The sequence below is a fragment of the Pseudophryne corroboree genome, chromosome 2 (assembly GCF_028390025.1).
Source record: "Pseudophryne corroboree isolate aPseCor3 chromosome 2, aPseCor3.hap2, whole genome shotgun sequence".
Classification (NCBI taxonomy): Eukaryota; Metazoa; Chordata; class Amphibia; order Anura; family Myobatrachidae; genus Pseudophryne; species Pseudophryne corroboree.
The window spans coordinates 140,988,561-141,060,649 of NC_086445.1; positions in this window are offsets into that span (position 1 = coordinate 140,988,561).

A 72,089-nucleotide genomic window follows, 5' to 3' on the forward strand; every position below is an offset into this window, starting at 1 on the left:
CAAGGTGGTTAACGTCCTTACCCCTACTTATTACAGCTTGACAAAGGCAACACATGGCTTGACACCTGTTGTCTGCATTTCTGTTATAATAATTCCACACCGAAGAGGTGATTTTTTTTGTAATTTGACCAGGCATGTCAATGGCTATATTCATCCCACGGACAACAGGTGTCTCCCCGGGTGCCTGACTTAAACAAACCACCTCACCATCAGAATCCTCCTTGTCAATTTCCTCCTCAGCGCCAGCAACACCCATATCCTCATCCTGGTGTACTTCAACAGTGACATCTTCAATTTGACTATCAGGAACTGGACTGTGGGTGCTCCTTCCAGCACTGGCAGGGGGCGTGCAAATTGTGGAAGGCGCCACCTCTTCCCGTCCAGTGTTGGGAAGGTCAGGCATCGCAACCGACACAATTGGACTCTCCTTGGGGATTTGTGATTTAGAAGAACGCACAGTTCTTTGCTGTGCTTTTGCCATCTTAACTCTTTTCAGTTTTCTTGTGGAAAGATGAGTGCTTCCATCCTCATGTGAAGCTGAACCACTAGCCATGAACATAGGCCAGAGCCTCAGCCGTTCCGTGCCACTCCGTGTCGTAAATGGCATATTGGCAAGTTTAAGCTTCTCCTCAGACGCTTTTAATTTAGATTTTTGGGTCATTTTACTGAACTTTAGTTTTTTGGATTTTACATGCTCTCTACTATGACATTGGGCATCGGCCTTGGCAGACGACGTTGATGGCATTTCATCGTCTCGGCCATGACTAGTAGCAGCAGCTTCAGCACGAGGTGGAAGTGGATCTTGATCTTTCCCTATTTTACCCTCAACATTTTTGTTCTCCATTTTTTAATGTGTGGAATTATATGCCAGTAATATATCAATAGCAATGGCCTATTGTACTGTACTGTACTGTATATGTATACTGTTGGTCACCAAAATGCTGCACTGTAATACTATATATACTGCTCACAAAAATGCAGCACAGATATGGAATGGATACTTGCAGTGACACAGAGCTGCAAGATACAGCAATGGCCTACTGTACTGTACTATATATGTATACTGTTGGTCACCAAAATGCTGCACTGTAATACTATATATACTGCTCACAAAAATGCAGCACATATATGGAATGGATACTTGCAGTGACACAGAGCTGCAAGATACAGCAATGGCCTACTGTACTGTACTATATATGTATACTGTTGGTCACCAAAATGCTGCACTGTAATACTATATATACTGCTCACAAAAATGCAGCACAGATATGGAATGGATACTTGCAGTGACACAGAGCTGCAAGATACAGCAATGGCCTACTGTACAACTATATACTGTTGGTCACCAAAATGCTGCACTGTAATACTATATATACTGCTCACAAAAATGCAGCAGATATGGAATGGATACTTGCAGTGACACAGAGCTGCAAGATACAGCAATGGCCTACTGTACTGTACTACTATAATTATATACTGGTGGTCCCCAGTCCCCACAATAAAGCACACTGAGCACAGATATTTGCAGCACACTGAGCACAGATATGGAACGTAGATATTTTCAGCACACTGAGCACAGATATTTGCAGCACACTGAGCACAGATATTTGCAGCACACTAAGCACATTACGGAGCTTTTCAGGGAGAGAACGCAGCCACGTCCTCTCCATTCAATCTCCAATGCACGAGTGAAAATGGCGGCGACGCATGGCTCTTTATATAGAATACGAATCTCGCGAGATTCCGACAGCGGGATGATGACGTTCGGCCTCTTTCGGGTTAACCGAGCAAGGCGGGAAGATCCGAGGCTGCCTCGGACCCGTATAAAATAGGTGAAGTTCGGGGGGGTTCGGATCTCGTAGAACCGAACCCGCTCATCTCTAATGTGGACACCCCTAAACGTTCCTCAAGAATGTCTGAGGGTTGTGATTCTGAATGCATAGTTTGTCTTACTGCCTCTGCAGCTAACTTTTCCTTGATTCTTTTTCTTTACCCTTTAAAATGAAATGATTTTACAAACCCTGACTTAAGCCCTCTATGCCCCTGGGCATCTGCCTTAGCAGATGACGTTGACGGTCTTGCATTGTTAATGTCACGACTAGTGGCTGCAGCTTCATCGCTATCACCATTTCTATCAACACAAACTGCGGTTGACCTTCACTGAAGCGTCGCACAAATGAGTCAGAAAAGTACAGTATATAATAATTACACACTGCAGTTGACTTCACTGTCAGCATCGCACAAATGAGTCAGAAATGTATATTATAATAAGAATTACACACTGCGGTTGACTTCACTGCATTGCACAAATAAGTCAGAAATGTATATAATAATTACACACTGCAGTTGACTTCACCGACAGTGTCGCACAAATGATTAAGACATGTATATAATAATTACACACTGCGGTTGACCTCACCGACATCATCGCACAATACGTGTATGAGTAGGAAATAATATACTGCGGTATGATTAGCAGTGTCACAGCACTTATGAAAATGAAATAAAAATTGTATAGAACACTGGGGTACAGCACAAACAAAAAATATATATATATTTTTTAAAATTATAATTTTAGGCTTTTTGTTTTTAGCTTTTATTATTTTAATTTTACACTAGGGCAGAGCCGCTGGATGGACAGACAGATCACCCCTTTCAAATACAGCAGACAGAGAGAGCCCCTTTTTCAGATACAGCTGAGAGAGCACCCGTTTTTTCAGATACAGCAGACAGAGAGCACCCCTTTTTCAGAACACAGGGCACCCCTGGAAATGTCCATCCAGTGCACCCTCACCACCCTCATATGCTGGAGTGAAGATGGCGTTGATGCAAGGGGACTTATATAGAATCCAAAATTTGTTAGAATCCGACAGCGGGATAATAAAGTTTTGCCTCGATTACATAATCGAGGCAGGCAGGAAATCCCAAGTCAGAAAGCAAAGTCCGGGGTGGGGGGGGGGGAAGGAACCGAACCCACTCATCTCTACTAAAAACTAGAGATGAGCACGTTCGGTTCTCAGAGAACCGAACCCCCCCCCGAACTTTGCCTTCCGAGTCCGGATCGTACCAGGCTCGGATTTTCTCTCTTGACTCGGAAACCCGAACTCGGCAAAACGTCATCATCCCGCTGTCGGATTCTCGCCGGATTTGGATTCCATATAAGGAACCGCGCGTCGCGGCCATTTTCACTCCAGTATCGGATAGTGAGAGTATTCAGTGTGCTCAGTGTCTGTTTATTAGGATGGGAAAGTGGGGTGACAAGTGTTGTGCTGCTCAGTCCAGTCCATATATCCAGTGTAGCTGTAAAGTGGTGCTGTGTTGTGCAGACCAGTCCAGTGTAGTCAGTGTATTGTGCTGTATCCGTCCAGGCAGATATATCCAGTGTAGCTGTAAAGTGGTGCTGTGTTGTGCAGACCAGTCCAGTGTAATCAGTGTATTGTGCTGTATCAGTCCAGCCATTCACAGTGTTGTTGTTCTCTGCTGCCATATATCAGTAATTCCAGTATAAATATCAGTAATTCCAGTGACGATATACGCTGCTGCTATATATATCCACTGCTGCAGTATAACAATTATAACAACCTGTTGGGCTGCATCAGACCAGTGGTAGTGTCCTGTGTCATCAGTAATTCCAGTGGCGATATACGCTGCTGCTCTATATCCACTGCTGCAGTATAACAATTATAACAACCTGCTGGGCTGCATCAGACCAGTGGTAGTGTCCTGTGTCATCAGTAATTCCAGTGGCGATATACGCTGCTGCTCTATATCCACTGCTGCAGTATAACAATTATAACAACCTGCTGGGCTGCATCAGACCAGTGGTAGTGTCCTGTGTCATCAGTAATTCCAGTGGCGATATACGCTGCTGCTATATATCCACTGCTGCAGTATAACAATTATAACAACCTGCTGGGCTGCATCAGACCAGTGGTAGTGTCCTGTGTCATCAGTAATTCCAGTGGCGATATACGCTGCTGCTATATATCCACTGCTGCAGTATAACAATTATAACAACCAGTTGGGCTGCATCAGACCCTTGGTAGTGTCCTGTGTCATCAGTAATTCCAGTCATTCCTGAGACGCATATTGTCTCTTATAACTCCAAAAAAATAATGGAGAACCACAATTTTGAGGAGAAAATAGGGAAAGATCAAGAAGAACCACTTCCTCTTAGTGCTGAAGCTTCTGCTACTAGCCATGACATAGACGATGAAATGCCATCAACGTCGTCTGCCGAGGCCGATGCCCAATGTGATAGTAGAGGGCGTGTAAAATCCAAAAAGCTAAAGTTCAGTAAAAAGAACCAAAAAAAGAAATTTAAATTGTCTGAGGAGAAACGTAAACTTGTCAATATGTTATTTACGACACGGAGTGGCAAGGAACGGCTGAGGCCCTGGCCTATGTTCATGGCTAGTGGTTTAGCTTCGCATAACGATGAAAGCCCTCATCCGCCCGCTAGAAAAATTAAAAGAGTTAAGCTGGAAAGAGCACAGAAAGAACTGTGCGCTCTGAGATGATATCACAAATCACAATGGAGAGTACAGTTGTGTCTGCGGTTGCGATGCCTGACCTTCCCAACACTGGACGGGAAGAGGTGGCTTTTTCCACCATTTGCACGCCCCATGCAAGTGCTGGAAGGAGCACCCACAGTCCAGTTCCTGATACTCAAATTGAAGATGTCACTGTTGAAGTACACCAGGATGAGGATATGGATGTTGCTGGCGCTAAGGAGGAAGTTGACGATGAGGATTCTGATGGTGATGTGGTTTGTTTAAGTCAGGCACCGTGGGAGACACCTGTTGTCCTTGGGATGAAGAAGCCCATTGTGATGCCTGGGCAATCTACCAAAAAAGCCACGTCTTCGTTGTGGAATTATTTTTCCTCAAATCCGGACAACAGGTGTCAAGCCATCTGTTGCCTCTGTCAATCTGTAATAAGTAGGGGTAAGGATGTTAACCACCTAGGAACATCCTCCCTTATACGTCACCTGCTGCGCATTTATCAGAAGTCAGTCTCAAGTTGTAAAACTTTGGGTAAGAGCATAAGCAGTCCACTGACACCTAAATCCCTTCCTCCTGTACCCAAGCTCCTGCAAGCCACACCACCAACTCCCTCAATGTAGTTTCAGGAACATCCGTAGTCCTGCAGGCCATGTCACTGTCAAGACTGAGGAGTCCTCTCCTAACTGGGATTCCTCCGTAGGATCCTTGAGTGGTACGTCTGCTGTTGCTGCCGCTGCTGTTGTTGCTGCTGGGAGTCGATCATCATCCCACTTGTACTACTTCCAGTAAGCAATTGACTGTCCAACAGTCCTTTGTGAGGAAGATGAAATATGACAGCAGTCATCCTTTTGCAAAGCAGATAACTGAGGCCTTGACAGCTGTGTTGGTGTTAGAGGTGCGTCCGGTATCCACCATTAGTTCAGAGTCACTTAAAGATTTGTTTGAGGTACTGTGTCCCCGGTATCAAATCCCATCTAGGTTCCACTTCTCTAGGCAGGCGATACCGAGAATGTACACAGACGTCAGAAAAAGAGTCATTAGTGTCCTAAAAAATGCGGTTGTATCCAGTGTCCACTTAACCACGGACATGTGGACAAGTGGAACAAAGCAGACTAAGGACTATATGACTGTAACAGCCCACTGGGTAGATGTATGGCCTCCCGCAGCGGCACCAGTAGCAGCATCTTGCAAACGCTAACTCATTCCTAGGCAGGCTATGCTATGTATCACCGCTTTCCATAAGAGGCACACAGCTGACAACCTCTTACGGAAACTGAGGAACATCATCGCAGAATGGCTTACCCCAATTGGACTCTCCTGGGGATTTGTGATATCGGACAACGCCACCAATATTGTGCGTGCAGTACAACTGGGCAAATTCCAGCACGTTCCATGTTTTGCACATACAATTAATTTGGTGGTGCAGAATTTTTTTTTAAATGAGAGGGGTGTTCAGGAGATGCTGTCGGTGGCCCGTAAAATTTCGGGACACTTTTGGTACTCTGCCACCGCGTGCCGAAGACTGGAGCGCCAGCAAACACTCCTGAACCTGCCCCACCATCAACTGAAGCAAGAGGTGGTAACTAGGTGGAATTCAACCCTCTATATGCTTCAGAGGATGGAGGAGCAGCAAAACGCCATTCAAGCCTGTACATCCACCTACGATATAGGCAAAGGAGGGGTAATGCACCTGAATCAAGCGCAGTGGAGAATGATTTCCTTCTTGTGCAAGGTTCTCCAACCTTTCGAACTTGCCACCCGTGAAGTCAGTTCAGACACTGCCAGACTGAGTCAGGTCATTCACCTCATCAGGCTTTTGCAGAAGCAGCTGGAGAAATTGAAGGAGGAGCTAAGACGGAGCGATTCCTCAAAGTATGTGGGACTTGTGGATGGAGCCCTTCATTCGCTTTGCCAGGATTCAAGGGTGGTCAATCTGTTGAGATCAGAGCACTACATTTTGGCCACCATGCTTGATCGTATGTTTAAAGCCTACGTTGTAGCTCTCTTTCCAGCAGATACAAGTGTGCAGAGGTGCAAAGACCTGCTGGTTAGTAAATTGTCAACTCAAGCGGAACGTGACCCGTCAACAGCTCCTCCTTCAATTTCTCCCGCCACTGGGGCTACAAGGAAAAGGATAACATTTCCTAGCCCACCCGCTGGCGGTGATGCAGGGCAGTCAGGAGCAAGTGCTGACATTTGGTCCGGACTGAAGGACCTGCTAACGATTACTGACATGTCTACTGTCACTGCATATGATTCTGTCACCATTGAAAGAATGGTGGAGGATTATATGAGTGACCGCATCCAAGTAGGCATGTCAGACAGTCCGTACGTATACTGGCAGGAAAAAGAGGGAATTTGGAGGCCCTTGCACAAACTGGCTTTATTTTACTTAAGTTGCACCCCCTCCAGTGTGTACTCCGAAAAAGAGTGTTTAGTGCAGCCGGTAACCTTGTCAGCGATCGGCGTAGGAGGTTACTTCCAGAAAATGTGGAGAAGATGATGTTCATCAAAATGAATTATAACGTCTTCCGGGAAGACCATTACCAGCAATTGCCTCCAGAAAGTACACAGGAACCTGTGATGGTGGATTCCAGTGGGGACGATCTAATACTCAGTGAGGAGGATGTACACAGTGAAAGGGGTGAGGAATCGGAGGATGATGATGAGGCGGACATCTTGCCTCTGTAGAGCCAGTTTGTGCAAGGAGAGTTAGATTGCTTCTTTTTTGGTGGGGGCCTAAACCAACCAGTCATTTCAGCCACAGTCATGTGGCAGACCCTGTCGCTGAAATGATTGGTTTGTTAAAGTGTGCATGTCCTGTTTATACAACATAAGGGTGGGTGGGAGGGCCCAAGGACAATTTCATCTTGCACCTCTTTTTCATGTGCTGTTTTGGGACTAGTTTTTTTAAGTGCCATCCTGTCTGACACTGCAGTGCCACTCCTAGATGGGCCAGGTGTTTGTGCCGCACACTTGTGTCGCTTAGCTTGGCCATCCAGCTACCTTATTGCACCTCTTTTTCTTCTTTGCATCATGTGCTGTTTGGGGCCTATTTTTTAAATCTGCCACCCTGTCTGCCACTGCAGTACCACTGCTAGATGGGCCAGGTGTTTGTGCCGCACACTTGTGTCGCTTAGCTTAGTCATACAGCTACCTCATTGCACCTCTTTTTCCTATTTGTATCATGTGCTGTTTGGGGCCTATTTTTTTAAATCTGCCATCCTATCTGCCACTGCAGTGCCACTCCTAGATGGGCTAGGTGTTTGTGCCGCACACTTGTGTCGCTTAGCTTGGCCATCCAGCTACCTAATTGTACCTCTTTTTCTTCTTTGCATCATGTGCTGTTTGGGGACTAGTTTTTGAAAGTGCCATCTTGTCTGCAACTGCAGTGCCACTCCTAGATGGGCCAGGTGTTTGTGCCGCACACTTGTGTCGCTTAGCTTAGTCATACAGCCACCTTGGTACAACTTTTAGGCCTACAAACAATATTGTGAGGTGTTCAGAATAGACTGGAAATGAGTGGAAATTATTGTTATTGAGGTTAATAATACAGTAGGAGCAAAATTACCCCCAAATTCTGTGATTTTAGCTGTTTTTATGTTTTTTTCCCCAAAAATCATCCAGATCCAAAACCAAAACTCGAAAGGGTGGTTTTGCCAAAACCAAGCCAAAACCAAAACACGTAAATGGAATTAGAACCAAAACCAAAACACAAAACACGAAACGTGCCAGCCGCACATAACAATAGTAAAATTGCACACATACTGCTATGTCAATTAGTTTTTGTTGAGAGATGTCTGTTCTATTAAGATGAAAACTAGAATAATCTACATTTTATCTAGGGTCTTCCTACAAACATTATTAGAATGCTGCTCATACATATCTCATACATTACTTAGACAAAAACTAAAATAGTACAAAATAAAGTTAGAAATCAATATATACTGTACCTAATAGATGAATTCCCTAATCTGTATGAGACAATGAGGGGGCAGCAAAACAAAACAATATTTACTTTACAGAAAAGAAAGGATCCAAATGCATCAGTAATGTAGATAAATGAATGTCGATAGATTGCTTTTGTTTATAGTAAATCAGGGTGCCAAGAATGTGTGACAGCATATGAATAAAGAGCCGTAACTAGGTGTGTGCCGATGGTGCACTGCCCACAGCGCAAATGCACTGAGAGCGCACCATCGGGCATCACACCCGCACGGCCGCCAGCTCCGGGTCCAGACTCACTGCTAAAGGCGGCGCCGCCTGTGTCCCACTGAAGGCGGCGCTGCCTGCGTCCTGCTGATGCCGCTGCCCGCCCGCCTGCCTGTGTCCCGCTGAAGCCACCACCTGCCTGTGTCCCGCTGAAGGTCCTGGCAGCGCTGCGGCTGAGGTGTGTGTCAGGGCACTGCTCTTCTCATTGGCCCAGCGGCAGCCCTGGCCTGAACGCCGGCTTAGCCCCCTTCCCCTGCAATTCGGGAGAGACGTCACGTGATCACGTCAGACGTCTCTCCCATACTGCCCTGCGCACTTGCCCTACTGCTGCGCAGCGAGGAGCTACCGAGCTGGTGTGGTTGAGGAAGTAGAGGAGATCCAGATCCTCTGGAAGAGCCTGTGCTGCTGACTGTGATGCTGTCTGCCTTAATATGTAAAAAGGGGACGCTGTCTGCCGTAATATGTAAAAAGGGTACGCTGTCTGCCGTAATGTGTAAAAAGGGGTACGCTGTCTGCCGTAATGTGTAAAAAGGGGTACGCTGTCTGCCGTAATGTGTAAAAAGGGGATGCTGTCTGCCGTAATGTGTAAAAAGGGGACGCTGTCTGCCGTAATGTGTAAAAAGGGGGACTGTCTGACGTAATGTGTAAAAGGGGGACTGTCTGCTGTAATGTGTAAAAAGGGGACGCTGTCTGTCGTAATGTGTAAAAACTTGGACGCTGTCTGCTGTAATGTGTAAAAGGGGATCTACCTGGTGTAGTGGCGCTACTGTGCGGCGTAATTTGAATAATGGAGACTACTGTGCACCGTAATATGAATTGGTATTATTTTGTGGCAACACCCCTTCCCTATGAAGCCACCCGCCTAAATTTTTGGCACACGCCTACGCCGCGCCCTTCCCATATTTTACATAAGGGGAAGGTGCCAATGCCGTTTCTTGCACACAGTGCTAGAATGCCTAGTTACGGCACTGTATGAATACATTGGTCTTCTATAATAAATTAGACAATAGGCTTATTGATATGAATTTTGATATGAAATAAAGCAAGATGAGCAAAAGTGTCTTCTTGAGAGATTAAATTAATTGATTCATTAGGATGACTAAGCAGCCCTTGGGGAATCTGGCTTGCAGAAATGTGTAGGATTGCTGCCTGAGCTTCTGATCAATAGAAAACCATTTCACCCTACCTGGAATTGGTAAGAGTATGAAAAAGTGCTCTGTATTGTATGTTTCTGCTGCGGGGTACACTGGGCTCCACAAGTCTGGACAATGGGGTGTAGAGTAGGATCTTGATCCGAGGCACCAACAGGCTCAAAGCTTTGACTGTTCCCAGAATGCACAGCGCCGCCTCTTATATCACCCCGCCTCCCAGCACAGGAGCTCAGTTTGTCAGTTGGTGCTGCAGTAAGCAGGCACTTAACAGAGGGGCTGCTCCAAGCAGCCCTGAGAAAAGCTTTTTATGAGGTAAAAAGTGAAGACTTCAAGGGCAGCAGTGGTGGTAAATGTTTTGTGACATTCACTGCTGCAGCTCCAGCTCTCCCCAGCGGCGCTGTACACTCCCGAGCCCTGGTTGCCGGGTACCTACGCGGAGGCTCCGGTTTTCTTCATGTTAGACACACACGGCTGGGGCTCTCCAGGATCGCGTGGCCACGCTTCGGGAGGTGGTAAGTGGGTCCCGCTCGCAGGACCTGGTCTTTATCGCGATCCGGCGCAGTCAGTGGGAGGCGGGCCACGCGCGCTGGCGGTGGACACTGTGGCAGTACAGGCGATCCCACTAGATCACCAGGGCATGGGCGCAGGTCAGGTTTTCTCTTAAAACCGATTTTAATATCGCCCACAGTACCCGGTGGTTTTGCCAGCAAGGGGAATAAGGCTTAGACCTGAAGCCCCTCCCCCAGCCCCAGGGCGCCATTTCTAGCAAGTGTTCCCGCCCTGGAGCTGCATCTCTGTCTTTCCTCACTCCCTGTCAGTGTCTGCGGCGCCATTACTCCTCAGCTCACTGTTCCTGGGACTGCTTGGGCAAATCCTCCTATGTAAAGCCGCCTGGTTGTCAGCGCTGTGCCTTTACATGACACTTAAGTATTCTACCTGCCTTTTTAGTCAGTGTTAGTTAAGAAAGAGTGTATTTAGTCAGGGGTTTATAGTACAATTACCCTGCGATATACATCCAGTTTCTTACTGTGTAGTGTTATATCTATTGACTATATAGCTGTGTAAGCTAGTCCAGTGCAGTATTATTGTCTGTAATAACCTCTGCATTGTACAGTCTGTTACTTTATGTGTACATTGCTAGCTGAGTGGTGTCCATCTTGTGTCTTTCACTCAACTTGCTATCCCTATATTCTATAACCTGAGGGGGCTTGGTGCGTCAGGTGTTATTTAATATAGGATTTTCACAAAGATATACTGTATTACGTATTTTACTCTGTGATTTAGTCACCATATCTCTCCTTTATCTCTGCTGGTGCTGACTACACTGCGCAGGGGTTTGGGTTTAGGGATATAGTGCTGCTAATAATTGTACTGTGTTACCTCATACTGCAAGTTATATCATGTCTGCTTCTGAGGGTAACGGTTCTGGGGCGGAACACACTGCTGGTGTTGCTGAAGCCACAGGCACATATGGGGAGAATATAGCAGCTGTGGGCTCTGGTTCTGGGGGCTCCTTGCCCCCCAGTGGGACTGTGGCAACGGAGGCACATACTGACCCTCCGTGGGCCGCTTTTTCCACGCTTCTGCATACGCTTGTTCATAAACTAACACCCCCTATGGGACCCCAATGCCGGTACAACCGTATGTGGTCCCTGCAGCTAACCCGCCGTGGGCGGATGATTTATCTGCGCAATTAAAGAAGTTGAACCAGTCCCTGACTACTAAAAAGTCTGACCAACACTCGCCTAAGTCCAAGAGGTCCTCTAAGTGAGCACTCGTCTCCTCACAATCCACTGCTGTCACTGACACCTCGTCTGATGAAGACAGCACATACACTGACCCCACAGGTTCTGACTCAGATACGGCTGATGGGGAGGGTAGTTCACATGTGGATGTTCCTGATCTTTTGGAGGCTATTAAGTTAATTCTGCAGATTACGGATGATCCCGAGCCATCCGTTCCTCCTAAGAAACCAGATAGGTTCAAGCATCAGAGGGTGATTAAACAAGTTTTACCTCACTCTGACCACCTAGTGGATATACGTCAGGAACCCTGGCAAAGCCCGGGTATGAAGTTTGTGCCTCAAAAGAAGATGCTGGCTCGCTATCCCCTCGCGCCAGAGCTGTTTAAGAATTGGGAAACGCCTCCTCCAGTAGACTCACATGTGGTTAGGATGGTGGTTTCCTCAGCTCTACCTGTCACTACCGTCACATCTCTAAAAGAGCCTACGGATAAACGTGTCGAGGGTTGTCTAAAAGCGATTTACACCCTCACGGGTGCTGCACAAAGGCCCACTATTGCAGCTACATGGGCGGCAGAGGCTATTGAAGCATGGGCCTTGAAGTTAGAAGCTGAAATCTCCTCTGACCATGCTAGACAATGCTTGTCATATATTGTCACAGCTTCTCGCTATATTAAAGAGGCGGCTTCTGATGCCGGTATCCTAGCAGCCAAGGCCTCTACTACGTCAGTCCTGGCTCGCAGGATATTGTGGCTGAGATCCTGGTCTGTGGATCTGGACTCTAGAAAAACCCTGGAGGTACTCCCTTTCAAGGGGGATATTCTGTTTGGGGAGGACTTAAATAAGATAGTGGCTAACTTGGCTACTGCCAACTGCCTGTCTGCCTAATACAGCTCCTTCTGTGTCGAAGGCCAAAGGCACGTCCTTTCGCCCCTTTCGTCCTTCAGGTAAAGCAAAAGGTCAGGCGTACCATAAGCAGGCCCGCACTTCCAAACCTATAAGCCGAAGCCCAAAAGAGCTTGGGCTGCCCGTCAGCCAGCAGCCAAGACCGATAAGCCTGCCGCATGACGGGACGGGCCTCTCCCTGGGGGACCCCAGGGTGGGGGGCCGGCTTCTAGGGTATACCCAGGAATGGTTGAAGACCACTTTAGATGCCTGGGTACGGGAAGTCATCACTCGAGGTTACGCCATAGCCTTCAAAAACCGACCCCCTCATCGATTTTGCCAGACAGACGTCCCGTCAGACCAGACAAAGGCAAACACTCTGCATTCGGTGGTACAGACACTCCTGGATACAGGAGTCGTAGTACAGGTGCCTCTTGCTCAGATGGGCCGGGGGTACTATTCTCCGCTGTTTCTAGTCCCGAAACCGAATGGGTCCTCCCGGCCCATTCTCAACCTCAAGGCACTGAACAAGTTTGTGAAGGTTTCCAAGTTCCGTATGGAAAACCCTTCGCTCTATAGTTCTGGCCTTGGAACCAGGGGACTACATGGTCTCCCTGGACATACAGGATGCTTACCTGCATATTCCTATAGCAGTGTCACATCAACAATACCTGAGGTTCGCTATTGGCAACCTCCATTACCAGTTTCGGGCGTTACCTTTTGGTTTAACAACGGCTCCGCGAGTCTTCACCAAAGTTATGGCGGTGATGACGGTGGTACTCCGCCGTCAAGGGGTCAGGATACTGCCTTATCTGGACGACTTGTTAATCCTGGCAAATTCCCCAGATCTTCTCCTGCGTCATCTGGATATGACGGTCCGGTTTCTACAAGCCCACGGGTGGCTCATCAACTGGAAGAAATCCTCCTTGGTCCCTGCTCAGAGCATGGTGCATCTGGGAGCGCTGTTGGACACTCACAACCAGAGGTTGTTCTTGTCTCAGGAGAAAGTCCTGAAACTTCAGGACAGGATCCGTTGCTTCCTTTCTCGTCCGCAAGTGTCGATACATTCGGCAATGCAGGTGCTGGGCCTCATGGTGTCAGCGTTCGACATGGTGGAGTATGCTCAATTCCATTCTCGCCCCCTTCAGAAGCTGATTCTAGCCAAGTGGGACGGCCTGCCTCACCGGATCAGTTCTCAAATGATCTCTTTGACTCCGGAGGTCCGTCTGTCGCTGCTCTGGTGGCTCCAGGACCGACAATTGTGCAGAGGCCGTCCCTTCTGGATATCCAACTGGGTCCTGTTGACGACAGATGCCAGTCTAAGAGGTTGGGGCGCGGTGCTGGAGAAGCACTCCTTGCAGGGTCGGTGGACCAAGGAGGAATCTCTCCTCTAGATCAACATTCTGGAATTGCGGGCGGTCTTCAATGCGTTGAATCTAGCCCAGCATTTGATTCAGAACCGTCCTGTTCAAGTAAAGTCGGGCAACGCCACCACAGTGGCTTACATAAATCATCAAGGCGGCACTCGAAGCCGTTTGGCAATGAAGGAAGCCTCACGGATTCTACGTTGGGCAGAACGCCATCTACCTGCAATATCAGCAATATTCATTACGGGAGTCCTGAATTGGGAAGCGGACTTTCTAAGTCGTCTGGACATGCATGCCGGCGAGTGGGGCCTCCATCCAGAAGTGTTTCAACTCCTCGTGGAAAGGTGGGGTCTTCCAGATGTGGATCTGATGGCGTCTCGACACAATCACAAGGTTCCGGTCTTCGGAGCAAGGACAACGGATCCTCAAGCAGCATTCGTGGATGCGCTGGCAGTGCCATGGAGGTTTCGGCTACCGTACGTGTTCCCTCCGGTGTCACTCCTGCCCAGGGTAATTCGGAAGTTCAAGCAAGAAAAAGGAAATCTGCTTCTCATAGCTCCGGCGTGGCCCAGACGGCATTGGTTCTCAGACCTGCAAGGCCTATCGTCAGAGCGTCCACTTCTATTTCCACAACGCCCAGACCTCCTCGTTCAGGGCCCCTGTGTCTACCAGGACCTAGCCCCGGCTGTCTTTGACGGCGTGGCTCTTGAAGCTACCGTCTTAAGAGCTAAGGGTTTTTCTGAAGAGGTCATTAAAACTATGTTGCGGGCCCGGAAACCGGCCTCTGCTCGGATTTACCATCGGGTCTGGCATTCCTACTTTGTTTGGTGCGCATCTAACCATTATGACGCTTCCAAGTTTAGTACAGCCAAACTTTTGGCTTTTCTACAGCAGGGCCTAGATTTAGGCCTGCGTCTGGCCTCCCTCAAGGTTCATATTTCTGCCTTGTCGGTGTGGTTTCAGAGAAAAATTGCGACTTTACCTGATGTTCATACTTTCACTCAGGGTGTGTTGCGTATCCAACCTACCTATGTCCCGCCTGTGACTCCTTGGGACTTGTCGTGGTTTTGGAGGCATTGCAGGAGCCTCCATTTGAACCTCTTGGTTCAGCTGACCTTAAGTGGCTTTCCTTTAAGGTGGTGTTCTTGCTGGCTATTGCCTCTGCTAGAAGAGTGTCGGATTTGGGTGCCTTGTCTTGTTGTTCACCATATCTGATTTTTCACCGTGACCGGGTGGTTCTTAGGACTCGTCCCGGATATTTACCTAAGGTGGTTTCTTCGTTCCACCTTAATCAGGAGATTGTGGTTCCAGCTTTTGCCTCTCCTGATTTGTCTCCCAAAGAGCGGTCTTTGGATGTGGTACGGGCTCTCCGTATCTATGTGAAGAGAACTGCTTCTATTCGAAAGTCTGATTCTCTCTTTGTTTTGTTTGGATTTCACAAACGTGGCTGGCCTGCTCACAAGCAGACCCTGGCTAGGTGGATTAGAATGGTGATTGCGCATGCTTATGTGAAGGCTGGTCTGTCAGCTCCTGTTCACATTACGTCCCATTCTACTCGGTCTGTTGGACCTTCTTGGGCGGCCCAACGTGGTGCGACCCTTGATCAATTGTGCAAGGTGGTTACGTGGTCCTCCGGGAACACGTTCATAAGGTTCTATGCCTTCGATACTGCCGCTTCCCAGGATGCTTCCTTTGGACACCGGGTTCTTGTGCCCGCTACAGTGCATCCCCTCCCATAAGGAACTGTGTAGGACATCCCCATTGTCCAGACTTGTGGAGCACAGTGTACCCCACAGCAGAAAACGAGTTTTATGGTAAGAATTTACCCTTGTTAAAACTCTTTCTGCGAGGTACACTGGGCTCCACAAGGCGCCCACCCTGACGCACTTAGCTTCTTTGGGTTGATATGGCATTAGCCGCTGACACTTCTCTTGTCGTGAGAGTGTGGTGTATGTGGCTACTAACCGTTGTCGTCTCTTTTCCTGCTACTGCATTCGGCTGGTTAACTAAACTGAGCTCTGTGCTGGGAGGCGGGGTGATATAGGAGGCGGCGCTGTGCATTCTGGGAACAGTCAAAGCTTTGAGCCTGTTGATGCCTCGGATCAAGATCCTACTCTACACCCCATTGTCCAGACTTGTGGAGCCCAGTGTACCTCGCAGAAAGAGTTTAACAAGGGTAAGTTCTTACCATAAAACTCGTTATATGTATTATTTATTAAAGAAAGAAAGGATGAATATGCGAAAACCCTCATCTTGAAAATATTTGTCAATATTTGTTATAATACACCATATTTATTAATTCATTATTCAAATGTATTATTCATAGAATTCAAGTTTAAATTGTAAAATGCATGATTGGCACTGATAGCTATTGAATCATTTGCTAGACAGTTACTGTATTCAAATGTATTATTCATAGAATTCAAGTTTAAACTGTAAAATGCATGATTGGCACTGATAGCTATTGAATCATTTGCTAGACAGTTACTGTATGCACAGTGATTTGTAATGTTTACAGGAATCCCCGATATGGACATTTTTATGCAAGAAGGAAATCCTACAGAGCTGACAGTCAGAGGGCTGCAGATACCTAATAGGACTTTATATGTACTGTGGCCCTCATTCCGAGTTGATCGGTCGCAAGGCGAATTTAGCAGAGTTACACACGCTAAGCCGCCGCCTACTGGGAGTGTATCTTAGCATCTTAAAATTGCGACCGATGTATTCGCAATATTGCAATCACAAACTACTTAGCAGTTTTAGAGTAGCTCCAGATTTACTCTGCCTGTGCGATCAGTTCAGTGCTTGTCGTTCCTGGTTTGACGTCACAAACACACCCAGCGTTCGCCCAACCACTCCCCCGTTTCTCCGGCCACTCCTGCGTTTTTTCCGGAAACGGTAGCGTTTTCAGCCACACGCCCATAAAACGCCGTGTTTCCGCCCAGTAACACCCATTTCCTGTCAATCACATTACGTTCGCCGGAGCGATGAAAAAGCCGTGAGTAAAAATACTTTCTTCATAGCAAAGATACTTGGCGCAGTCGCAGTGCGAATATTGCGCATGCGCACTAAGCGGAATTTCACTGCGATGCGATGAAAAATACCGAGCGAACGACTCGGAATGAGGGCCAGTATACGTAATGATGATCAGAATAATAAATATATATATTCTGCTGACTAGTATACAAAACAGATACAAATTTAGTGGCAAGAGCACAAAGCAGACCATACTCGGGCGGAAAATACTCAATACACCCGAAATATAAGGGAATTCTGGGAGTTGTATTTCTGCAGCCATCTGTGACCGTTTCACCTTACTTTGTATAGCAGGCTCGACTATTATCTTACTTAACACTAGAGATATGCGGCGGACACTTTTCGGGTTTTGTGTTTTGGTTTTGGATCTGGATGTCTTTTGAAAAAAACATAAAAACAGCTAAAATCAAAGAATTTGGGGGTAATATTGATCCTACAGTATAATTAACCTCAATAACATTAATTTCCACTCATTTCCAGTATATTCTGAACACCTCACAATATTGTTTTTAGGCCAAAAAGTTGCACGAGGTAGCTGGATGACTAAGCTACTGTAAGTGACACAAGAGGGCGGCACAAACACCTGACCCATCTAGGAGTGGCACTGCAGTGGCAGACAGGATGTCAGTTTTAAAAAATAGGCCCCAAAGAGCACATAATGCAAAGTAAAAAAAGAGGCACAAGATGCAATTGTCCCTCCCACCCACCCTTATATTGTTTAAACAGGACATGCACAGTTTAATAAGCCCATCCTTTCAGCGACAGGTGGTCCCCCTGGAGAAAACTTGCCAAGTTCTCCGAATCATAGCTAGCATACCACCTCCCTATTTGATGACTTTTCACATTATGAGAAGAGGTAAGCGGAAGAGGGCAGTGTGAAGAAGGTGTTTAAACATTAGAGAGGCACATGCAATCAGGAACAACACACAGGCTTTCACCTCCAATTCTATATTGGTGTGGAATGGAAAGATCTTCAACCAAGCAAATATATAATTACCACATTACTGGACAAACTGAAAAATAGGGGCCAAAGCCTCGGAATTTGTACCCCTTCTCCATCTTCGCGGATTAAGATACAGTAATCTCGGATTAGGTGCTGGGATGCAAATAAACTGGTGTATACCACAGGATCAAGATTGGATATTTTCCCCTCCACGGAGTCTGGAGACCTATTTTGTGAAAATCTCATGGGTTTCATTTTTTTCCATTTTTTTATTGCATTTTAATTTACATATTTTGTAGCAGATGCCATATTTTTGTTTTTCACCCTTCCCAGTTACACGCATGTGAGCAAACCTGTGTGTCTTGTTTATATTTTTCATATTTAATTTTTAAATAAAGCAGCCCCTAGATGTTTTATCAGCCCCTCCTGAGCCTCCACAGCAGCCCGGATGGGGCAAGTTGAGTTTGGGTGGGTTCGGTACAGTACTAAGCAAGACTGTGCAGTGAATTTTTTGTTATTAAGCCCCTGCCCAAGTGGAGTTTACCACTCTACAGTCGAAAATAATTTTATCTAATAAGTAGGACTGTGGGATGAAGCAATGCTAACCTCTCTGCCCACATTATGCCTCAGCCTGGCAAGCCAGACATCTTCCTGGCTGTAAGCAACCAAGAGACTCCATACTGGGCCTTTTCAGTGACTGTTTGTGCCTCACAGGAGCTCCTGGCCCATCTAGTGCTGCAGTGCAATGGAAAGCTGATGCAATGCAAGATCACTGAAACTCTGTTCTTCTAACACTACAAGCTCTTGCAATAACCCTAAGCAGCCCTTATGAAAAGAACCCTGTACAACAAATGTGCATTTTGTAAATAAATAAATCCCAAAATGTGGAACACTAATAATAAATTAAAGGTTGACTAATTGGAGCCATTCATTTGAGTGAGTTCCTAACATGAAATAATTGAGAAGAACCTCTCTCTAATGCTCCGGTAGAAAATATCTCTTTTACCTCGCCAGCAGTTGCGCTGGATTATGATTCTGTGTCTTCTGAGATTGACTGACTTTTGCCACAAATGTAATCTCATTGGAAAACACTTTGTCAAAATTGCAGTTTCCATTTCCACCTTTGCAGCTATGTTTTCACAAATCTGTTTGTGATGTTGAAGCATGTTTCATATCTGCGCCTAGGCTTTAATTAAACCTAGGATCAAGTACAGCAGCACCCCTGGAATTAAACAGCAGCACTCCTGGACTTATACAGCATAGGCAGAACCCCTGGAGAATTACACAGCACAGCAGACAGGCAACAGCACCCCATATAGGGCAGCACTCCTGGAATGATGTGGCAAAGAAATATGTGCAAGATAGAAATCTCCTTGGGAACACCCACCCACCCTTATGTTGTATAAACAGGACATGCACACTTTAACAAACCAATAATTTCAGCAACAGGGTCTGCCACACAACTGTGGCTGAAATGGTTGGTTTCTTTAGGCCCCCACAAAAAAAGCAATTTATCTCTCCTTGCACAGTCTGGATCTCAGGGACGTGCAGTCAGGGGAGGCAGGGGAGGCAGTGCCTCCCCTGTCATTAATGATTAAAATAATACAAAGAAGATACTTACGACACATATTTTGTGTCATAAGTATATATTTTAGCCTTTGCATTATTTGAATCATTTTTTACCTACTAAAAAACAGTTTTAAATGTGTTCTGGAGGAACCGCTCTCGGTGCCTCCCGCTGTCAATGATACAGGGCCGGAAGCGGGGGGCGGGGCCAAGCATAGGGCAGTCATAGTCCATTTAAAAAAAACCTATAAGCGGCACCTGTAGAAGTGCCGCTTTGATAGGGGCGTGCTGACATCAAGCACGCCCCTGTCACTGAATCTCATGTGATTGGGCAGTGGGCGATTCCAGGGGCGGAGGCGTGCACTAATTATTATTATGAAATTAGATTATATGAACACGCGCCTGCCCGTCCCCCAGTAGCCTGGTACAGCCAAGCAACGCTGCGCTCGGTAGGTGGGGTTTGCTTATACTAATTCTGCCCTTTACAGAAGTTCCAGTACGACCACCATAAAATGGCCGCCCACATATTGGAGACATTGTCTACACCTAGACTAAGGTGAATATACAGAAACAAAAGTAGCCACACATGGCTGTGGACACTTCTGGACATGGTGGCAGCCCTCTCTGCAGGAAGATGGGAGTGCTTCAGCTGCTGTGAACCAGGAGAATCCTTAACGAGGAGCAGGGAAAGAGAAGTGACAGGCAGACGGGGAGCTATCCTGTACATTGCTCCCCGGACAGTGTGCTCAAGGCAGAAACCTTTCTCTTTTCATCCCCACACTCCTTGACCCCACCCACATACATCAGCTAGCACCTGCCTGCAGGCATCTCTTCGGTGATGGTGAGCCAGGCAGCCACTGGTACACAGTGACCTCGCAATTGCACAACAGTTACTGAGGGGGGCTATCTTATGTGGTATGTGAGCAGTATATATTAATATCCCATCTGTAGCTGTGTACACAGCTTGTCCATTTGGCTAGTGACCCCTCTGCCATGCCCTGTGTGCCACCTGCCTGCTCCTTACTCCTCTTTAGAGTGCAAGCTCTTTGGGTCAGGGATTTGACTGCAGGGGTGTTCCCATGGTACCCTCTGTGTGAAGCTCTGCTCTGATATTCACAACAGCGATCACACAGTTATGAGCCGGGGAGTTTTTATCTCATGCTTAATCCAGAAAAAAGCCATACTTCAAATAGTAATACGAGGCTGCATAGTAATTTGTATTTTGTCCCTTTTTTTAGTACTAAACAATTATTAATCTGATAACATTGTGCAGCTTGGTGACTAAATGGCAGGATCATTTGGAAGTCTTTAGTAATTGTTTTAAAAGTATCGTTACAGTATTAACATGGATATGGTGGAAATAAGGGAGGTTAGATGGATCTCTGAATGGGTTCATGAAGTAAATTTTGTTTGTGTGTGTAATGCGGTGATAATATTTCAGGACAGAAATATCTACAGGTTTGGTTATTTCACAATAATGTGAAATCAAAATACCCTTTTTAAATCGTTTTTATCTCATAATACACACATGCATAGTAACCATTTTTAAAAAGAACATCCCAGGAGGTATAACCCTCACCTTTAATCCTAATATCCTAACACTAATACCTTAACCCTCACCCTTAAGTGCCTTGAGTCCTTTTGGTGAAAGTGTACTATAGAAATAAAATTATTTTTATCATCATTCCTAACCCCAAACACTAATACCCTAACCCTCACCCCTAATCGTAAACCCTAATACTTATACTCAAAACCCTCACAATTAATTCTACTACCTTAACACCTCAACCCTTACCCTTAATTCGAACTGTGACTTTAATACTCTTAACACTAATACCCTAACCAGTCCCAAACCCCTAATCCAACTCTAACCCCTGCATCTACAGTAAGTAGCGCTGAGTAAATACCACATGGTTTGTGTAAGATGTGGCTGTGTCATGATGTCATAATGTAACGTTAAGCAGCCGTGTTTTTGGTGACATACACTGGTATGAGGAGCTGAGAGTCTGCGGGTGGTGTTACAGATCTTCCAGTGCGGGCGGCATCAGATCCGGATGTTAGTGGACATAGTCACTGCAAAGACCGCCAGTGGCCAAATGAAACAGGGTGACTGCAGCCAGAAATATACTACTGCCAGGTCACTACTTTGCTGCCATCTCCTGCTCTGACTGGGTGTAAATGGATATTACAGCTCTTTGACGTTTCCCCATTCCTTTCCTCCTGTCTTTCTGCCATCTCCCCCTATTCCTCATCTCTCACTCTCCTCCTGCCTTCGCCTCTTCCTCCTCTCTCTGCCTCGCCCAATTCCTCCTCTCTCTATCTCTCCCGTCTCCCCCTATTCCTCCTCTCTCTCTTTCATCTACCTCTATTCCTCCGCTCTCTCTTCTGTATCCCTATTCCTCCACTCTCCATATTCTTCCTTTCTTTCTCCTGTTTCCTCCTGTCCATCTCTCCCATCTCCACCTCTTCCTACTCTCTCACATCTCTGATTCCTCCTTTCTCTCCCATCTCCCCTTTTCTCCAGTCTCCCACTATTTCTCCTTTCACATCTCCCCTATTCCTCCTCTCTCTCTCCCATCTCTTCCTATGGTGGCATGGAGGGAGACAGGGCAGGATGGTGGCATGGAGGGAGACAGGGAAGGATGGTTTTGTTTAAGGAGATAGGGCAGGATAGTGGCTTGGAAGGAGACAGGGCAGGATGGTGACACTGGAAGGAGACAGGGCAGGATGGTGGCAATGGAGGGAGACAGGGCAGCATGGTGGTGTGGAAGGAGACAGGGCAGGGTGGTGACACTGGAAGGAGACAGGGCAGGATGGTGGCAATGGAGGGAGACAGGGCAGCATGGTGGTGTGGAAGGAGACAGGGCAGGGTGGTGACACTGGAAGGAGACAGAGCAAGATGGTGGCAATGGAGGGAGACAGGGCATGATTGTGGCGCTGGAGGGAGACAGGGCAGGATGGTGACCCTGGAAGGAGACAGAGCAGGATGGTGGCAATGGAGGGAGACAGGGCAGGAAGGTGGCACTGGGGGGAGACAGGGCAGGAAGGTGGCACTGGAGGAAAACAGGGCAGGAAGGTAGCAGCCAATGGCATGGGCAGAGGCCATTAGTGGTGGTGGTAGTGGGCAGAGGCTTGGGGGCAGTAGCAGGCTTCGGCTCGGCGGTGGTAGGGGTCATCGGCGGGACTCGGTGGACATTATGGCTGCAGTGCCTCACCAGACACTGACCTCACTGCTCGCCACTGCTGGATCTACAGTGGCAAGATGTCGACCTCATCCTCAGATCCCCCCCCTTTCAGTGTTTACATCCTCATCCTCACAGAGAAATAATATTCAAACAAACCACATTATTTAGGTGTCAGTGGACTGCTTGTGCTATTACCCAAAGTTTCTGAATTTGACAATGACTTATGATGAATGCGCTGCAGGTGAAGTATAAGGCAGGATGTTTCTAGGTGGTTAATGTCCTTAGACCTACTTATTATGGATTGACAAAGGCAACACATGGCTTGACACTTGTTGTCCAGATTTGTGGAGAAATAATTCCACATCAAAGAGGTGGCTTTTTTGTTTTTTTTTGCCCAGGCATGACAATGGGCTTTTTCATCCCATGGACAACAACAGTCTGCACTGGTGCCTTATTCAAACAAACCACATCACCATCAGAATCCACATCGTCAACTTCCTCCTCAGCGCCAGGTACACCAATATCCTCCTCATCCTGGTGTACTTCTACAGTGACATCCCCAATCTCAATCTCAGCAACTGGACTGGCGGTGCTCCTCCCAGCACTTGCAGAGGGCGTGCAAATGGTGGTAGGAGCCTCCTCTTCCCATACAGTGCTGTGAAGGTCAGGCCTAGAAATCGCAACCATGGACAGTGCCAGCACTCCTGTATTTTTACAACACCCCTGTAATTTTACAGCATACAGGACCAGTGTACTTTTAGTTTAACAACAGCACCCCTGTATTTTTACAGCATACAGGACCAGAGTACTTTTAGTTTAACAACAGCACCCCTGTATTTTTACAACATACAGGACCAGTGTACTTTTAGTTTAACAACAGCACCCCTGTATTTTTAAAGCATACAGGACCAGCGTACTTTTAGTTTAACAACAGCACCCCTGTATTTTTACAGCATACAGCACCAGCATACTTTTAGTATAACAACAACACCCCTGTATTTTTACAGCATACAGCACCAGCATACTTTTAGTATAACAACAACACCCCTGTATTTTTACAGCATACAGGACCAGTGTAGTTTTATTTTAACAACTGCACCCCTGTATTTTTACAGTATACAGGACCAGTGTAATTTTATTTTACCAACAGCACCTCTGTATTTTTACAGCATACAGGACCAGTGTACTTTTATTTTATCAACAGCACCCTTGTATTTTTACAGCATACAGGATCAATGTACTTTTAATTTAACAACAGCACACCTGAATTTTTACAGCATACAGGACCATTGTACATTAATTTTCACTGCACCCCTGAATTTTTAAAGCATACAAGACAGGGACAGTGTACATTTATTTTAACAACACCACCCCTGAATTTTTACAACATATAAGACAGGGCCAGTGTACATTTATTTTCACTGCACCCCTGAATTTTTACAGCATACAAGACAGGGCCAGTGTACATTTATTTTCAGTGCACCCCTACATTTTTACAGCATACAAGACAGGGCCAGTGTACATTTATTTTAACAACAGCACCCCTGAATTTTTACAGCATATAAGACAGGGCCAGTGTACATTTATTTACACTGCACCCATGAATTTTTACAGCATACAAAACATGGCAAGTGTACATTTATTTTCACTGCACCCCTACATTTTTACAGCATACAAGACAGGGCCAGTGTACATTTATTTTAACAACAGCACCCCTGAATTTTTACAGCATACAAGACAGGGCCAGTATACATTTATTATAACAACAGCACCCCTGAATTTTTACACCATACAAGGCAGGGCCAGTGTACATTTATTTTCACTGCACCCCTGAATTTTTACAACATACAAGACAGGGCCAGTGTACATTTATTTTAACAACAGCATTACTGAACTTTTACAGCATACAAGACAGGGCCAGTGTACATTTATTTTAACAACAGCACCCCTGAATTTTTACAGCATACAAGACAGGACCAGTGTACATTTAACAACAGCACCCCTGAATTTTTACAGCATACAAGACAGGGCAACCACCCCTGTATTTTATCTGCATACAGGATGACAGTGCCCCTTCCCTGTGTACAACACAGTGACAGCCAGGACAGCAACACCCATGTACAGCAGCAGCACCCCTAACAGCACACAAAACACCAGTGACAGCCAGGACAACACCCTTAACATCACAGGGACACCACAGTGACAGGAACAGTACCCCTTCAGAGCACACACTGCCCCCACTCAATGCCACTACCCACAGAGAGAAACAGAAGTCTGTCTTCCTCACTCTCCAAGTCCGGAGTGAAAATGGCGGTGATGCACAGCTGTTTATATGGAATCCAAAACCAGCGAGACTCCGACAGCGGGATGATGACGTTTTGCCTCATTCTGGGATCCGAGTCTGGCAGGAAGTCCCGAGCTGGACTCGGATTCTGGCTCGGAACGTGAAGTTATGACTCATATACTGTAAGTAGAGAAAATAGTCCACTTATATCAGCTATATTGTCAATGTATGATTTTCTTTAACTTTAACATTTTCTTCAGTAACATTAGAAAAACAGTATTTTTACTAAAAAAGCAAGAATCAGTACATCAGCAACCTAATCAAATTGTACTGTAAGCTTTTTTAAACATTTTTAACATCTTGGTGTCTTTATCTATCTATCTATCTATCTATCTATCTATCTATCTATCTATCCTGTATATATATATATATATATATGTATCACTGACTCATCAATATTTCTCTTACTTCCCGATATGATAGGAAGTTGAAATTCAACACAGGTATTCTTCAGGTGAGAAATCGGAAAACTACGAAATCAGAATTTTAATAATTCTCCCCTAATGGGATGAAAAGGTCAGAGTTGTATTAACAATGGGGTTGATGGAGCTGCAGCTCCAGGCCCACTCTCCAGAATAAGCCCACAGCTTCTGTAGATCTCTGTGCTGCAGTAGATAGGAAACAAATGTTTTCTTCTACAGTAGCCTAGAAAACCAAGTAAAAAGTGGGTGCTATAAAGTAAATAAAAATCGATATAGCATATATTAATACAACGGCTGCTCACACAGAGAGGATCTGGATATCCTCCAAATAAAGGAACACTAGGCCTAAAGAATTTATATTTTTAATGTGAGCACACAAAGATGTATGGATTTTTAATTACAGGCTGCTGGTTTAATAGAATACTCCTTTATTAATTTTTTATAAGCAATTATATAAACATTACCGAAAAGATATCACAATAAAAATCCCCCCAAAATACAAAATAAAATATGATTCAGCTCTGGCCAGTTTAATATGAGAAAGTTAGTAGTTAGCATGCATGCCAGTCAATTAGTGATTAGTTTAAACAAAGCACAGTCTTTTCATTCAATCCTGATTAAGTTAGTAAATCAAATACCTCCCTCCGAGGAGTTTTATAGCATCAGTGTTAGTCTTTTAAGCTGTTATAAAGTGCATGGTTAGAACTCGCAGGTATAGTCACAGTGCTGTATTGTTGCTTACTGCAATATTCATTAATATGTAGCAGCTTCGTTTAAGCAGCAGTGCAAGGTGGATATTCACACTGATCATGAAAAGCAGTACTGGTAGACTTTATGGTCACTTGTTTCCTGGCATGACACTTATATGGGCAATGCTTACCCTACCACTCTGCGGCAGTTTGGTGTCTCCGGCCAGGCTATGACACACTGGCAGAGTGCGGGTATCTCTGGCTGAGCAATGGCACGCTGCAAGCGTGCAGGTAATCAGGGAGTGCTTGGTCGCATGCAGCGACTTCTGGGTTTTTCAGAGCTTCCGGCGCGTTCCCCCTGATTAATTTTTACAGCATACAAGACAGGGCCAGTGTACATTTATTTTAACAACAGCACCCCTGAATTTTTACAGCATATAAGACAGGGCCAGTGTACATTTATTTTCACTGTACCCCTGAATTTTTACAGCATACAAGACAGGGCCAGTGTACATTTATTTTCAGTGCACCTCTACATTTTTGCAGCATACAAGACAGGGCCAGTGTACATTTATTTTAACAACAGCACCCCTGAATTTTTACAGCATACAAGACAGGGCTAGTATACATTTATTTACACTGCACCCATGAATTTTTACAGCATACAAAACATGGAAAGTGTACATTTATTTTCACTGCACCCCTAAATTTTTACAGCATACAAGACAGGGCCAGTGTACATTTATTTTAACAACAGCACCCCTGAATTTTTACAGCATACAAGACAGGGCCAGTATACATTTATTATAACAACAGCACCCCTGAATTTTTACACCATACAAGGCAGGGCCAGTGTACATTTATTTTCACTGCACCCCTGAATTTTTACAACATACAAGACAGGGCCAGTGTACATTTATTTTAACAACAGCATTACTGAATTTTTACAGCATACAAGACAGGGCCAGTGTACATTTATTTTAACAACAGCACCCCTGAATTTTTACAGCATACAAGACAGGACCAGCGTACATTTAACAGCAGCACACCTGAATTTTTACAGCATACAAGACAGGGCAACCACTCCTGTATTTTCTCTGCATACAGGATGACAGTGCCCCTTACCCGTGTACAACACAGTGAAAGCCAGGACAGCAATACCCATGTACAGCTGCAGCACCCCTAACAGCACACAAAGTGCCAGTGACAGCCGGTTCAACATCCTTAACATCACAGGGACACCACAGTGACAGGAACAGCACCCCTTCAGAGCACACACTGCCCCCACTCAATGCCACTACCCACAGAGAGAAACAGAAGTCTGTCTTCCTCACTCTCCAAGTCCGGAGTGAAAATGGCGGTGATGCACAGCTGTTTATATGGAATCCAAAACCAGCGAGACTCCGACAGCGGGATGATGACGTTTTGCCTCAATCTGGGATCCGAGTCTGGCAGGAAGTCCCGAGCTGGACTCGGATTCTGGCTCGGAACGTGAAGTTATGACTCATATACTGTAAGTAGAGAAAATAGTCTACGTATATCAGCTTTATTGTCAATGTATGATTTTCTTTAACTTTAACATTTTCTTCAGTAACATTAGAAAAACAGTATTTTTACTAAAAAAGCAAGAATCAGTACATCAGCAACCTAATCAAAATGTACTGTAAGCTTTTTTAAATTTGTAACATCTGGGTGTCTTTATCTATCTATCTATCTATCTATCTATCTATCTATCTATCTATCTATCTATCTATCTATCTATATATCACTGACTCATCAATATTTCTCTTACTTCCCGATATGATAGGAAGTTGAAATTCAACACAGGTATTCTTCAGGTGAGAAATCGGAAAACTACGAAATCAGAATTTTAATAATTCTCCCCTAATGGGATGAAAAGGTCAGAGTTGTATTAACAATGGGGTTGATGGAGCTGCAGCTCCAGGCCCACTCTCCAGAATAAGCCCACAGCTTCTGTAGATCTCTGTGCTGCAGTAGATAGGAAACAAATGTTTTCTTCTACAGTAGCCTAGAAAACCAAGTAAAAAGTGGGTGCTATAAAGTAAATAAAAATCGATATAGCATATATTAATACAACGGCTGCTCACACAGAGAGGATCTGGATATCCTCCAAATAAAGAAACACTAGGCCTAAAGAATTTATATTTTTAATGTGAGCACACAAAGATGTATGGATTTTTAATTACAGGCTGCTGGTTTAATAGAATACTCCTTTATTAATTTTTTAAAAGCAATTATATAAACATTACCGAAAAGATATCACAATAAAAATCCCCCCAAAATACAAAATAAAATATGATTCAGCTCTGGCCAGTTGAATATGAGAAAGTTAGTAGTTAGCATGCATGCCAGTCAATTAGTGATTAGTTTAAACAAAGCACAGTCTTTTCATGCAATCCTGATTAAGTTAGTAAATCAAATATCTCCCTCCGAGGAGTTTTATAGCATCAGTGTTAGTCTTTTAAGCTGTTATAAAGTGCATGGTTAGAACTCGCAGGTATAGTCACAGTGCTGTATTGTTGCTTACTGCAATATTCATTAATATGTAGCAGCTTCATTTAAGCAGCAGTGCAAGGTGGATATTCACACTGATCATGAAAAGCAGTACTGGTAGACTTTATGGTCACTTGTTTCCTGGCATGACACTTATATGGGCAATGCTTACCCTACCACTCTGCGGCAGTTTGGTGTCTCCGGCCAGGCTGTGACACACTGGCAGAGTGCGGGTATCTCCGGCTGAGCAATGGCACGCTGCAAGCGTGCAGGTAATCAGGGAGTGCTTGGTCGCATGCAGCGACTTCTGGGTTTTTCAGAGCTTCCGGCGCGTTCCCCCTGATTAATTTTTACAGCATACAAGACAGGGCCAGTGTACATTTATTTTAACAACAGCACCCCTGAATTTTTACAGCATATAAGACAGGGCCAGTGTACATTTATTTTCACTGTACCCCTGAATTTTTACAGCATACAAGACAGGGCCAGTGTACATTTATTTTCAGTGCACCTCTACATTTTTACAGCATACAAGACAGGGCCAGTGTACATTTATTTTAACAACAGCACCCCTGAATTTTTACAGCATACAAGACAGGGCTAGTATACATTTATTTACACTGCACCCATGAATTTTTACAGCATACAAAACATGGAAAGTGTACATTTATTTTCACTGCACCCCTAAATTTTTACAGCATACAAGACAGGGCCAGTGTACATTTATTTTAACAACAGCACCCCTGAATTTTTACAGCATACAAGACAGGGCCAGTATACATTTATTATAACAACAGCACCCCTGAATTTTTACACCATACAAGGCAGGGCCAGTGTACATTTATTTTCACTGCACCCCTGAATTTTTACAACATACAAGACAGGGCCAGTGTACATTTATTTTAACAACAGCATTACTGAATTTTTACAGCATACAAGACAGGGCCAGTGTACATTTATTTTAACAACAGCACCCCTGAATTTTTACAGCATACAAGACAGGACCAGTGTACATTTAACAGCAGCACACCTGAATTTTTACAGCATACAAGACAGGGCAACCACCCCTGTATTTTCTCTGCATACAGGATGACAGTGCCCCTTACCCGTGTACAACACAGTGAAAGCCAGGACAGCAACACCCATGTACAGCTGCAGCACCCCTAACAGCACACAAAGTGCCAGTGACAGCCAGTTCAACATCCTTAACATCACAGGGACACCACAGTGACAGGAACAGCACCCCTTCAGAGCACACACTGCCCCCACTCAATGCCACTACCCACAGAGAGAAACAGAAGTCTGTCTTCCTCACTCTCCAAGTCCGGAGTGAAAATGGCGGTGATGCACAGCTGTTTATATGGAATCCAAAACCAGCGAGACTCCGACAGCGGGATGATGACGTTTTGCCTCATTCTGGGATCCGAGTCTGGCAGGAAGTCCCGAGCTGGACTCGGATTCTGGCTCGGAACGTGAAGTTATTACTCATATACTGTAAGTAGGGAAAATAGTCTACGTATATCAGCTTTATTGTCAATGTATGATTTTCTTTAACTTTAACATTTTCTTCAGTAACATTAGAAAAACAGTATTTTTACTAAAAAAGCAAGAATCAGTACATCAGCAACCTAATCAAAATGTACTGTAAGCTTTTTTTAAAATTTGTAACATCTGGGTGTCTTTATCTATCTATCTATCTATCTATCTATCTATCTATCTATCTATCTATCTATCTATCTATATATATATCACTGACTCATCAATATTTCTCTTACTTCCCGATATGATAGGAAGTTGAAATTCAACACAGGTATTCTTCAGGTGAGAAATCGGAAAACTACGAAATCAGAATTTTAATAATTCTCCCCTAATGGGATGAAAAGGTCAGAGTTGTATTAACAATGGGGTTGATGGAGCTGCATCTCCAGGCCCACTCTCCAGAATAAGCCCACAGCTTCTGTAGATCTCTGTGCTGCAGTAGATAGGAAACAAATGTTTTCTTCTACAGTAGCCTAGAAAACCAAGTAAAAAGTGGGTGCTATAAAGTAAATAAAAATCGATATAGCATATATTAATACAACGGCTGCTCACACAGAGAGGATCTGGATATCCTCCAAATAAAGGAACACTAGGCCTAAAGAATTTATATTTTTAATGTGAGCACACAAAGATGTATGGATTTTTAATTACAGGCTGCTGGTTTAATAGAATACTCCTTTATTAATTTTTTAAAAGCAATTATATAAACATTACCGAAAAGATATCACAATAAAAATCCCCCCAAAATACAAAATAAAATATGATTCAGCTCTGGCCAGTTGAATATGAGAAAGTTAGTAGTTAGCATGCATGCCAGTCAATTAGTGATTAGTTTAAACAAAGCACAGTCTTTTCATGCAATCCTGATTAAGTTAGTAAATCAAATATCTCCCTCCGAGGAGTTTTATAGCATCAGTGTTAGTCTTTTAAGCTGTTATAAAGTGCATGGTTAGAACTCGCAGGTATAGTCACAGTGCTGTATTGTTGCTTACTGCAATATTCATTAATATGTAGCAGCTTCGTTTAAGCAGCAGTGCAAGGTGGATATTCACACTGATCATGAAAAGCAGTACTGGTAGACTTTATGGTCACTTGTTTCCTGGCATGACACTTATATGGGCAATGCTTACCCTACCACTCTGCGGCAGTTTGGTGTCTCCGGCCAGGCTGTGACACACTGGAAGAGTGCGGGTATCTCCGGCTGAGCAATGGCACGCTGGAAGCGTGCAGGTAATCAGGGAGTGCTTGGTCGCATGCAGCGACTTCCGGGTTTTTCAGAGCTTCCGGCGCGTTCCCCCTGATGAATTTTTACAGCATACAAGACAGGGCCAGTGTACATTTATTTTAACAACAGCACCCCTGAATTTTTACAGCATATAAGACAGGGCCAGTGTACATTTATTTTCACTGTACCCCTGAATTTTTACAGCATACAAGACAGGGCCAGTGTACATTTATTTTCAGTGCACCTCTACATTTTTACAGCATACAAGACAGGGCCAGTGTACATTTATTTTAACAACAGCACCCCTGAATTTTTACAGCATACAAGACAGGGCCAGTATACATTTATTATAACAACAGCACCCCTGAATTTTTACACCATACAAGGCAGGGCCAGTGTACATTTATTTTCACTGCACCCCTGAATTTTTACAACATACAAGACAGGGCCAGTGTACATTTATTTTAACAACAGCATTACTGAATTTTTACAGCATACAAGACAGGGCCAGTGTACATTTATTTTAACAACAGCACCCCTGAATTTTTACAGCATACAAGACAGGACCAGTGTACATTTAACAGCAGCACACCTGAATTTTTACAGCATACAAGACAGGGCAACCACCCCTGTATTTTCTCTGCATACAGGATGACAGTGCCCCTTACCCGTGCACAACACAGTGAAAGCCAGGACAGCAACAACCATGTACAGCTGCAGCACCCCTAACAGCACACAAAGTGCCAGTGTCAGCCAGTTCAACATCCTTAACATCACAGGGACACCACAGTGACAGGAACAGCACCCCTTCAGAGCACACACTGCCCCCACTCAATGCCACTACCCACAGAGAGAAACAGAAGTCTGTCTTCCTCACTCTCCAAGTCCGGAGTGAAAATGGCGGTGATGCACAGCTGTTTATATGGAATCCAAAACCAGCGAGACTCCGACAGCGGGATGATGACGTTTTGCCTCATTCTGGGATCCGAGTCTGGCAGGAAGTCCCGAGCTGGACTCGGATTCTTGCTCGGAACGTGAAGTTATGACTCATATACTGTAAGTAGAGAAAATAGTCTACGTATATCAGCTTTATTGTCAATGTATGATTTTCTTTAACTGTAACATTTTCTTCAGTAACATTAGAAAAACAGTATTTTTACTAAAAAAGCAAGAATCAGTACATCAGCAAACTAATCAAAATGTACTGTAAGCTTTTTTTAAAATTTGTAACATCTGGGTGTCTTTATCTATCTATCTATCTATCTATCTATCTATCTATCTATCTATCTATATATATATCACTGACTCATCAATATTTCTCTTACTTCCCGATATGATAGGAAGTTGAAATTCAACACAGGTATTCTTCAGTTGAGAAATCGGAAAACTACGAAATCAGAATTTTAATAATTCTCCCCTAATGGGATGAAAAGGTCAGAGTTGTATTAACAATGGGGTTGATGGAGCTGCAGCTCCAGGCCCACTCTCCAGAATAAGCCCACAGCTTCTGTAGATCTCTGTGCTGCAGTAGATAGGAAACAAATGTTTTCTTCTACAGTAGCCTAGAAAACCAAATAAAAAGTGGGTGCTATAAAGTAAATAAAAATCGATATAGCATATATTAATACAACGGCTGCTCACACAGAGAGGATCTGGATATCCTCCAAATAAAGGAACACTAGGCCTAAAGAATTTATATTTTTAATGTGAGCACACAAAGATGTATGGATTTTTAATTACAGGCTGCTGGTTTAATAGAATACTCCTTTATTAATTTTTTAAAAGCAATTATATAAACATTACCGAAAAGATATCACAATAAAAATCCCTCCAAAATACAAAATAAACTATGTATCAGCTCTGGCCAGTTGAATTTGAGAAAGTTAGTAGTTAGCATGCATGCCAGTCAATTAGTGATTAGTTTAAACAAAGCACAGTCTTTTCATGCAATCCTGATTAAGTTAGTAAATCAAATATCTCCCTCCGAGGAGTTTTATAGCATCAGTGTTAGTCTTTTAAGCTGTTATAAAGTGCATGGTTAGAACTCTCAGGTATAGTCACAGTGCTGTATTGTTGCGTACTGCAATATTCATTAATATGTAGCAGCTTCGTTTAAGCAGCAGTGCAAGGTGGATATTCACACTGATCATGAAAAGCAGTACTGGTAGACTTTATGGTCACTTGTTTCCTGGCATGACACTTATATGGGCAATGCTTACCCTACCACTCTGCGGCAGTTTGGTGTCTCCGGCCAGGCTGTGACACACTGGCAGAGTGCGGGTATCTCCGGCTGAGCAATGGCACGCTGGAAGCGTGCAGGTAATCAGGGAGTGCTTGGTCGCATGCAGCGACTTCCGGGTTTTTCAGAGCTTCCGGCGCGTTCCCCCTGATGAATTTTTACAGCATACAAGACAGGGCCAGTGTACATTTATTTTAACAACAGCACCCCTGAATTTTTACAGCATATAAGACAGGGCCAGTGTACATTTATTTTCACTGTACCCCTGAATTTTTACAGCATACAAGACAGGGCCAGTGTACATTTATTTTCAGTGCACCTCTACATTTTTACAGAATACAAGACAGGGCCAGTGTACATTTATTTTAACAACAGCACCCCTGAATTTTTACAGCATACAAGACAGGGCCAGTATACATTTATTATAACAACAGCACCCCTGAATTTTTACACCATACAAGGCAGGGCCAGTGTACATTTATTTTCACTGCACCCCTGAATTTTTACAACATACAAGACAGGGCCAGTGTACATTTATTTTAACAACAGCATTACTGAATTTTTACAGCATACAAGACAGGGCCAGTGTACATTTATTTTAACAACAGCACCCCTGAATTTTTACAGCATACAAGACAGGACCAGTGTACATTTAACAGCAGCACACCTGAATTTTTACAGCATACAAGACAGGGCAACCACCCCTGTATTTTCTCTGCATACAGGATGACAGTGCCCCTTACCCGTGTACAACACAGTGAAAGCCAGGACAGCAACACCCATGTACAGCTGCAGCACCCCTAACAGCACACAAAGTGCCAGTGTCAGCCAGTTCAACATCCTTAACATCACAGGGACACCACAGTGACAGGAACAGCACCCCTTCAGAGCACACACTGCCCCCACTCAATGCCACTACCCACAGAGAGAAACAGAAGTCTGTCTTCCTCACTCTCCAAGTCCGGAGTGAAAATGGCGGTGATGCACAGCTGTTTATATGGAATCCAAAACCAGCGAGACTCCGACAGCGGGATGATGACGTTTTGCCTCATTCTGGGATCCGAGTCTGGCAGGAAGTCCCGAGCTGGACTCGGATTCTTGCTCGGAACGTGAAGTTATGACTCATATACTGTAAGTAGAGAAAATAGTCTACGTATATCAGCTTTATTGTCAATGTATGATTTTCTTTAACTGTAACATTTTCTTCAGTAACATTAGAAAAACAGTATTTTTACTAAAAAAGCAAGAATCAGTACATCAGCAAACTAATCAAAATGTACTGTAAGCTTTTTTAAAAATTTGTAACATCTGGGTGTCTTTATCTATCTATCTATCTATCTATCTATCTATCTATCTATCTATCTATCTATATATATATCACTGACTCATCAATATTTCTCTTACTTCCCGATATGATAGGAAGTTGAAATTCAACACAGGTATTCTTCAGTTGAGAAATCGGAAAACTACGAAATCAGAATTTTAATAATTCTCCCCTAATGGGATGAAAAGGTCAGAGTTGTATTAACAATGGGGTTGATGGAGCTGCAGCTCCAGGCCCACTCTCCAGAATAAGCCCACAGCTTCTGTAGATCTCTGTGCTGCAGTAGATAGGAAACAAATGTTTTCTTCTACAGTAGCCTAGAAAACCAAATAAAAAGTGGGTGCTATAAAGTAAATAAAAATCGATATAGCATATATTAATACAACGGCTGCTCACACAGAGAGCATCTGGATATCCTCCAAATAAAGGAACACTAGGCCTAAAGAATTTATATTTTTAATGTGAGCACACAAAGATGTATGGATTTTTAATTACAGGCTGCTGGTTTAATAGAATACTCCTTTATTAATTTTTTAAAAGCAATTATATAAACATTACAGAAAAGATATCACAATAAAAATCCCCCCAAAATACAAAATAAACTATGTATCAGCTCTGGCCAGTTGAATTTGAGAAAGTTAGTAGTTAGCATGCATGCCAGTCAATTAGTGATTAGTTTAAACAAAGCACAGTCTTTTCATGCAATCCTGATTAAGTTAGTAAATCAAATATCTCCCTCCGAGGAGTTTTATAGCATCAGTGTTAGTCTTTTAAGCTGTTATAAAGTGCATGGTTAGAACTCTCAGGTATAGTCACAGTGCTGTATTGTTGCGTACTGCAATATTCATTAATATGTAGCAGCTTCGTTTAAGCAGCAGTGCAAGGTGGATATTCACACTGATCATGAAAAGCAGTACTGGTAGACTTTATGGTCACTTGTTTCCTGGCATGACACTTATATGGGCAATGCTTACCCTACCACTCTGCGGCAGTTTGGTGTCTCCGGCCGGGCTGTGACACACTGGCAGCGTGCGGGTATCTCCGGCTGAGCAATGGCACGCTGGAAGCGTGCAGGTAAGCAGGGAGTGCTTGGTCGCATGCAGCGACTTCCGGGTTTTTCAGAGCCTCCGGCGCGTTCCCCCTGATGAATTTTTACAGCATACAAGACAGGGCCAGTGTACATTTATTTTCACAACAGCACCCCTGAATTTTTACAGCATACAAGACAGGGCCAGTATACATTTATAATAACAACAGCACCCCTGAATTTTTACACCATACAAGGCAGGGCCAGTGTACATTTATTTTCACTGCACCCCTGAATTTTTACAACATACAAGACAGGACCAGTGTACATTTATTTTAACAACAGCATTACTGAATTTTTACAGCATACAAGACAGGGCCAGTGTACATTTATTTTAACAACAGCACCCCTGAATTTTTACAGCATACAAGACAGGGCCAGTATACATTTATTATAACAACAGCACCCCTGAATTTTTACACCATACAAGGCAGGGCCAGTGTACATTTATTTTCACTGCACCCCTGAATTTTTACAACATACAAGACAGGGCCAGTGTACATTTATTTTAACAACAGCATTACTGAATTTTTACAGCATACAAGACAGAGCCAGTGTACATTTATTTTAACAACAGCACCCCTGAATTTTTACAGCATACAAGACAGGGCCAGTATACATTTATTATAACAACAGCACCCCTGAATTTTTACACCATACAAGGCAGGGCCAGTGTACATTTATTTTCACTGCACCCCTGAATTTTTACAACATACAAGACAGGGCCAGTGTACATTTATTTTAACAAAAGCATTACTGAATTTTTACAGCATACAAGACAGGGCCAGTGTACATTTATTTTAACAACAGCACCCCTGAATTTTTACAGCATACAAGACAGGACCAGTGTACATTTAACAACAGCACCCCTGAATTTTTACAGCATACAAGACAGGGCAATCACCCCTGTATTTTCTCTGCATACAGGATGACAGTGCCCCTTACCCGTGTACAACACAGTGACAGCCAGGACAGCAACACCCATGTACAGCTGCAGCACCCCTAACAGCACACAAAACACCAGTGACAGCCAGGACAACACCCTTAACATCACAGGGACACCACAGTGACAGGAACAGCACCCCTTCAGAGCACACACTGCCCCCACTCAATGCCACTACCCACAGAGAGAAACAGAAGTCTGTCGTCCTCACTCTCCAAATCCGGAGTGAAAATGGCGGTGATGCACAGTTGTTTATATGGAATCCAAAACCAGCGAGACTCCGACAGCGGGATGATGACGTTTTGCCTCATTCTGGGATCCGAGTCTGGCAGGAAGTCCCGAGCTGGACTCGGATTCTGGCTCGGAACGTGAAGTTATGACTCATATACTGTAAGTAGAGAAAATAATCTACGTATATCAGCTTTATTGTCAATGTATGATTTTCTTTAACTTTAACATTTTCCTCAGTAACATTAGAAAAACAGTATTTTTACTAAAAAAGCAAGAATCAGTACATCAGCAACCTAATCAAAATGTACTGTAAGCTTTTTTAAAAAATTTGTAACATCTGGGTGTCTTTATCTATCTATCTATCTATCTATCTATCTATCTATCTCTATATATCACTGACTCATCAATATTTCTCTTACTTCCCGATATGATAGGAAGTTGAAATTCAACACAGGTATTCTTCAGGTGAGAAATCGGAAAACTACGAAATCAGAATTTTAATAATTCTCCCCTAATGGGATGAAAAGGTCAGAGTTGTATTAACAATGGGGTTGATGGAGCTGCAGCTCCAGGCCCACTCTCCAGAATAAGCCCACAGCTTCTGTAGATCTCTGTGCTGCAGTAGGTAGGAAACAAATGTTTTCTTCTACAGCAGCCTAGAAAACCAAACAAAATATTGGGTGCTATAAAGTAAATAAAAATCGATATAGCATATATTAATACAACGGCTGCTCACACAGAGAGGATCTGGATATCCTCCAAATAAAGGAACACTAGGCCTAAAGAATTTATATTTTTAATGTGAGCACACAAAGATGTATGGATTTTTAATTACAGGCTGCTGGTTTAATAGAATACTCCTTTATTAATTTTTTAAAAGCAATTATATAAACATTACCGAAAAGATATCACAATAAAAATCCCCCCAAAATACAAAATAAACTATGTATCAGCTCTGGCCAGTTGAATTTGAGAAAGTTAGTAGTTAGCATGCATGCCAGTCAATTAGTGATTAGTTTAAACAAAGCACAGTCTTTTCATGCAATCCTGATTAAGTTAGTAAATCAAATATCTCCCTCCGAGGAGTTTTATAGCATCAGTGTTAGTCTTTTAAGCTGTTATAAAGTGCATGGTTAGAACTCTCAGGTATAGTCACAGTGCTGTATTGTTGCTTACTGCAATATTCATTAATATGTAGCAGCTTCGTTTAAGCAGCAGTGCAAGGTGGATATTCACACTGATCATGAAAAGCAGTACTGGTAGACTTTATGGTCACTTGTTTCCTGGCATGACACTTATATGGGCAATACTTACCCTACCACTCTGCGGCAGTTTGGTGTCTCCGGCCGGGCTGTGACACACTGGCAGCGTGCGGGTATCTCCGGCTGAGCAATGGCACGCTGGAAGCGTGCAGGTAAGCAGGGAGTGCTTGTCGCATGCAGCGACTTCTGGGTTTTTCAGAGCTTCCGGCGCGTTCCCCCTGATGAATTTTTACAGCATACAAGACAGGGCCAGTGTACATTTATTTTAACAACAGCACCCCTGAATTTTTACAGCATATAAGACAGGGCCAGTGTACATTTATTTTCACTGTACCCCTGAATTTTTACAGCATACAAGACAGGGCCAGTGTACATTTATTTTCAGTGCACCTCTACATTTTTACAGCATACAAGACAGGGCAGTGTACATTTATTTTAACAACAGCACCCGTGAATTTTTACAGCATACAAGTCAGGGCCAGTGTACATTTATTTACACTGCACCCATGATTTTTTACAGCATACAAAACATGGCAAGTGTATATTTATTTTCACTGCACCCCTAAATTTTTACAGCATACAAGACAGGGCCAGTGTACATTTATTTTAACAACAGCACCCCTAAATTTTTACAGCATACAAGACAGGGCCAGTATACATTTATTATAACAACAGCACCCCTGAATTTTTACACCATACAAGACAGGGCCAGTGTACATTTATTTTCACTGCACCCCTGAATTTTTAAAACATACAAGACAGGGCCAGTGTACATTTATTTTAACAACAGCACCCCTGAATTTTTACAGCATATAAGACAGGGCCAGTGTACATTTATTTTCACTGTACCCCTGAATTTTTACAGCATACAAGACAGGGCCAGTGTACATTTATTTTCAGTGCACCTCTATATTTTTACAGCATACAAGACAGGGCCAGTGTACATTTATTTTAACAACAGCACCCCTGAATTTTTACAGCATACAAGACAGGGCTAGTATACATTTATTTACACTGCACCCATTAATTTTTACAGCATACAAAACATGGAAAGTGTACATTTATTTTCATTGCACCCCTAAATTTTTACAGCATACAAGACAGGGCCAGTGTACATTTATTTTAACAACAGCACCCCTGAATTTTTACAGCATACAAGACAGGGCCAGTATACATTTATTATAACAACAGCACCCCTGAATTTTTACACCATACAAGGCAGGGCCAGTGTACATTTATTTTCACTGCACCCCTGAATTTTTACAACATACAAGACAGGGCCAGTGTACATTTATTTTAACAACAGCATTACTGAATTTTTACAGCATACAAGACAGGGCCAGTGTACATTTATTTTAACAACAGCACCCCTGAATTTTTACAGCATACAAGACAGGACCAGTGTACATTTAACAGCAGCACACCTGAATTTTTACAGCATACAAGACAGGGCAACCACCCCTGTATTTTCTCTGCATACAGGATGACAGTGCCCCTTACCCGTGTACAACACAGTGAAAGCCAGGACAGCAACACCCATGTACAGCTGCAGCACCCCTAACAGCACACAAAGTGCCAGTGACAGCCAGTTCAACATCCTTAACATCACAGGGACACCACAGTGACAGGAACAGCACCCCTTCAGAGCACACACTGCCCCCACTCAATGCCACTACCCACAGAGAGAAACAGAAGTCTGTCTTCCTCACTCTCCAAGTCCGGAGTGAAAATGGCGGTGATGCACAGCTGTTTATATGGAATCCAAAACCAGCGAGACTCCGACAGCGGGATGATGACGTTTTGCCTCATTCTGGGATCCGAGTCTGGCAGGAAGTCCCGAGCTGGACTCGGATTCTGGCTCGGAACGTGAAGTTATGACTCATATACTGTAAGTAGGGAAAATAGTCTACGTATATCAGCTTTATTGTCAATGTATGATTTTCTTTAACTTTAACATTTTCTTCAGTAACATTAGAAAAACAGTATTTTTACTAAAAAAGCAAGAATCAGTACATCAGCAACCTAATCAAAATGTACTGTAAGCTTTTTTTAAAATTTGTAACATCTGGGTGTCTTTATCTATCTATCTATCTATATATATATCACTGACTCATCAATATTTCTCTTACTTCCCGATATGATAGGAAGTTGAAATTCAACACAGGTATTCTTCAGGTGAGAAATCGGAAAACTACGAAATCAGAATTTTAATAATTCTCCCCTAATGGGATGAAAAGGTCAGAGTTGTATTAACAATGGGGTTGATGGAGCTGCAGCTCCAGGCCCACTCTCCAGAATAAGCCCACAGCTTCTGTAGATCTCTGTGCTGCAGTAGATAGGAAACAAATGTTTTCTTCTACAGTAGCCTAGAAAACCAAGTAAAAAGTGGGTGCTATAAAGTAAATAAAAATCGATATAGCATATATTAATACAACGGCTGCTCACACAGAGAGGATCTGGATATCCTCCAAATAAAGGAACACTAGGCCTAAAGAATTTATATTTTTAATGTGAGCACACAAAGATGTATGGATTTTTAATTACAGGCTGCTGGTTTAATAGAATACTCCTTTATTAATTTTTTAAAAGCAATTATATAAACATTACCGAAAAGATATCACAATAAAAATCCCCCCAAAATACAAAATAAAATATGATTCAGCTCTGGCCAGTTGAATATGAGAAAGTTAGTAGTTAGCATGCATGCCAGTCAATTAGTGATTAGTTTAAACAAAGCACAGTCTTTTCATGCAATCCTGATTAAGTTAGTAAATCAAATATCTCCCTCCGAGGAGTTTTATAGCATCAGTGTTAGTCTTTTAAGCTGTTATAAAGTGCATGGTTAGAACTCGCAGGTATAGTCACAGTGCTGTATTGTTGCTTACTGCAATATTCATTAATATGTAGCAGCTTCGTTTAAGCAGCAGTGCAAGGTGGATATTCACACTGATCATGAAAAGCAGTACTGGTAGACTTTATGGTCACTTGTTTCCTGGCATGACACTTATATGGGCAATGCTTACCCTACCACTCTGCGGCAGTTTGGTGTCTCCGGCCAGGCTGTGACACACTGGCAGAGTGCGGGTATCTCCGGCTGAGCAATGGCACGCTGGAAGCGTGCAGGTAATCAGGGAGTGCTTGGTCGCATGCAGCGACTTCCGGGTTTTTCAGAGCTTCCGGCGCGTTCCCCCTGATGAATTTTTACAGCATACAAGACAGGGCCAGTGTACATTTATTTTAACAACAGCACCCCTGAATTTTTACAGCATACAAGACAGGGCCAGTATACATTTATTATAACAACAGCACCCCTGAATTTTTACACCATACAAGGCAGGGCCAGTGTACATTTATTTTCACTGCACCCCTGAATTTTTACAACATACAAGACAGGGCCAGTGTACATTTATTTTAACAACAGCATTACTGAATTTTTACAGCATACAAGACAGGGCCAGTGTACATTTATTTTAACAACAGCACCCCTGAATTTTTACAGCATACAAGACAGGACCAGTGTACATTTAACAGCAGCACACCTGAATTTTTACAGCATACAAGACAGGGCAACCACCCCTGTATTTTCTCTGCATACAGGATGACAGTGCCCCTTACCCGTGTACAACACAGTGAAAGCCAGGACAGCAACACCCATGTACAGCTGCAGCACCCCTAACAGCACACAAAGTGCCAGTGTCAGCCAGTTCAACATCCTTAACATCACAGGGACACCACAGTGACAGGAACAGCACCCCTTCAGAGCACACACTGCCCCCACTCAATGCCACTACCCACAGAGAGAAACAGAAGTCTGTCTTCCTCACTCTCCAAGTCCGGAGTGAAAATGGCGGTGATGCACAGCTGTTTATATGGAATCCAAAACCAGCGAGACTCCGACAGCGGGATGATGACGTTTTGCCTCATTCTGGGATCCGAGTCTGGCAGGAAGTCCCGAGGTGGACTCGGATTCTGGCTCGGAACGTGAAGTTATGACTCATATACTGTAAGTAGAGAAAATAGTCTACGTATATCAGCTTTATTGTCAATGTATGATTTTCTTTAACTGTAACATTTTCTTCAGTAACATTAGAAAAACAGTATTTTTACTAAAAAAGCAAGAATCAGTACATCAGCAAACTAATCAAAATGTACTGTAAGCTTTTTTAAAATTTGTAACATCTGGGTGTCTTTATCTATCTATCTATCTATCTATCTATCTATCTATCTATCTATCTATCTATATATATATCACTGACTCATCAATATTTCTCTTACTTCCCGATATGATAGGAAGTTGAAATTCAACACAGGTATTCTTCAGTTGAGAAATCGGAAAACTACGAAATCAGAATTTTAATAATTCTCCCCTAATGGGATGAAAAGGTCAGAGTTGTATTAACAATGGGGTTGATGGAGCTGCAGCTCCAGGCCCACTCTCCAGAATAAGCCCACAGCTTCTGTAGATCTCTGTGCTGCAGTAGATAGGAAACAAATGTTTTCTTCTACAGTAGCCTAGAAAACCAAATAAAAAGTGGGTGCTATAAAGTAAATAAAAATCGATATAGCATATATTAATACAACGGCTGCTCACACAGAGAGGATCTGGATATCCTCCAAATAAAGGAACACTAGGCCTAAAGAATTTATATTTTTAATGTGAGCACACAAAGATGTATGGATTTTTAATTACAGGCTGCTGGTTTAATAGAATACTCCTTTATTAATTTTTTAAAAGCAATTATATAAACATTACCGAAAAGATATCACAATAAAAATCCCCCCAAAATACAAAATAAACTATGTATCAGCTCTGGCCAGTTGAATTTGAGAAAGTTAGTAGTTAGCATGCATGCCAGTCAATTAGTGATTAGTTTAAACAAAGCACAGTCTTTTCATGCAATCCTGATTAAGTTAGTAAATCAAATATCTCCCTCCGAGGAGTTTTATAGCATCAGTGTTAGTCTTTTAAGCTGTTATAAAGTGCATGGTTAGAACTCTCAGGTATAGTCACAGTGCTGTATTGTTGCGTACTGCAATATTCATTAATATGTAGCAGCTTCGTTTAAGCAGCAGTGCAAGGTGGATATTCACACTGATCATGAAAAGCAGTACTGGTAGACTTTATGGTCACTTGTTTCCTGGGATGACACTTATATGGGCACTGCTTACCCTACCACTCTGCGGCAGTTTGGTGTCTCCGGCCGGGCTGTGACACACTGGCAGCGTGCGGGTATCTCCGGCTGAGCAATGGCACGCTGGAAGCGTGCAGGTAAGCAGGGAGTGCTTGGTCGCATGCAGCGACTTCCGGGTTTTTCAGAGCCTCCGGCGCGTTCCCCCTGATGAATTTTTACAGCATACAAGACAGGGCCAGTGTACATTTATTTTCACAACAGCACCCCTGAATTTTTACAGCATACAAGACAGGGCCAGTATACATTTATTATAACAACAGCACCCCTGAATTTTTACACCATACAAGGCAGGGCCAGTGTACATTTATTTTCACTGCACCCCTAAATTTTTACAACATACAAGACAGGGCCAGTGTACATTTATTTTAACAACAGCATTACTGAATTTTTACAGCATACAAGACAGGGCCAGTGTACATTTATTTTAACAACAGCACCCCTGAATTTTTACAGCATACAAGACAGGGCCAGTATACATTTATTATAACAACAGCACCCCTGAATTTTTACACCATACAAGGCAGGGCCAGTGTACATTTATTTTCACTGCACCCCTGAATTTTTACAACATACAAGACAGGGCCAGTGTACATTTATTTTAACAACAGCATTACTGAATTTTTACAGCATACAAGACAGGGCCAGTGTACATTTATTTTAACAACAGCACCCCTGATTTTTTACAGCATACAAGACAGGGCCAGTATACATTTATTATAACAACAGCACCCCTGAATTTTTACACCATACAAGGCAGGGCCAGTGTACATTTATTTTCACTGCACCCCTGAATTTTTACAACATACAAGACAGGGCCAGTGTACATTTATTTTAACAACAGCATTACTGAATTTTTACAGCATACAAGACAGGGCCAGTGTACATTTATTTTAACAACAGCACCCCTGAATTTTTACAGCATACAAGACAGGGCCAGTATACATTTATTATAACAACAGCACCCCTGAATTTTTACACCATACAAGGCAGGGCCAGTGTACATTTATTTTCACTGCACCCCTGAATTTTTACAACATACAAGACAGGGCCAGTGTACATTTATTTTATCAACAGCATTACTGAATTTTTACAGCATACAAGACAGGGCCAGTGTACATTTATTTTAACAACAGCACCCCTGAATTTTTACAGCATACAAGACAGGACCAGTGTACATTTAACAACAGCACCCCTGAATTTTTACAGCATACAAGACAGGGCAATCACCCCTGTATTTTCTCTGCATACAGGATGACAGTGCCCCTTACCCGTGTACAACACAGTGACAGCCAGGACAGCAACACCCATGTACAGCTGCAGCACCCCTAACAGCACACAAAACACCAGTGACAGCCAGGACAACACCCTTAACATCACAGGGACACCACAGTGACAGGAACAGCACCCCTTCAGAGCACACACTGCCCCCACTCAATGCCACTACCCACAGAGAGAAACAGAAGTCTGTCGTCCTCACTCTCCAAATCCGGAGTGAAAATGGCGGTGATGCACAGCTGTTTATATGGAATCCAAAACCAGCGAGACTCCGACAGCGGGATGATGACGTTTTGCCTCATTCTGGGATCCGAGTCTGGCAGGAAGTCCCGAGCTGGACTCGGATTCTGGCTCGAAACGTGAAGTTATGACTCATATACTGTAAGTAGAGAAAATAATCTACGTATATCAGCTTTATTGTCAATGTATGATTTTCTTTAACTTTAACATTTTCCTCAGTAACATTAGAAAAACAGTATTTTTACTAAAAAAGCAAGAATCAGTACATCAGCAACCTAATCAAAATGTACTGTAAGCTTTTTTTAAAAATTTGTAACATCTGGGTGTCTTTATCTATCTATCTATCTATCTATCTATCTATCTATCTATCTATCTATCTATCTCTATATATCACTGACTCATCAATATTTCTCTTACTTCCCGATATGATAGGAAGTTGAAATTCAACACAGGTATTCTTCAGGTGAGAAATCGGAAAACTACGAAATCAGAATTTTAATAATTCTCCCCTAATGGGATGAAAAGGTCAGAGTTGTATTAACAATGGGGTTGATGGAGCTGCAGCTCCAGGCCCACTCTCCAGAATAAGCCCACAGCTTCTGTAGATCTCTGTGCTGCAGTAGATAGGAAACAAATGTTTTCTTCTACAGCAGCCTAGAAAACCAAATAAAAAGTGGGTGCTATAAAGTAAATAAAAATCGATATAGCATATATTAATACAACGGCTGCTCACACAGAGAGGATCTGGATATCCTCCAAATAAAGGAACACTAGGCCTAAAGAATTTATATTTTTAATGTGAGCACACAAAGATGTATGGATTTTTAATTACAGGCTGCTGGTTTAATAGAATACTCCTTTATTAATTTTTTAAAAGCAATTATATAAACATTACCGAAAAGATATCACAATAAAAATCCCCCCAAAATACAAAATAAATATGTATCAGCTCTGGCCAGTTGAATTTGAGAAAGTTAGTAGTTAGCATGCATGCCAGTCAATTAGTGATTAGTTTAAACAAAGCACAGTCTTTTCATGCAATCCTGATTAAGTTAGTAAATCAAATATCTCCCTCCGAGGAGTTTTATAGCATCAGTGTTAGTCTTTTAAGCTGTTATAAAGTGCATGGTTAGAACTCTCAGGTATAGCCACAGTGCTGTATTGTTGCTTACTGCAATATTCATTAATATGTAGCAGCTTCGTTTAAGCAGCAGTGCAAGGTGGATATTCACACTGATCATGAAAAGCAGTACTGGTAGACTTTATGGTCACTTGTTTCCTGGCATGACACTTATATGGGCAATGCTTACCCTACCACTCTGCGGCAGTTTGGTGTCTCTGGTCGGGCTGTGACACACTGGCAGCGTGCGGGTATCTCCGGCTGAGCAATGGCACGCTGGAAGCTTGCAGGGGAGCAGGGAGTGCTTGGTCGCATGCAGCGACTTCCGGGTTTTTCAGAGCTTCCGGCGCGTTCCCCCTGATGAATTTTTACAGCATACAAGACAGGGCCAGTGTACATTTATTTTAACAACAGCACCCCTGAATTTTTACAGCATATAAGACAGGGCCAGTGTACATTTATTTTCACTGTACCCCTGAATTTTTACACCATACAAGACAAGGCCAGTGTACATTTATTTTAACAACAGCACCCCTGAATTTTTACAGCATACAAGACAAGGCCAGTGTACATTTATTTACACTGCACCCATGAATTTTTACAGCATACAAAACATAGCAAGTGTACATTTATTTTCACTGCACCCCTAAATTTTTACAGCATACAAGACAGGGCCCGTATACATTTATTATAACAACAGCACCCCTGAATTTTTACAGCATACAAGACAGGGCCAGTGTACATTTATTTACACTGCACCCATGAATTTTGACAGCATACAAAACATGGCAAGTGAACATTTATTTTCACTGCACCCCTAAATTTTTACAGCATACAAGACAGGGCCAGTATACATTTATTATAACAACAGCACCCCTGAATTTTTACACCATACAAGGCAGGGCCAGTGTACATTTATTTTCACTGCACCCCTGAATTTTTACAACATACAAGACAGGGCCAGTGTACATTTATTTTAACAACAGCATTACTGATTTTTTACAGCATACAAGACAGGGCCAGTGTACATTTATTTTAACAACAGCACCCCTGAATTTTTACAGCATACAAGACCGGGCCAGTATACATTTATTATAACAACAGCACCCCTGAATTTTTACACCATACAAGGCAGGGCCAGTGTACATTTATTTTCACTGCACCCCTGAATTTTTACAACATACAAGACAGGGCCAGTGTACATTTATTTTAACAACAGCATTACTGAATTTTTACAGCATACAAGACAGGGCCAGTGTACATTTATTTTAACAACAGCACCCCTGAATTTTTACAGCATACAAGACAGGACCAGTGTACATTTAACAATAGCACCCCTGAATTTTTACAGCATACAAGAAAGGGCAACCACTCCTGTATTTTCTCTGCATACAGGATGACAGTGCCCCTTACCCGTGTACAACACAGTGACAGCCAGGACAGCAAGACCCATGTACAGCTGCAGCACCCCTAACAGCACACAAAACACCAGTGACAGCCAGGACAACACCCTTAACATCACAGGGACACCACAGTGGCAGGAACAGCACCCCTTCAGAGCACACACTGCCCCCACTCAATGCCACTACCCACAGAGAGAAACAGAAGTCTGTCTTCCTCACTTTCCAAGTCCGGAGTGAAAATGGCGGTGATGCACAGCTGTTTATATGGAATCCAAAACCAGCGAGACTCCGGCAGCGGGATGATGACGTTTTGCCTCATTCTGGGATCCGAGTCTGGCAGGAAGTCCCGAGCTGGACTCGGATTCTTGCTCGGAACGTGAAGTTATGACTCATATACTGTAAGTAGAGAAAATAGTCTACGTATATCAGCTTTATTGTCAATGTATGATTTTCTTTAACTTTAACATTTTCTTCAGTAACATTAGAAAAACAGTATTTTACTAAAAAAGCAAGAATCAGTACATCAGCAACCTAATCAAAATGTTCTGTAAGCTTTTTTAAAAATTTATAACATCTGGGTGTCTTTATCTATCTATCTATCTATCTATCTATCTATCTATCTATCTATCTATCTATCAATCTATATATATTTTATATATATATATATATATATATATATATATATATATATCACTGACTCATCAATATTTCTCTTACTTCCCGATATGATAGGAAGTTGAAATTCAACACAGGTATTCTTCAGGTGAGAAATCGGAAAACTACGAAATCAGAATTTTAATAATTCTCCCCTAATGGGATGAAAAGGTCAGAGTTGTATTAACAATGGGGCTGATGGAGCTGCAGCTCCAGGCCCACTCTCCAGAATAAGCCCACAGCTTCTGTAGATCTCTGTGCTGCAGTAGATAGGAAACAAATGTTTTCTTCTACAGTAGCCTAGAAAACCAAGTAAAAAGTGGGTGCTATAAAGTAAATAAAAATCGATATAGCATATATTAATACAACGGCTGCTCACACAGAGAGGATCTGGATATCCTCCAAATAAAGGAACACTAGGCCTAAAGAATTTATATTTTTAATGTGAGCACACAAAGATGTATGGATTTTTAATTACAGGCTGCTGGTTTAATAGAATACTCCTTTATTAATTTTTTAAAAGCAATTATATAAACATTACCGAAAAGATATCACAATAAAAATCCCCCAAAAATACAAAATAAAATATGTATCAGCTCTGGCCAGTTGAATTTGAGAAAGTTAGTAGTTAGCATGCATGCCAGTCAATTAGTGATTAGTTTAAACAAAGCACAGTTTTTTCATGCAATCCTGATTAAGTTAGTAAATCAAATATCTCCCTCCGAGGAGTTTTATAGCATCAGTGTTAGTCTTTTAAGCTGTTATAAAGTGCATGGTTAGAACTCTCAGGTATAGTCACAGTGCTGTATTGTTGCTTACTGCAATATTCATTAATATGTAGCAGCTTCGTTTAAGCAGCAGTGCAAGGTGGATATTCACACTGATCATGAAAAGCAGTACTGGTAGACTTTATGGTCACTTGTTTCCTGGCATGACACTTATATGGGCAATACTTACCCTACCACTCTGCGGCAGTTTGGTGTCTCCGGCCGGGCTGTGACACACTGGCAGCGTGCGGGTATCTCCGGCTGAGCAATGGCACGCTGGAAGCGTGCAGGTAAGCAGGGAGTGCTTGTCGCATGCAGCGACTTCCGGGTTTTTCAGAGCTTCCGGCGCGTTCCCCCTGATGAATTTTTACAGCATACAAGGCAGGGCCAGTGTACATTTATTTTAACAACAGCACCCCTGAATTTTTACAGCATATAAGACAGGGCCAGTGTACATTTATTTTCACTGTACCCCTGAATTTTTACAGCATACAAGACAGGGCCAGTGTACATTTATTTTCAGTGCACCTCTACATTTTTACAGCATACAAGACAGGGCCAGTGTACATTTATTTTAACAACAGCACCCGTGAATTTTTACAGCATACAAGTCAGGGCCAGTGTACATTTATTTACACTGCACCCATGATTTTTTACAGCATACAAAACATGGCAAGTGTATATTTATTTTCACTGCACCCCTAAATTTTTACATCATACAAGACAGGGCCAGTGTACATTTATTTTAACAACAGCACCCCTAAATTTTTACAGCATACAAGACAGGGCCAGTATACATTTATTATAACAACAGCACCCCTGAATTTTTACACCATACAAGGCAGGGCCAGTGTACATTTATTTTCACTGCACCCCTGAATTTTTAAAACATACAAGACAGGGCCAGTGTACATTTATTTTAACAACAGCACCCCTGAATTTTTACAGCATACAAGACAGGACCAGTGTACATTTAACAACAGCACCCCTGAATTTTTACAGCATACAAGACAGGGCAACCAACCCTGTATTTTCTCTGCATACAGGATGACAGTGCCCCTTACCCATGTACAACACAGTGACAGCCAGGACAGCAACACCCATGTACAGCTGCAGCACCCCTAACAGCACACAAAACGCCAGTGACAGCCAGGACAACACCCTTAACATCACAGGGACACCACAGTGACAGGAACAGCACCCCTTCAGAGCACACACTGCCCCCACTCAATGCCACTACCCACAGAGAGAAACAGAAGTCTGTCTTCCTCACTCTCCAAGTCCGGAGTGAAAATGGCGGTGATGCACAGCTGTTTATATGGAATCCAAAACCAGTGAGACTCTGACAGCGGGATGATGACGTTTTGCCTCATTCTGGGATCCGAGTCTGGCAGGAAGTCCCGAGCTGGACTCGGATTCTGGCTCGGAACGTGAAGTTATGACTCATATACTGTAAGTAGAGAAAAGAGTCTACTTATATCAGCTCTTTTGTCAATGTATGATTTTCTTTAACTTTAACATTTTCTTCAGTCACATTATAAAAACAGTATTTTTACTAAAAAAGCAAGAATCAGTAGATCAGCAACCTAATCAAAATGTACTGTAAGCTTTTTTTTTAAAAATTTGTTACATCTGGGTGTCTTTATCTATCTATCTATCTTTCTCTATATATCTATATATATATATATATATATATATATATATATATATATCACTGACATATCAATATTTGTCTTACTTCCCGATATGATAGGAAGTTGAAATTCAACACATGTATTCTTTAGGTGAGAAATCGGAAAACTACGAAATCAGAATTTTAATAATTCTCCCCTAATGGGATGAAAAGGTCAGAGTTGTATTAACAATGGGGCTGATGGAGCTGCAGCTCCAGGCCCACTCTCCAGAATAAGCCCACAGCTTCTGTAGATCTCTGTGCTGCAGTAGATAGGAAACAAATGTTTTCTTCTACAGTAGCCTAGAAAACCAAATAAAAAGTGGGTGCTATAAACTAAATAAAAATCGATATAGCATATATTAATACAACTGCTGCTCACACAGAGAGGATCTGGATATCCTCCAAATAAAGGAACACTAGGCCTAAAGAATTTACATTTTTAATGTGAGCACACAAAGATGTATGGATTTTTAATTACAGGCTGCTGGTTTAATAGAATACTCTTTTATTAATTTTTTAAAAGCAATTATATAAACATTACCGAAAAGATATCACAATAAAAATCCCCCAAAAATACAAAATAAAATATATATCAGCTCTGGCCAGTTGAATTTGAGAAAGTTAGTATTTAGCATGCATGCCAGTCAATTAGTGATTAGTTTAAACAAAGCACAGTCTTTTCATGCAATCCTGATTAAGTTAGTAAATCAAATATCTCCCTCCGAGGAGTTTTATAGCATCAGTGTTAGTCTTTTAAGCTGTTATAAAGTGCATGGTTAGAACTCTCAGGTATAGTCACAGTGCTGTATTGTTGCTTATTGCAATATTCATTAATATGTAGCAGCTTCGTTTAAGCAGCAGTGCAAGGTGGATATTCACACTGATCATGAAAAGCAGTACTGGTAGACTTTATGGTCACTTGTTTCCTGGCATGACACTTATATGGGCAATGCTTACCCTACCACTCTGCGGCAGTTTGGTGTCTCCAGCCGGGCTGTGACACACTGGCAGTGTGCGGGTATCTCTGGCTGAGCAATGGCATGCTGGAAGCGTGCAGGGGAGCAGGGAGTGCTTGGTCGCATGCAGTGACTTCCGGGTTTTTCAGAGCTTCCGGCGCGTTCCGCCTGATGTTTTTGGGTCAACTGACGCATTTCTCCGCCTTTGTGGGTGGCGGTTTCCTCAGAGGTTTATATGTCAGTTAGCACAGTCTCTATTTATCCCCCTCAGGGACTCCTCATTGGTTAGAACTTTATTAACCATTGTTGGTAGTATCCATGCTGTTCTTAATTGGAATGCCATGATTAGACCAGCTGTTTCTGATACTATCGTACCATTTTACACAAATCTTTTATAATAAAAAATATATACAATATCTAAAAAAATTATATATACGAAACTATTACACATTATAATGACCACATTGAGGTGTCACATCAGTCCCAAAATAAATATCTAGTTTATATATATATACATTTCAACTATCACTCAGATGGTTTGGATCATTATTGACAATTAAGATTATGATTATAATCACAGAAGGAGAGATAGAATACTTTCAAACCTTTAGAGCTGAAAAATATTGGACCTATTTTGCCATCAATAGACAACCATAGATATAAATAAGATAGAATGAGGTAAAGACACATACACGGACATAAGTATACATGTATATAGGATATGAGGATCTACTTAGAAGGATGCACCACAGATGTGGAGATCTATGTCAAAAATATATAACACATGTATACAGTACATGAGAGGAAGCATTATATATATAGTGTGACAAGAACACTGGGATAGTGTTTGAGGGCAGGTATATTTGTCCCAGGTTCTTGTCTTACATGTTTTAGAAAATGTTAACTTCTAGGAAAAATGCTTTTTGTTTTGTCTGAACCTTTTCAGTTTGCTGTAAAAGCTGGGTAAAGGCTCTGAGAGAGAGATAAGGCGAGTTCTAGACATTGGGCCCAGTTCGGGTCTTTGGCCTCACAGAGGGCTAATCAGGGTTTCAGCTGTGTAAGAGTGATATAGTGCTTCTAACCTGATTAGTATGGGCAGACTGCCTGGGAAGGCTGCAGGATCTGTGTGTGAGAGACACGCTTTCTGATGCAAGTAAGCTATACAGTATGTACTGAAGAACTCTGTGTTTTGTTTAGTGACAGTTAGGAACATCTTATGTTTAGTTAGTGCCGGACAGGCAAGGTATTTTTATTTTGGGGTTTGTTTTATTTTCTGTTTCAATAAAACTGGCCGGGGTCAGTTGTACCAGAAACTGGACTTGTGTTGTTCCTCAGCTGCTGCGTGCTGCCATATTCCCCAGGAAAAGGCACCTTGCACCCCTACAGTGTTACAACTTGGTGGAGAATGCGAGCAGGCCGTTCTGCGCATAAGTGAAAGCAGCAGCTTTGTGAGGCCTGCAGAAAACGGTGGTTTATGCAGATACAGCCCAGTGTGAAGTTACTGAGACTCACCCCTGAGGGTTTGATATATGTCCTGGGTGAAAGCAGCTGCAAAGCCGCCTGAAAAATCTGTTGACATGGAGGATCTGCTTAAAGCCTTGCTGCAAGCTACAGCGGCTCAGCAGGAGGCCAACAGACAGCAGCAGGTGGCAATGGAGGAAAATTGGAGACTACAGCAGGAGGCCAACAGACAGCAGCAGGTGGCAATTGAGGAAAATAAGAGACAACAGCAGGCAGTTGTTGATGAACTTTACAGGCAACAGCGTCAGGATAGAGAGGCCTTAGCAGAAGTGGTGCAGAGACTTGCAGCTCGGGTTGGAGATGTGGCCGTCAGTGCTCCAACCAGCTCTAGTTCTATACGAGCCAGTCACTTCCTGCAGAAAATGACAGAGGCTGATGATGTGGAGGCCTATCTGACCACGTTTGAAAGGACTGCCGAGCGTGAGAACTGGCCGAAAGCACAGTGGGCCAGTCTGCTGGCACCTTTCCTGTCAGGTGAGCCCCAAAAAGCTTACTTTGATTTAAGCCCTGCTGAGGCTCGGGACTATGATAAACTAAAGACTGAGATCCTGACCCGCCTGGGAGTCACGCTGTCAGTACGAGCACAACGGGTGCACCGTTGGCTGTACGCCATGGAGAAGCCTCCGCGCTCCCAGATGCACGACCTTATTCAGCTAACAAAAAAATGGCTACAGCCAGAGACATTAACTGGTCCCCAGATGGTGGAAAGAGTCGTCATGGACCGCTACTTGAGATCTTTGCCCATGGTCCTGCGCAAGTGGGTGAGCCATGGAAACCCGGGTACTGCTGACCAATTAGTGGACATGGTAGAGAGGTATTTGGCAGCAGAGGAACTACTGATGACCACCCAGCAACCCATAGATCCTCGACAGCGCCCTTCAGTAAAGACTGGTAAGACTGTTCCGTGGGAAAACGTTGCTGGGCGGTTAAGAGAACGCAAGGCTGGAGAGACTGTAAACACTGGCCCTGGAAACAGGCCAATGGGGCTAGAACGGTCTATGCTGCCCAAATGGGTTGATAATCGTGTGGTTAAATGTTTTAGGTGTGGTATGCCAGGTCATGTTATTGCCAATTGCCCAGTCACGCAAGAACCCATGCAATGTGATGCTGCCTTTGAATGTCGCAGAATGTCTTTCTTTGCTAGGTTAGCCTGTACTGTGGTACCTTCACCTGAGCTGGAAAAACAAATGTGTGATGTGTTCTTAGAAGGTAACCGGGTAGAGGCCTTGCTAGATTCAGGAAGTTTAGTTACCCTCGTGAAAGCTGGGTTAGTGAACCCCTTAAAGGTCCAGCAAATACCTATTGGGGTAACTTGCATACATGGGGATACCCAACATTATGCCACTGCTGAGGTGAATATAGAAACTTGTTGTGGGTCAGCAATGGTTAAAGTGGGACTGGTCCCTACCTTGGTGCATGAGGCCATAATAGGGAGGGATTTTCCTCATTTTTGGAAACTGTGGGAATCACGGTTATCAACAGATGTAAGAAGTAAAAAGCCAGTTGATAATACCGGTGATTTTATGGATGTTCGTGGGTCTTCAGAACTTTCTGGCCCTGTGCCTTTTGCTAGTTTGGCTGGGGAAGTGACAGATGGGGAGTCCAGTGAGGACCCTCTTGCCGGGAACAGAGACATAGTAGTTAGAACTGAAAGCGTGCCTGACCTGGAGGTAAAGAAGGATCTGTTTGCGTCTGAACAGTTAAAGGATCCTACCTTAATAAAGGCTAGAGAGAATGTTAAGATTGTTAATGGGGAACCTGTGGTACCAGGTGACAGGGTTACGTATCCCCACATGGCCATCTGTAATGAGCTCTTGTACCACATTGTCAAAAGGGGTGAGGATGTGGTGGAACAGCTGGTAGTTCCCCAGCCTTATCGGAGAACGGTACTAGATTTAGCTCATAGTCACGTTACCGCAGGACATTTAGGGGCAGAAAAAACCACTGAAAGAGTTTTACAAAGGTTCTTTTGGCCAGGGGTTTATAAAGAAGTGTCTGAATATTGTTCTTCCTGTCCTGAATGCCAGTATCATGCCCCTAGACCCCATTTCAGGAGCCCACTAGTTCCCATGCCTATTATAGAGGTCCCGTTTGACAGAATAGCCATGGATCTCGTGGGGCCCTTGTTAAAGTCTGCTCGGGGCCATCAGTATATCCTGGTAATTATGGACTATGCCACTCGATATCCTGAGGCTGTCCCTTTACGCACTATCACAACCAAGGCGATAGCTAGGGAGCTGGTGCAGGTATTTAGTAGAGTGGGAATACCAAAAGAAATTTTGACTGACCAAGGTACTCCATTTATGTCAAGGATCATGAAAGAATTGTGCAAGTTATTTAAGGTCACTCACCTCAGGACGTCCATCTACCATCCCCAAACTGACGGGTTGGTGGAAAGGTTTAATAAAACATTAAAAAGTATGTTAAAAAAGGTTGTTGAGAGAGATGGGAAAAACTGGGATTGTTTGTTGCCCTACTTGTTAATGGCCATCAGAGAAGTTCCTCAGTCCTCTACGGGGTTTTCTCCATTTGATTTGTTGTATGGTAGACACCCCAGAGGGCTGTTGGATGTTGCCAAAGAGACGTGGGAAGGACAGCCCACTCCTTATAGAAGCGTTATTGAGCATGTAACACAAATGCAGGATAGGATTGCAGCCGTGGTACCTGTTGTCAGAGAGCACATGGAACAGGCCCAAAGTGCTCAACAGAGGGTCTATAACCGGAGTGCCAAGATACGGGAATTTGCTCCTGGAGATAGAGTTCTTGTTTTGGTACCCACTGTGGAAAGCAAATTCCTAGCTAAATGGCAGGGTCCATTTGAGATTAGGGAAAAAGTGAATGAGGTTAATTACAAAGTATACCAGCCGGGAAAGAGAAAACCCGAACAGATCTACCATGTTAACTTAATCAAACCCTGGAAAGATAGGTTGTCTCTGTCAGCGGAGCCTTGCCCTTCGGTGTCTTCACCCCGGTTGCTTCCCGCAGTGAAGGTGTCAGAGACATTATCAGCTGATCAGAACAATCAGGTAAAAGAATTTCTCATCCAAAATAGGGAGGTATTTTCAGAGCTGCCTGGCCGAACGACCATAATAAAACATGACATTGTCACAGAACCAGGGGTCAGGGTTCATTTAAAGCCATATAGGATTCCTGAAGCTCAGCGAGAAGCTATTTCTAAGGAAGTTAAAACCATGTTAGAACTTGGAGTCATAGAGGAGTCTAACAGTGAGTGGTCCAGTCCCATAGTGCTCATCCCGAAGCCCGACGGTAGCATACGCTTCTGTAATGACTTTCGTAAGTTAAATGAGGTGTCCAAGTTTGACGCATACCCCATGCCCCGTGTGGATGAGCTTGTAGAAAGGCTGGGAACAGCCAGGTTTCTCACCACATTGGACCTGACCAAAGGTTACTGGCAAATACCTTTATCTGATAGCGCCAAAGAAAAAACAGCCTTTTCGGTTCCGGAGGGGCTGTACCAGTATAAGATGTTACCCTTTGGGTTGCATGGGGCTCCAGCAACCTTTCAACGGGCGATGGATAAAATTTTGATGCCCCATAGAAAATATGCAGCTGCCTATTTGGATGATGTGGTAATTCACAGTACAGACTGGGGGTCACATTTGGTTAAAGTACAAGCAGTACTGGACTCAATCAGAGAGGCAGGGTTAACTGCTAACCCAAAGAAGTGCTGCCTCGCAATGGAGGAGCTCAAATACTTGGGCTTCACCATAGGCAGAGGTCTGATTAGGCCCCAATTGAATAAAGTTGATGCTATTCAAAACTGGCCTCGTCCAGTGAATAAAAAACAGGTAAGGGCTTTTTTGGGAATTACTGGGTACTATAGACGGTTTATTCCTAATTTTGCGACCACAGCGGTGCCGTTGTCAGACCTTACCAAAGGGAAGCAGTCAAATGTGGTGAAATGGAACCCTGATGCAGCAAAGGCGTTCCAAGCGTTAAAAGTGGCTTTGTGTTCACAACCGGTGTTGATAACACCAGATTTTTCAAAAGAATTTGTGGTACAGACAGATGCCTCAGAGGTAGGGATAGGTGCTGTGCTGTCCCAAACCAGAGATGGGGACGAACACCCTATCATTTATTTGAGTAGGAAACTCAATGAGCATGAAAAAAGGTATGCCATTGTGGAAAAGGAGGCTTTGGCCATTAAGTGGGCACTAGATACCTTGAGATATTACCTCTTGGGTAGACAATTCAGACTAGTGACAGACCATGCCCCTTTAAAATGGATGTATGTAAATAGAGGCAAGAATGCTCGTGTAACTAGATGGTTTCTAGCGTTGCAGGACTTTAAGTTTACTGTCGAACATAGACCGGGAACACAATTGGCCAACGCAGATGCATTGTCTCGCATCTTCTGTTTGGGGGCTACAAGTGTTCCGGCCCCTAGGTCGAAACAGGGGAGGGGGATATGTGACAAGAACACTGGGATAGTGTTTGAGGGCAGGTATATTTGTCCCAGGTTCTTGTCTTACATGTTTTAGAAAATGTTAACTTCTAGGAAAAATGCTTTTTGTTTTGTCTGAACCTTTTCAGTTTGCTGTAAAAGCTGGGTAAAGGCTCTGAGAGAGAGATAAGGCGAGTTCTAGACATTGGGCCCAGTTCGGGTCTTTGGCCTCACAGAGGGCTAATCAGGGTTTCAGCTGTGTAAGAGTGATATAGTGCTTCTAACCTGATTAGTATGGGCAGACTGCCTGGGAAGGCTGCAGGATCTGTGTGTGAGAGACACGCTTTCTGATGCAAGTAAGCTATACAGTATGTACTGAAGAACTCTGTGTTTTGTTTAGTGACAGTTAGGAACATCTTATGTTTAGTTAGTGCCGGACAGGCAAGGTATTTTTATTTTGGGGTTTGTTTTATTTTCTGTTTCAATAAAACTGGCCAGGGTCAGTTGTACCAGAAACTGGACTTGTGTTGTTCCTCAGCTGCTGCGTGCTGCCATATTCCCCAGGAAAAGGCACCTTGCACCCCTACAGTGTTACAATAGTAATAGCCTGTTAATACACTTGCAGTTATTGGTTTAGAACTACCCCCTCTAATTTATCACCCCAAAGGTGACATTATCCACATAATCTGAAAAGTGTAATAATTGATATAGAGAAAGACATGTACTATAAGGCACTTGTTCACACAATGTGGAGGCTGCAATATTTCATGAATGAAAAAACGGAGGACATAGGATCATCTAAATCATATCTGCGATCAGGATGTTCTAGAAGACACATCTAGGGAATCTTTAATTAGAGAAATGTGCGTATATAGGACCACTTAGAGAGCATGACGATGTACTGCTAAGACAGAAAATTGACAGAGACAGTCTATATACTAAACAATTATATAAATATAATAGTTATAACTACTATATGTTATTGAGCTCAATGTTTTCGTTTAAACCTAAAGGTTCCAGGGTTTTTAAGCGGAAAATCCAGAAAGCTTCTTTTCTGCATAAGGCATTAAATCTATCGTCCCCTCTTTCCGTTAACCCAATCTGTTCGAGAGCCTTTAGTCGTACATTGGAGATATTTCCTTCTTTACATTGGTTCGTGTGTCGTGATACGCTATGTAAAATGCTCCTATTTATAATATTTCTCCGATGTTCGAGAAAACGTACCTTTCATTTTGTAATGGTACATCCTACGTATTGATACCCACAACCACATTCAATGAGATAGACCACATATGTGGACTCACAGTTCAAGAAACCATCTATAACAAAAAATTCACCTGTGACCCTTGATTCAAATGTCATATTACATGAGTTTACATTAATACAAGTAAGACATTTTGTTCTAGCACACCTAAAAAAGCCTTTCGGTTTTTCTCTCAATCTATCCAGAGGATTACCTGTTGTTATTATTCCTATCCCCTTATTTTTTATGGAGAGTTTTTTCTTTTTGTCGATATTAAACATGCTTTGTGCTAATTTCACCAGTAGTGTTTCAGATTTCTTATACACAATTTTAACATTCTTCCCTATCTCAGGTTCTAACAGGGGATCTATTATTAGAAGTGGGGTATTTTTCTTTATTATTTGACTAATCTTAGTGGCGTGGGTATTATACTGTGTTATGAAGACACATTTTTCATTAAAAGTGTCTCCCTCTCTATGCTTTTGTTGTTTTTTTGAGGATTTCTTAACCAACAGACTATCTCTATCCTGTTTTTCGACATCTTCTAATGCTTTACTGAGAATATGATCTGGATAGCCCTGTTCCTGGAAAGAAGAGTGTACCTTCATAACTTGTTCTTGATATCTATGATATCTAGAGCAATTTCTTTTCATTCTCAGAAATTAGCTCTTTGGGATATTATCCCACCAAGCCCTTAAATGGCTACTGCTATATTTTAGAAAATTATTGGTGTCAACCGGTTTAAAGTATGTTTCTGTATGTATATTTTCACCATCGGACAGGAGAGCAATATCTAGGAACGTAATGTGCTGAGGATCACACGTATAAGTGAACTTTAATCCATAAGTGTTACTGTTCAAATGTGATAAAAGTGATGTGATAGAATTAAGATCCCCTTCCCAAATAAAAAATAAATCATCTATATATCTGCCATAGAGCACCAGGTTCGCCCCAAGGTCCGCCCCCCAAATGAGCTCCTCCTCGAGTGCACCCATATATAGGTTGGCGTAACTCAGGGCGAACCCGGTCCCCTTGGCAGTCCCCCGTGACTGTAAATAATATTTGTGATTAAACGTAAAATTATCTCTATCCTGTTTTCCGACATCTTCTAATGCTTTACTGAGAATATGATCTGGATAGCCCTGTTCCTGGAAAGAAGAGTGTACCTTCATAACTTGTTCTTGAAATCTATGATCTCTAGAGCAATTTCTTTTCATTCTCAAAAATGAGCTCTTTGGGATATTATCCCACCAAGCCCTTAAATGGCTACTGCTATATTTTAGAAAATTATTGGTGTCAACCGGTTTAAAGTATGTTTCTGTATGTATATTTTCACCATCGGACAGGAGAGCAATATCTAGGAACGTAATGTGCTGAAGATCACACGTATAAGTGAACTTTAATCCATAAGTGTTACTGTTCAAATGTGATAAAAGTGATGTAATAGAATTAAGATCCCCTTCCCAAATAAAAAATAAATCATCTATATATCTGCCATAGAGCACCAGGTTCGCCCCAAGGTCCGCCCCCCAAATGAGCTCCTCCTCGAGTGCACCCATATATAGGTTGGCGTAACTCAGGGTGAACCTGGTCCCCTTGGCAGTCCCCCGTGACTGTAAATAATATTTGTGATTAAACGTAAAATTATTGTGCTCAAGGATAAATTTTATGGATGTCACCACCAGGTTTTTTTTAGACTATCGTCAATCGATTCATCTTTTTCTAAGATGTCAGTTATGACCTGTAGTCCTTTCTCGTGTGGTATGTTGGAATATAGAGAATCTACATCACATGTTAGGAAATAATATGTACTTTTCCTCCTGACTGTCTTTAGCATGTTTAAGAAATGAGTGGTGTCTTTAATATAAGATTTTAATTGGACTACATACCCCTGGAGGTGAGCATCCACAAAGTGCGACAAATTAGAAGTGATAGATCCAATACCTGAAATAATAGGACGCCCCGGGGGTGATGTGAGTGACTTGTGTAATTTGGGCAAATGATAATAAACTGGGGTGAGGGGATATGGTGTAAACAAAAAGTGCCACGTGACCCTGGATATTGCTCTCCTGCCCAGCGCCTCATCCAACAGAGCCTTTAGTTCTCTCTGAAATTTGGCGGTGGGGTTAGAGGGTAAGACCTTATAAAAAAGAGTATTATTTAGCTGTATATTAGCCTCCTTGGTGTAATATGCTGTATCTTGTAATACCACACCGCCCCCTTTGTCTGCCATTTTTATCATGAGATTCTCATCTGCCATCAAAATTTTCAGAACTTTACGTTCATCGTAGGTAAGATTATGCTTTAGAGGTTCTCTCTCTGCGGTTTCACATAATTTTCTAAAGTCCTCCATGGTTGTGTTATAAAAACCCTCTATAGAAGAGCCTCTAAATTGTAGGGGATAAAAATCTGATTTCCTTTTGAAGATTTTGTCATCTTTTGTAACCTTATCTGTATTAAATAACTGGATGGTCCCTTCATTAGTACTCTCTGATCTTAACACTTCTAGAATATCTAACGCAGCTTTATATTCCTCATCTAGAATTATGGGCATTAAATCCTCACTGCTGTTCAACTTTTTAGTTTTTTTGTTGCAAAGTAGTGTTTTTCGACATAAATTCCTAGTGAACCTATTAAGGTCCACAAACAATCCAAATAGATTAGTTTTTTTTTGCAGGGGCGTATTTTAAACCCTTACTAAGTAAATGTTACTCTGCTAGAGTTAGTTCTCTGGAGGAGAAATGAAAGATTCCCTTACTACGTATGCTTTTCTTTGACTTTTTTCTCTTTTGTTGTAATCTTCCTCCCCTGCATTCTCTGTATCTCTTTCTCTTCCTCTTTTCATGTAGTTGGTATTCGATCTGTTGATATGATTTGACCTTGATGGACTTGTCTCTAAAAAATGATTTTGTTCATCATCTTTAGTTATTGCGATGATGAGATTGCCTCTTTGGTTTGGCCCCTCCCATTTCTGAGATTTCTGATGAATAATCATCCCTAGTTTGTTCATCATTTTTATAATTATCCTGATAATGGGGTAATCTCTTTGGTTTAGCCCCTCCTCTTTCTATAGTTTCTGGTGAAAAATCTTCCCTATTAAGACATTCATACCTATTTTTATGAACAAAACCTCTAGGGTTTTACAATGAACGTAAAGCTCTGAAAATTTTGATGGCAGATGAGAATCTCATGATAAAAATGGCAGACAAAGGGGGCGGTGTGGTATTACAAGATACAGCAGATTACATCAAGGAGGCTAATATACAGCTAAATAATACTCTTTTTTATAAGGTCTTACCCTCTAACCCCACCGCCAAATTTCAGAGTGAACTAAAGGCTCTGTTGGATGAGGCGCTGGGCAGGGGAGCAATATCCAGGGACACGTGGCACTTTTTGTTTACACCATATCCCATCACCCCAGTTTATTATAATTTGCCCAAATTACACAAGTCACTCACATCACCCCCGGGGCGTCCTATTATTTCAGGTATTGGATCTATCACTTCTAATTTGTCGCACTTTGTGGATGCTCACCTCCAGGGGTATGTAGTCCAATTAAAATCTTATATTAAAGACACCACTCATTTCTTAAACATGTTAAAGACAGTCAGGTGGAAAAGTACATATTATTTCCTAACATGTGATGTAGATTCTCTATATTCCAACATACCACACGAGAAAGGACTACAGGTCATAACTGACATCTTAGAAAAAGACGAATCGATTGACGATAGTCTAAAAAAAACCTGTTGGTGACATCCATAAAATTTATCCTTGAGCACAATTATTTTACATTTAATCACAAATATTATTTACAGTCATGGGGGACTGTCATGGGAACCAGGTTCGCTCTGAGTTACGCCAAGCTATATATGGGTGCACTCGAGGAGGAGCTCATTTGGGGGGCGGACCTTGGGGTGAACCTGGTGCTCTATGGCAGATATATAGATGATTTATTTTTTATTTGGGAAGGGGATCTTAATTCTATCACATCACTTTTATCACATTTGAACAGTAACACTTATGGATTAAAGTTCACTTATACATGTGATCCTCAACACATTACGTTCCTGGATATTGCTCTCCTGTCCGATGGTGAAAATATACATACAGAAACATACTTTAAACCAGTTGACACCAATAATTTTCTAAAATATAGCAGTAGCCATTTAAGGGCTTGGCGGGATAATATCCCAAAGAGCCAATTTTTGAGAATGAAAAGAAATTGCTCTAGAGATCATAGATATCAAGAACAAGTTATGAAGGTACACTCTTCTTTCCAGGAACAGGGCTATCCAGATCATATTCTCAGTAAAGCATTAGAAGATGTCGAAAAACAGGATAGAGATAGTTTGTTGGTTAAGAAATCCTCAAAAAAAAACCAAAAGCATAGAAAGGGAGACACTTTTAATGAAAAAATGTGTCTTCATAACACAGTATAATACCCACGCCACTAAGATTAGTCAAATAATAAAGAAAAATACCCCACTTCTAATAATAGATCCCCATTTAGAACCTGAGATAGGGAAGAATGTTAAAATTGTGTATAAGAAATCTGAAACACTACCGGTGAAATTAGCAACAAGCATGTTTAATATCGACAAAAAGAAAAAACTCTCCATAAAAAATAAGGGGATAGGAATAACAACAACAGGTAATCCTCTGGATAGATTGAGAGAAAAACCGAAAGGCTTTTTTAGGTGTGCTAGAACAAAATGTCTTACTTGTATTAATGTAAACTCATGTAATATGACATTTGAATCAAGGGTCACAGGTGAATCTTTTGTTATAGATGGTTTCTTGAACTGTGAGTCCACATATGCGGTCTATCTCATTGAATGTGGTTGTGGGTATTAATACGTGGGACGTACCATTAGAAAACTAAAGGTACGTTTTCTCGAACATCGGAGAAATATTATAAATAGGAGCATTTTACATAGCGTATCACGACACACGAACCAATGTAAAGAAGGAAATATATCCAATGTAGTTATAACTATTATATTTATATAATTGTTTAGTATATAGACTGTTTCTTTGTCAATTTTCTGTCTTAGCAGTACATCATCATGCTCTCTAAGTGGTCCTATATACTCATATTTCTCTAATTAAAGATTCCCTAGATGTGTCTTCTAGAACATCCTGATCGCAGATATGATTTAGATGATCCTATGTCCTCCGTTTTTTCATTCATAAAATATTGCATCCTCCACATTGTGTGAACAAGTGCCTTATAGTACATGTCTTTCTCTATATCAAATATTACACTTTTCAGATTATGTGGATAATGTCACCTTTGGGGTGATAAATTAGAGGGGGTATTTCTAAACCAATAACTGCATGTGTACTAACAGGCTATTACTATATATATAATCCTTCCTCTCATGTACTGTATACATGTGTTATATATTTTTGACATAGATCTCCACATCTGTGGTGCATCCTTCTAAATAGATCCTCATATCCTATATACATGTATACTTATGTCCGTGTATGTGTCTTTACCTCATTCTATCTTATTTATATCTATGGTTGTCTATTGATGGCAAAATAGGTCCAATATTTTTCAGCTCTAAAGGTTTGAAAGTATTCTATCTCTCCTTCTGTGATTATAATTATAATCTTAATTGTCAATAATGATCCAAACCATCTGAGTGATAGTTGAAATGTATATATATATAAACTAGATATTTATTTTGTGTTACGTTCCTGATGCTCAGAACTAGAGAGATGTTGTGTAGATAGTCCAGAGCACCAGAACGTGACGCTGAAATAAGGGATGGTACGGGAATAGCCCCTAGCACCCTACCTCCGTTGTTTTACCCGTGTGGTCAGTTCACGCCTGAGTGACTATGGTTTCTTGGGCCCACGGCAGCCGCGTTTGAAGGGCGGATTAGGTCTGCCCAACTCCGATGCCCCCAGGTCTTAGAGTGCGACAAGGCGTGAACCGAGACAGGATAATAACAAGGGGACCTCTAACTAAAGCAAACAGAAGCTAGGGGCTACTAACTACCCTAAAACTAAATATATGTGTGGCACGCCGCCAAAGGAAAAGAACAACAAAAGACACCACTGTCCACTCCCCCACACGGCACCGCCGAGTTCCGGGGAGGACAGCGAAAAGCAGAAACCTCCGCAAAAACCACCAATACAAAAGCAAAACAGGGACCAAGCGGCCCAGGCCGCAACACGCAGCAGGAGCCGCCACCCACGAAACCGGGAGAGAACCCCAACAAGCGAGAACCCCCAGACGACCGCAACAGGCTCACCTGGACAGGAAGGATTCCCAGGACCGGCCCCAGAACTCCAGAACTCAGGAGCACAGGGAGCAGGATCGACCAGATACAGCTGACCAGGAACAGACGCAGCAAGGCAGGAACAGCATACAGGAAGCTATCACCGGCGAGGCTGCAGTGTGCTGGCTCCCATAAAAAGACCCTGCTGGCCAATGACAGGAGGGCCAGCAAGACCAGCCCCCAGACCCTAATTACTAGTTGCCGTGCAGCTGCCCTGCTGCACGAGCAACTAATCAATCCTATCTGGCAACGGGGAACGCGGTCCGCCAATGGCGTCCCCGTAGCTATGGGCCCAGCGGCTGAGGACGCCCGGCGTCCTAGTGTTGCCAGGGACCCGGCGGCTACAGTACGCACGGCGTCCTGGCGTTGCTAGGCGCCAGGTGGGCAGGGAGGGAGGTGCGGTGGCCGTGAGCGTCGCTCGGAAGCAGACCGAGCGGCGCCGCGTACCGCGGCACCTAACATTTTGGGACCGATGGGACACCTCAATGTGGTCATTATAATGTGTAATAGTTTCGTATATATAATTATTTTAGATATTGTATATATTTTTTATTATAAAAGATTTGTGTAAAATGGTACGATTGTATCAGAAACAGCTGGTCTAATCATGGCATTCCAATTAAGAACAGCATGGATACTACCAACAATGGTTAATACATTTCTGATCAATGAGGAGTCCCTGAGGGGGATGAATAGAGACTGTGCTAACTGACGTCTAAACCTCTGAGGAAAGCGCCACCCACAAAGGCGGAGAAACACGTCAGGTGACCTAAAAACGTCAGGTGGAACGCATCGGAAGCTCCAAAGAACCCGGAAGTCGCGGCACGCGACCAATCGCTCCCTGCTTCCCTGCACGCTTCCAGCGTGCCATCGCTCAGCCGGAGATACCCGCACGCTGCCAGTGTGTCACAGCCCAGCCGGAGACACCGAACAGCCGCAGAGTGGTAGGGTAAGCATTGCCCATGTAAGTGTCATGCCGGGAAACAAGTGACCACAAAGCCACCAGTACTGCTTTTCATGATTAGTGTGAATATCCACCTTGCACTGCTGCTTAAACGAAGCTGCTACATATTAATGAATATTGCAGTAAGCAACAATACAGGACTGTGACTTTACCTGAGAGTTCTAACCATGTACTTTATAACAGCTTAAAAGACTAACACTGATGCTATAAAACTCCTCAGAGGGAGATATTTGATTTACTAACTTAATCAGGATTGCATGAAAAGACTGTGCTTTGTTTAAACTAATCACTAATTGACTGGCATGCATGCTAACTACTAACTTTCTCAAATTCAACTGGCCAGAGCTGATACATATTTTATTTTGTATTTTTTTGTGATTTTTATTGTGATGTCTTCCAGTGTAGCCTCCAGCATCCTAAGCCCCGACCCCTCCGTCATCAACACCTACCCCCATCTACCTGCATGCCGAGTCCAGTCTGCCCTGCTGCTCACCCCTGCTGGTGTACATACTGGTTCCTTCCCCAGCCATGGGCTGTCCTCCTGCAGGCAGGAACATCCAGATAGCCCCTCCCACCTCTAGGACCAGGCCTGACCTCCTCCAGCTCCTATACTCCCCAGCTGCCTCCCTCTTTTCTTCTGTTCCACCCATCCTCAGGCCCGCCCCTCGTTGCCCCCTTTCCTATCTGAGTCTGTCCTCTCTATGCTGATTCTCCGGAGGTGGAGCTTCTGGTATGCAGCCAGGAACCAGAGGAAAGGGACAGAGAAATCCTCCTTACAGGAAACTGCCTGTGTAGGGTACCTAATGTAATGGGAGGGAGGATTAGTGCAGTGTAATGCACTGATGTAGTGTGGGGAGTTACAGCTGTTACAGTATGTATTGTGTGTGTGGAGAGCATTGTAGTGATGTAGTGTGGGTCGGTAGTGTAGTATTGTGGGGGGTAATTCAGACTGGATCGCGGCAGCGATCGCAGAATTATTGTATGGAGTGTGCACGTGCAGTGGCTGCACTGCGCGTGCGCACCCCGGGAGCCCAGTGAGATGCTATCAGCATCTCACTGGCTGTGATCGCCTCTGCCTGATTGACAGGTACAGGCGGTTGCAGGGTGGGAGGGGGCGTGCCAACGGCATTAGAATGCCATTGGCGGGGCACGGTCCGGACAACGGAGGCATGTCCGGATAATTGTGGGAAACCCAGGCAACATGGGCCGCGGCCATTAGCTCCCTGCCAGAGCGCAGGAGCTGCTTGGAGGGAGCTATTCATCAAGTGCAAAAGCATTGCCGCCGTGCAAGGTAGTGCAGTACAATGGTGTGGGAAGGTAGCACAGCAATGTGGTGTGGGAAGGTAACACAATATGGTGGTGTGGGAAGGTAACACAGGACGGTGGTGTGGGAAGGTAGAGCAGTAATGTGTGGGAAAGTAGTGCAGTAATGTGGTGCGGGAAGGTAGCTCAGTAATGTGGTATGGGAAGGTAGTGCAGTACAGTGGTGTGGGAAGTTAGCACAGAACGATGGCGTGGAAAGGTAGAGCAGTAATGTGTGGGAAGATAGTGCAATATAGTGGTGTGGGAGGGTAGCGCGGTACAGTGGTGCGAGAAGGTAGTGCAGTACGATGGTGCAGGAAGGTAGCGCAGTAATGTTGTGCAGGAAGGCAGCGGTGAGGTGTGGGAAGGTAGCGTAGTAATGTGGTGCCAGAAGGTAGTGCAGTAATGTGCGGAAATGAGCACAATACAGTGGTGCTGGAAGGTACACAGTAATGTGGTGAGGGAAGGTAGTGCAGTATGGTGGTGTGGGAAGGTAGCACAGTATGGTGGTATGGGAAGGTAGTGCAGTAATGTGGTGTGGGAAGGTAGCACAGCAAGGTGGTGTGGGAAGGTGTCGCAGTAAGGTGGTGTGGGAAGACAGAGCAGTACGGTGGTGTGGGAAGGTAGTGCAGTACGGTGGTGTGGGAAGGTAGCACAGTACGGTGGTGTGGGAAGGAAGCTCAGTAATGTGGTATGGGAAGGCAGCGCAGTATGATGGTGTGGAAAGTTAGCGCAGTAATGTGGTGTGGGAAGGTATGATAGCACAGTGGTGTCGGAAGGTAATGCAGTAATATGGTGTGGGAAGGTAGCACAGTGCTGTGGTGTGGAAAGGTAGCATAGTACTGTGGTGTGGGAAGGTAGCGTAGTACTGTGGTGTGGGAAGGTAGCGTAGTACTGTGGTGTGGGAAGGTAGCGCAGCAATATGGTGTGGGAAGGTAGCACAGTAATGTGGTGCAGCGAAGTAGTGCAGTACGGTGGCGTGGGAAAGTAGAGCAGTAATGTGTGGAAAGGTGGCGCAGTATTGTGGTGTGGGAAGGTAGCACAGTATGGTGGTGTGGGAAGGTAGCACAGTAATGTGGTGTGGGAAGGTAGCCCGGTACGGTGTTGTGAGAAGGTAGCACAATATGGGGTGGGAAGGTAGCACAGTAATGTGATATGGGAAGGTAGCGCAGTACGGTGGTGTGGAAAGTTAGCGCAGTAATGTGGTGTGGGAAGGTATGGTAGTAGAGCGGTGTGGGACGGTAATGCAGTAATATGGTGTGGGAAGGCAGCGCAGTACTGTGGTGTGGGAATGTAGAGTAGTAAGGTGGTGCGGGAAGGTAGCTCAGTAGTATGGTGTGGAAAGGTAGCACAGTAATGTGGTGCGGGAAGGTAGTGCAGTAATGTCGTGTGGAAATGTAACACAATACAGTGGTTCGGGAAAGTACACAGTAATGTGGCGTGGGAAGGTAACGCAGTAATGTGGTGTGGAAAGGTAGCACAGTATGGTGGTGTGGGAGGGTAGCGCAGTACGGTAGTGTGGGAAGGTAGTTCAGTGATGTGGTGTGGGAAGGTAGCACAGTACGGTGGTGTGGGAAGGTATTCAATATTCAAGGTTCAACATTTGCAGGATAACCCCTGAAAACAGCCATTTTCAGGATATATTTGTAAATATTAGGTATCCCCCAAGATGTGCCATGGAGGGATCACAGAAGATATCTTAGATTTTTGAAACTGTGCCGTGACTTCTGACTGCAAATACTGGATTTACCAAGCTTAGCCCCATTAGGTAATACCATTCCCAGGTGACATTAACCTACAGTAGCCTATGGACTACTTTTTAGCATATTATGGTCCTGATGATGCTTGTGCCAGCCGATGGCCACGCATGTGCATTGCCTGCAAAGGACCCGAACCAGGATTAGGTACGATTCCCTAAGTGCCCCAAATGACAAGCGTCACATGCTCCACCAGCAGCTTGATCCACTACATGCTCACCTGTGTGTCCCCATGCATGCACTATATCACTGTGCTATATCATAATACTTCATCACTGCACTACATTCCCTATCCACTGCACTACATCACTATACTACATTCCCTACATGCTGAACTACATCACTACACTACATGTCACTATACACTGCACTACATACCCTATATGCAATTTATTGACCGGTGGTCACAATATCGACGCTGGAATCCCGCCCCTTTACAGTCCCGACAGTCAGCATGCCATCTAAAGGGACTATTCCCACTCGTGGGTGTCCACAACATCCATAGAGTGGGAATATAACCTGTGGTGAGCCTGCAACATGGCAAGTGCAGAGTGCCCGCAAGGGGCTTTGCTATGCTCACCCCCCCGCCAGCCATCTGCAAGCAGGGATTCCGCTGTGTGTATAGTGAACGGTGGTATCCTGACCGCTGGTCATGCATACCCAACCCGCCCCTATATACTGCAATACATTACTACACTACAAACCCTAGATGGTACACTACATCACTACACCAAATCCCCCCCATCTGGGAGGCAAAGCGTAGGTTGATACTTCTAACTGGGAGCACAGTGCCGATAATAAAGGTTATCTTTAAACTCACCACAAAGCTTCTGTATTGATACTCTGTGATAGTTAGAGGTTGTCCGGGCTTTTCGTTTCCACTGTCAAGTGGATAGCTAGTAAAGTGAGCCTTTGATTTCTGTAACATCGGTGACTGCACCTGTTAACAAGCAAAAGCCTGGGGTAGTGTGTCCTCTTGATGGTGTGTAGCCGGCAGCTTGTTATCGGTTGGTGCTGGGCAGGCAGCTGGGATCATAGCCTGCTAAAAAACAGCACCAACAGCTCGCTTCTATAGCTTGTACGGTGCACCACACGCTAGTCGCAGCACTGCATGGCAAAGAAGAGAGATTGTAAGAAACTAGCCGGCATAGGAGAGATCCCAAGTACTGGAGCTCACCCGCACAGCGTTGGAGCCAGCTGCGGGCAGACAGGTGGGTCAGAGACACTGCCCGGGAGCCGTCTGCTGTCTCATTGGAGCAGCACAGCACTACTGGTAAAAAACAAAACACCCCCTTCCCCCAGCTCCTCTGTAATTCCTCGGTGCAGCAACCCTCCTCCTGCCCCTAGTTGCGGCCCTGCCAGGAGGCAGAGTGAAATGGTTATACAACCACACTGCATCCAGGTTTTCACCAAGATTGTCTCTTATCATAGCCTGTTTCCTGGCAAGAGGTTTATATTCATTTTCACGTTGCGAATTTGGGTGAAAACTATTATTACATCTGCATTAAAAATTAATTTATAAATATGGCCATATGAAAGCTGACCTGTTCTTACAGTATCCAGCTGGCTCTCTGTCTACAATTGTGAATAAGTGGAAAATGATAGGAGGCATATTTATTTTAACACAGCAACTGCTACAGGGCCTTTCTCTTTAAAATACATATTTATGTACAGTATATATATATATATATATATATATATATATATACAGTGCCGTAACTAGGCATTTTAGCGCTGTGTGCAAGAAACGACATTGGCGCCCCCCATGTAAGATAGGGGCAGTGCGCGCCGTAGGCGTGTGAAAAATATATAGGGGCGTGGCTTCATGGGGAAGGGGCGTGGCCACAAAATAATAGCAATTCATACTACGGTGCACAGTAGTCTACATTATTCAAATTACGCTGCACAGTAGCGCCACTACACCAGGTAGAGCCCCTTTTATACATTACAGCAGACAGCGTCCCCCTTTTTACACATTACAGCAGACAGTCTCCCTTTTAACACATTGCGGCAGCCAGTCCCCCTTTTTGCACATTGCGGCAGACAGCGTCCCCTTTTTTACACATTACGGCAGACAGTGTCCCCTTTTATAACACATTACAGCAGACAGCGTCCCCGTTTTTACACATTACGGCAGACGGTGTCCCCCTTTATACACATTGCGGCAGCCAGTCCCCCTTTTTACACATTACGGCAGCCAGTCCCCCTTTTTACTGCACTACATCACTATACTACATTCCCTACATGCTGAACTACATCACTACACTACATGTCACTATACACTGCACTACATACCCTATATGCAATTTATTGACCGGTGGTCACAATATCGACTGCAGCAACCTCTCCTCCACAGCGCGGCGGCGGCGCATGGCAGACTTCAATTTGACTCATTACATGCCGCTGGCCGTGCGCCCTCAGGGCAACTGCGCTGTGTGCCAAGCCCACACGTAGTTACGGCCCTGTATATATATATATATATATATAGTAACTATTAACCGGCACTCTCACTTCCTTCCTCAGCTGCCGCGGTGCTCCTTATTGATACAAACTTAACTGTGAGCTGTATTTATTTCTTATGAGCTGTGTTTATTTCTTATGAGAGACCGCAGAGTGTCATATCTGGAACGGACTGCATGTTTAGCTGATACAAGCTTAACTGTGAGCTGTATTTATTTCTTATGAGAGACCGCAGAGTGCCATATCTGGAACGGACTATATATATATATATATATATATATATATATAATTCTTGGACGGCGGCACTCAGAAAGTACGACACAGCACTGCAAGTAGTTGCCAACGTTTCAAAGCAAAACGGCTTTTTCGTCAGGGCATAAAATGCTTTTATGGCCTGACAAAAAAGCCGTTTTGCTTTGAAACGTTGGCAACTACTTGCAGTGCTGTGT